The 72,089-nt window shown below is 42.1% G+C and overlaps 1 protein-coding gene across 1 annotated transcript; it reads left to right on the top strand.

The window, feature by feature from the left end:
* Nucleotides 1-14,620: 14,620 nt before the first annotated feature.
* LOC147436525 (DNA polymerase epsilon catalytic subunit A-like) lies at nucleotides 14,621-30,703 on the top strand. Its single transcript, XM_086489399.1, has 50 exons — nucleotides 14,621-15,129; nucleotides 15,374-15,439; nucleotides 15,523-15,582; nucleotides 15,674-15,769; nucleotides 15,916-16,076; nucleotides 16,195-16,298; nucleotides 16,392-16,609; nucleotides 16,820-16,906; nucleotides 16,996-17,130; nucleotides 17,232-17,354; nucleotides 17,427-17,510; nucleotides 17,592-17,756; nucleotides 17,901-18,077; nucleotides 18,253-18,366; nucleotides 18,457-18,561; nucleotides 18,754-18,872; nucleotides 18,962-19,103; nucleotides 19,176-19,270; nucleotides 19,353-19,458; nucleotides 19,532-19,611; nucleotides 19,700-19,876; nucleotides 20,026-20,113; nucleotides 20,266-20,346; nucleotides 20,437-20,580; nucleotides 21,133-21,228; nucleotides 21,301-21,501; nucleotides 21,856-21,910; nucleotides 21,999-22,141; nucleotides 22,231-22,724; nucleotides 23,046-23,196; nucleotides 23,440-23,637; nucleotides 23,747-23,821; nucleotides 23,904-24,094; nucleotides 24,189-24,372; nucleotides 24,461-24,525; nucleotides 24,684-24,816; nucleotides 24,888-24,989; nucleotides 25,071-25,154; nucleotides 25,236-25,310; nucleotides 25,417-25,476; nucleotides 25,667-25,917; nucleotides 26,028-26,076; nucleotides 27,052-27,212; nucleotides 27,302-27,368; nucleotides 27,459-27,620; nucleotides 27,695-27,871; nucleotides 28,019-28,240; nucleotides 29,306-29,412; nucleotides 29,521-29,713; nucleotides 29,801-30,703. The coding sequence occupies exons 1-50, from the start codon at nucleotides 14,869-14,871 to the stop codon at nucleotides 29,966-29,968; spliced, it is 6,852 nt and encodes a 2,283-aa protein (XP_086345525.1). The 5' UTR covers nucleotides 14,621-14,868; the 3' UTR covers nucleotides 29,969-30,703.
* Nucleotides 30,704-72,089: the final 41,386 nt, after the last annotated feature.

The following is a 72,089-nucleotide window of genomic DNA, read 5'->3' as shown; positions in this document are numbered from 1 at the left end:
ACACCTAGTTAGATAGCATGAACAATACTTTCAAAAGAGAGAGAAATTAAGCTATTGACAACAATTGAGGACCGGATTTGCATGGAGCCGGTCCCCCCTCCAAAAGGCTTTGTATTATGGTTTCTCCCATCAAGAGAGACATTGTACAATACAATTCTTTGTGTTCCTTCAAGACTAGCTAGTGCAATGAAGATGAAAGCTTCATGCACTAAGCAAAACACTTAGCAAACACAACATCAATTATCCCCGGTCTCAGACCCAAGACCTCACACACCTTCGAAGATGGTGAGAGCTAGCAGGGTATGAGAGTAGATTGAGAGGAAGAAGGAGTATCTTACGAGAAAGATGTACATCTCCTCACATAATCACTCATATTAGCATAGCTTAGCTTAGTAATTAGCTTGGTAGAGGAGATGAGCATGCATTGAAGCTTGGCTCTTGGTTGGATTTGCATCCACATGCCAAGAGTATGTCGATGTAGGCTTCTATCTCACAAGCTTGGAGTAGGTGATGAGCTCTCCATTAAAGCTTGGGAAGAGATAGTCTTCTTTTCTTCTCACATAGACTGTGTGAGAGTGTGTGTGTGTCATAATGCCTTGCAAAATTCAGCCCCCTCTCTCTCTTGGGCGAGCCCTCTTGCTATTTGCTCTTGCTATCTCCCCATTGGACCTCCCCAGGTCAAGCCAATGACTATTAAGCAGCATAAGTGATAGCCTTCTGACATGTGTCCCCCTTTCCCCTTTTGTGAGAGCTTTAGGTATTTTAATAATTCAACTAAACTCTCATTGGACCCCTTTGCCTCCTGGCCAATAAGAATCAGGCAAGCCATTGGGCTCCTGAATGCTCATTGGACCCCTTGGGAGACTGTCCAATAGTCTTCTAGAGGACTTAATTCTCATTGGTTCTTTTATTAAGTGTTTTTAAATTAATTAAACTAGATTTACTCTAGCCTAATTCTCATTGGTCCACCTCTAAGGCCATCCAATAGGAATTGGGTACACCTTGTGGGCATCTGGCCTAGGGAGCTGACATGTGTCCCTCATTCCCTTAGTGTAAAGGGAGCTTGTGTGTGTGTGTGTGGCTTTCTCTCTCATCCCCTACATGCTAGGCCCGCCCCCTCCTATGTAGGGATGTGCAAATACTTTTTTGGACACACAAAAAGCATCCAATTCCCCTATGGTTGACCTTTGGACACAACCTTTGAATTTTGGAACCTTAGCATTTTGGAAGTCTTAATGGACTGAACCTTAGGGTCTTTTTAGCCCATTGTTGCACATGGCTCTTTTGCAGATGGCCGCCCCTTTGGATCCCTATTTTCCCTCCTTTGGATCCCTACTGTGGCCGGTCTGCTAGCTTAACCAATATTCTAGCTTTTTCTTCCCTGGCACTTCCCCATATTAAATGATTAATTTAACATGAGAAAATCATTTAGGAGACTTAGATATTGATTATTATGACATTCTTGAAGCAATAAAAGGTCTCATCTTTAGACTTCATGGCGTAGACCCAAACATGTCGTGTTGCATTGTCAATGAATGTAACATAATAGGATGCACCATCATGGGATTTAGAAGGCATAGGCCCACATAAATCACTGTGCACAAGCTCTAAGGGTTTTCTTTCTTTGTCAAAAGAATGTGTCAATGTTTGCTTTCCATATTGACAGTGCTCACAAAAGGAAAAATCAAAAAATGACAAAGACAATTAGTAGCCCAAATGAGAGAGTATCTCCATTCCCTTCTTTGACATATGTCCTAACTAGCTATGCCACAAAGCAACGGTTGGCAGCTCGGTTAGAGAAAGAGCACAGTTTTTATTAGATACATAAAGAGGATAAAGTGAACCAACTTTAGAACCATGGGCTATAATAAGATGACCCTTCGCAGCACGCCAAGATTGCTGATGAAAAGTGACTTTGTAATACAAGTCATAGGGACGTCCAACCAAACTTAGATTGCAGGTCAAGGCTGGAAACATGACGCACATTACGGATGATAAACTTCACCCCATTTGTCATAACCATGGCAATATCACCTACGCCAACAATGTCACAAGAGTAACTATCACCAAGTGTAACAGAGCCAATGGTTTCCTCGTATGTAGTAAACCAATGCCTATGAGGTGTGACATGCAACGAAGCACCCAAATCAAGAATCCATGTATGGGATACTTCACCAGTAACAAGGAGTTCAGCTAGCATAGAACTCTGCAAAGATAGAGTTTCATATGCATCATAAAAGACATCAGTATTTTTAATCAACATATTAATGTCTTGCACATCACTGTCATCCTGAACTATGTTCAATTCTTCAATCTTAACCGAACTCTTTGGTTTCTCCTCTTTATCAACATGATCTTTGCCTTTACCTTTGCCCTTATCTTTGTCACGCTTCCAAGCATAACAATCCTTCTTTATGTGACCAAACTTATCACAATAATGGCATTGAACATTGCGGCGACCACGAGACTTTGATCTACCCTTTGATGCATCTCTATTGCCCTCTTTCTTGGACTCACATTGCAAAGAATGTCCCTTACGTTGCTTATCATCCCTTTGCACACAATGACCTTTGCCATAATGCGAGCTAGTCATGGTCATCCGATGCATCTCCTCTGACAAAAGTGCACTAGTAACATCATCGTATTTTAGCATACCATTAGGAGCAAAGTTACTAATAGCTGTGCAAAAGATATCCCAAGAGTGTGGCTACAAACAAAGCAAAAAGATTGCTTTCATCTCATCGTCAATGGTTATGCATTGTGCACGAATCTGGGGAAAAAGAGAATCAAAATCATTGATATGGCTGGCAACACTAGCTGACTCCTTCATACGAAGGTTGAAAAGTTTTTGCATCATGAAAACCTTATTGCTAGCCGTATCCTTTTCGTAAGTGTCGCATAATTTCTGCCATAAAGCATGAGTAGTCTTGCATTCTAACACTGAAAAGTACACCAACTCACCAAGGTACAGTCTAATCGTAGACCTGCTTAGCTCATCAAGCTCCTCCCACTGAATTTGAATCATGTGCATATCTTCACTTCTAGCCGCATAGGCAATAGGCAACTTTTGCTTCTTTTGGACAAGCACATGATCCATTTGGTTCTTCCAAAGCTGATTATTAGTGCCATCAAACTTCTTTATGTCATAAATGTCTCGGTCTTTGCTAGTAGACACGGTGACAAAACAACCAAAAGATTTTGAAAAAATTTCGACAGAGTCTCCTTTGTATTTGGGACTATGTCAACCAAAATACGAGACAAAAGACCAAGTATGTCACTCACAAAGCATAAAAGAGGGCAATGCCTCTCAAAAGCACACTGTATAGAGACCAACTGAGGTGCATAAACTGTCAAACTGACCATAGACAACTAACTCCGCATCAAAAGCACCTATACCACTCTATACAACCTCACGCTATCGACCCTCAACAACGTAGGTTATGCAGCAAAACGTATAGCCAAGTCTCAGAAATGGCTATCATTTGAATCAAGTCTCGAAAATGGCCGGGACTGTCGTACTAGCCAAAAGATGGCTCCACAAAAGCGTACAATGGCAGTATCCACAAAGACTCACAAGTCTATCACGAAGCTCAAACAGGCGCCAAAAGCATGTGCATGCAAAGAAATATCCCTACGGGGAGTCAAACTGCTCTCAAAAGAGCTCAAACACTGTCAAAAGTGCCAACATATGCATGTACGCATAAAAAACTGCTCCCACTGATACCAAAATATCGCAAGCACTAAAACTTATAGCCTGTGAGTCGATGTCGATGTTGTAGCCGAAGTCGAATCGAGGCAGAGAAGCACAGAGGAAGCTAACCAAGCCGTTCTATGTACCTGTATTTGTACCTGTAGTCGAAGAAGACAATGCCGTCAAACTCCCACTCTATGTGTGTGTATGAGGCCACTTTGAAAGAGGCTACACACTCTCGAATGAGCCGTGGGCTCTCGTAGACGGAAGAGACTGCAACAATGGTACCTATAATGGCTATGGAAGCTTTGCAACACAAACTACCAAAAGAGACTTGAAAAGTGCAGCTCCTAAATCGTAGCTTGAACGAGGTTTCTGATTGCATGAATGGCTCCGAAAGGGGAGTAAAACCTCATTACACTACTGGAAACGCTCTCGTAATGCTGAATTTATCGATGCCGAAGTCGGAACCCTGTTTACACTCTTGAAAGTGCGCACGCGTGCGGAAGTGATTTTTGAGAATGAAACAGCTCTGATACCAGATGAAGGAGAGGAGCCAGGAGCACATCAGAAGAGGAAAATGAATATGCACACACACACTCACACACGCACCACCATATCCACACACACACAGGTTGGAGGGGTAGAGCCGACACACATTGTGTGGCCCGTTTCTTTCTTCTCTATCTTATGCACTTAGGCACAATACACACTATACTTTTGTGTTAGTGGCTCACACAAGTGTATAGTTGTACACTTAGAGTTAGTAGCAGTTAGTGATGGGGCGGTCGGCCACATGGCCATTAAACCTAAGGACAGGTGTTGTCAGAGTCTGTGCAGGCAGAGGTAGAGCGGTTCTGCTCCCTAGAGACACATGCAGAGATGACAGACATGGAGTTCTTTGATATGCTTATGCTAGAGCCTGATGACTTGGTGCCATGACACATAATTCCACCTATGGGTGAGAGGGATGTAGCTGATGGGAATGGGATTATGCTAGCTAGGGTGGATGAATGAGAAACATCGTGCACACAAGTGAGTGTGTGGCACTAGATTATCACTCGAGCCAATTAGGTTCCAAGATCAATTAACTTGGAATCACAACACGATTTTGAGTATTTGCTAATCCATCACAAGCTCACCATGAACAAGAGAGATGTAATGCAAAATAGAACGAGTTTGTTTATTCATGATATGAGCTTTAAGTAGCTCTATAGCCTTGCACCAATACATGTGGGATAATTCCACCTCTTCTCTCCTTGACTCGCACTCTAGTGACTCCAAGACAATGCTCACACCTTACAATCCTCCCCTTGAGGTTTGGACTAGGAAAATACAACGAAGGTTCTTAATCCACTAAGGATGACACATGGTATCCACTGATGTCAATACAAGACAAATTCTCCCCTTGAACTTTGGGCTACAGCTAGATGAAAAAGAAAACACTCCAATCCAGGAGACAAACAACATAACACTCCAATCTAGGAGCCACACTCCAATCCAGGAGCAAAAAAAACGCTCTAATCCAATAGAAAAATCTTGAAAAATGTCTACTTTGCTCTAATCCAAGAGCACCTTCGTCTTCTTCAATGCTTTGTCTTCAACTGCTTCATAGTCGTTGTCTTTCAAACAAGTGCTTCTTTCCCCCTTTTGTTGTGCAATTAGGCTTTATTGAAGAAACAAGTGCAATGCAAAAATATTGATGTAAAAGAATTGCTAATGCTATGATGCTATTGCCGGTTTTCCCTCCCCTCGAAGTGAATTTTGAAATTTACCCATGGTGCCTTGGAGCGGTCTTTGCACTTGGAGACTCTCCAAGGCCAGTGTCTGGACTCCGTACAATAGCAGAATGACATTATCCTCCTTAATGATGGATGTAATGACATACATCACAAAAATTGTGCTAATGTGTACTTTAAAATTTTCCTTCAATGTGAAGTACCTCTTCACACAAGGTGAAGTCACTCTTCACAATTTTTCAACCTTTGCTTTGCCTTGAGCCTTTGATGCACCCTTCGGGCCAATGATTTGGAGCTCTTTAGCACCAAGGTCGTGGGAATAGGGGCTTACGTTGAAGTGAGGCTTGCTTAGATCATGAAGGAACCAGCTCTTGGTGAAATGATTTTGTTGAGCTTTATCCTTCCACTTGGAGCTCTTTGAGAGCTTTGAATGTGCTTTGCCTTGGAAGCTTTAAGCCTTGGTGGCCTACTCGCGGGACAACACCCTAAAGGGTTGGAGCCTTGGGAATGTGGGGAGCTCAGGCAAGGCCGTGGGAAAGGCCTTTGCACGAGATGATTCACCGTGCAATGCTGGAAGGCACATGCAGTGGGCAGGCGCGGTCAGGCCGGGCAGACTCCGATGCAAGTAGGCAGGGTCAGTTCGGGCAAGAGAGTATGATAGCGGCATGGGAATACCCCTTGCGGACTCAAATTTGCCTTAAAATCGCTTGAGCGCCGGCTTTGAAGTCTGTCAAGCGCCTCTTGGGCTTGCCTTTGTGTGTGGCCCCTTAAAAAAGGGGTTTACCCTCATTAATAGGGATTCCCACCTTGTGGCTCTTCATAAGGCAAAAAATAATTTGATAATAAGGTGATGAGCATTTAATGCAAAAGAACCCCCCCCCCCCCCCCCCCCCCCACACACACACATGTTACCATATACATGTGGTAGTGATGTGTGTGAACACACTAGGACCACTAGGGCATTGTTTCCCTCTTTAGGAGGTTTTTTCCCCCGTGCATTGTATATAGGGTTATCTATCTTTTCATTGCACACTAAGTAATATACTCTCTATTGTGTGCCTTGAGCTTCCTTCGTCTTCTCCAACCTGTGTGTGTTTTCCTGCAACCCTAATTCCAACAATTGGTATCAGAGCAGGTTGTGTCCTCCCGGGCTTAGTCGCCAGCAACTCTAGCACATGCCTGATCATTTTCTCCGATTTCAATGAGCTTTGGTGAGCGTTCATAGGTCGACCAAAATTTTAGGAGGAATCGTAGAGCTTAGTTTGCTCAAATTTTTGATTCGAGCTCATTTCGGCCTCCGTTTCCACTACAATCAGGTATGCACAGGCAATTTTGTCATTTTGTGCAAATTTTTTGTCAGTGGTCCCATACAGTCTACTGCGGGTTGTGTTGTATAGCACGTGCTGGTCTCACTTAGTTTCTCCCCATTTCGGGCAGTTTTCACATCAGGTGCAATCATTTTCCATGGCTAACAACAACACAAATGTGTTCAAGATGTTTGCTGTTGAGGACAGATCGGATGGGAACGATTACCCTATGTGGGCTTACATGATGCAACATGTTCTTGTGTCAAAGGGTATTGTGCAGGGCAGTGATGTACGTCCTGGTTCTGAGGATGTAGGCGATGTTGAGGATGCGGCAGGTCTTGCTGCAAGGATTGCTGCTATTAGAGTTGTTTTGCCTACGGCAAAACAAGCTCGTTGGGATGTAAAGGATGCGCAGGCTCATGCATTGATTGCGTTGTCAGTGAAGCGCACCATTACTCCTCACACTCATTCAGCAAAATCTGCAAAACAGGCTTGGGATATTCTGGCTCGTGTGTATGTAAGCCCCAATGAGGCAAAAATTGCATTGCTACGTAGAGAGCTAGAGTCAAAGATTATGCATGAGGAAGATGATATGGACACTTTCCTTGCTGGTGTCAAGGATATTAATGAGCAACTTATTTCTGCAGGTGAAGTCATTTCGGACAGCTCCCTTGTTCAGACTGTTCTTGATGCCTTACCAAATTCTTACTAGACTTTTGCTAGTACTTGGAGACTTATGACCCAAAGAAATCCCGAAGTTGTCAAGTTTGATGCATTGTGCGCATTGTTGTTGCAAGAGTCACTTTCCAGAAAAAAACAGGATTAGACAGCGTGCAGTTAAATAGGCTTTTATCGCTTCTCAAAGAAAGGGTGGTAATAGCAATGTAGCCACTTCTTATGGTTCTTCTGCAAGTGAAAAATCACATGTTCCTAATGCTTCTACTAGTAGCAATTCATCTGGAAATTCTGGTGATAAGGGAAAAAAGAAGATGCGGGCCATTATTGTAAAGCTAATGATCACTTGATCAAGCAGTGTCCTAAGTTGACGGCCAAAGAGGCTAAGAAGAAAGAGGGTGGTTCCACTGCAAATGCTGATTCCACTACAAATGCAGCCATTGTTGAGTATTCTGTGAAAGGAGACTGCGATGTTGATGTTGATTGCAGAATGGGCTTTTAGTGCAGAATGCACTTACAATCCAGTTGTCCATTATGCATGTATGTCAGTTGCTGCAGATTCACATGTGTGGTATTTCGACAGTGGTGCTACAAAGCACATTACCTCACATTGTGAATTGTTCACCTCTCTTGAGTCTGTCCCTCATGGGACTTTAGTCACGTGTGCCAACAATGCCTCATATCCGGTTCAGGGAGTTGGAAAGATTGTGCTTACTACTGCAAATGGCAGTTTTTTCACACTCGTTGATGCACTTTATGTACCTGGAATCAAGAAGAATCTTTTGTCTATATCTGCACTTGCTACACTTGGACTTGTAGTCAAATTTGTGGATGACAGATGTACAGTTCGTGATCTCAGTTTTGGTGATAAAAATTGTTGCATCTAGCCTTTTGTGCCGTGGGCTGTATAAGCTCACTTTGTATGACAAGTGTGAACAAAATTTTGAGATGTAGTTGCAGATTCAAGGGCTATTTCAGATGCAAAACTTTGGCATGCACGTTTTGGTCATCTGAAATTTGCATGTTTGCTGTGTTTGCAGAAATTTGATATGGTTGCTTCTTTGCTGCCTCTTGAAGCACCTGTCAAACATGTTTGTGAAGGCTATATTTTGGGTAAGATGCAGTGTTCGAAGTTTCCAAAGGATTGTTCAGTTAGGGCCACATGCAGGTTGCAGCTTGTGCATAGTGATGAGTGGGCCCATGCAAACTCCGTCCTTGGGCAATTACCTTTACTTTGTGACTTTCACTGATGATTACTCCAAGCATGCATGGGTATTTTCGCTTAAAGCGAAGTCCGAAGTTTTTATGTGCTTCAAACAATTTTTGGCTATGGCTAAAAATGTATCGAAATGTACTATGGGACCCTTTGTCCCGATCAAGGGGGGGAGTCTATGTCTCATGAATTCAATGCATTTCTGGCTAGTCGTGGGATAAAACACCAATGTACAGTGCCTTATACACCTCAGCAAAATGGTGTTGCTGAGAGGAAAAACAAGTCACTTACAGAAATGACACAATGTATGGTCAAAAGTCAAGCTTTGCCACATTCTTTTTGGCTTGAGGCCATCATGTGTTCCACTTATGTACTTAACAGGTGTCCTACAAAAGCTTTGCAGTCTATTACTCCGTATGAAGCATGACATGATAGAAAGCCTTCTATTGAGCACATGCGTATTTTTGGTTGTTTGGCATATGGCTTTGGTGCCACAAACACAACGCAGAAAATTGGACGATAAGGTTGTCAAATGTATTTTTGCTCGTTATAGTGCTGAAAGCAAAGGTTACAGGTTGTATCATCCGCAAAAAAAAAAGCGTATTTGGTTTCCCAGGATGTAGTGTTTGTGGAAGATTCTGTTCAGCCCTTGTTGTCATGTACTAGAGACAGTAAGGTAAGCTCACATGACATTTATGCCACTTTGTTGCCTCTTTTCAGTGGTGGAAGTTTGAACGTAAATTCCAATGAGGCAAAATTTACAGCCTATGGGGGTTTCCAAAAATGTTACAGAGCAGCCTATTACTGATGCAGATGTACATGATGTACTTGATGAGGAAAGGGTTGAAAATGAGCAGGCTAGAGTTATGCCAAAATGGTTGGTACATACATTGCATGACAATAAATTGGATGCACCTTTGTCTAGTCGTACTTGTTCAGGCTCTTGCCATGCATCTTATGCATTAGATTGTTATGCTTTGGCTGTGTCTAGCTTACATGATGTTGAGGAACCTCTATCTTTTGATGAAGCACAAAATTCAGAAAATTGGATGGCTGCCATGCAATCAGAATATGATGCACTTATAGAAAATGCCACATGGACTTTATGTGATTTGCCTCGTGGCAAAAAGGCCATTGGTACGAAGTGGGTTTACAAGTTGAAACGCAAGCCGGATGGTGAGATCGATCGCCATAAGGCTCGACTTGTTGCAAAGGGTTATGCACAACAAAAAGGCATAGATTATGAAGACACTTTTGCTCCCACTTGTTGTATGACTACTGTGCGTTTTCTATTTGCATTGGCATCTTATTTTGGTTGGGATGTACACCAATCACACATTGTTATTGCTTTCTTGAATGGTGACATGTTTGAGGAAGTTTATGTAACGCAACCTCACGGTTTTGTCAAGATAGGACAAGATTACAAAGTGTGCAGATGTAAGAAGGCTTTGTATGGGTTGAAGCAATCTCCTCGTGCTTGGTACGACAAAGCTGACACTCATTTGGTCAAACGAGGCTTTCGTAACAGTCCAACAGAAAGCACATTATATGTAAAGCATGAGACTGATGTACTTCTCATTGTCGTTCTTCATGTAGATGATTTGCTAATCACTGGACCAAATGAGAGATATATTGCTGAATTTAAGACTGATTTGAATGCTACTTTCAAGATGAAAGATTTGGAGCTGTTGCATCATTACTTGGGCATACAGTTTAAGCAGTGTGATGGTGGTATTGCCTTGTGTCAGAAAAGTTACATAGAGACATTGCTATGTAAGTTTGGACTTGAGGATTGCAAACCTATTGCCACTCCTATGGAAACATGTTTAAATTGAGTCTTCCTGATGCTGGTGATCCTACAAATGTCACTCTTCACCAAACTGCTATTGGATGCCTCATTTATGTATGCAACACGAGGCCGGATATTCGGTTTGTAGTCTCAGAGGTCAACAGATTATGCATAGCCCAGGGTCTAAGCATTGGCGGTCTGTCAAGCTACCTCAGTGGCACTTTACATTTTGACTTGTTTTATCCCAAGAAGGGATCATTGCCACCAGACTTGCATGCTTTTTCGGACTCAGATTGGGCTGGTTGTTTTGACACGCAACATGCGAGTGTCCACAAGTGGTTTTTGTTTCATGCTTGGCAGTTCATGTATATCATGGTTGAGCAAGAAGCAACCTACTATGGCCACTTCTAGTTGTGAGGCTGAGTACATGGAAGTCTTCACAACTATGGTTGAGTGTGTATGGCTTAGATGCCTTATGGCTGATTTGGGTGTTGGACAGGACACTGCTAACGCTATCTACACTGACAGTCAGAGCGCATTGGCAGTTGGGAGGAACCCAATTTTTCATGCTCGCACAAAGCACATTGAGGTGAATTACCACTATGTCAGGGAGAGGCTCTCAGCAAGAGAGATCAACTTGGCTTATGTGCCAATGCAGGACAACCTTGCAGATCTTTTCACAAAGGCATTGTCTCGTAAGAAGCTCAAAGCTTTCCACAAAGCTTTGGGCTTACTCCCCTTCGTGGATTGATCATGTCCTCAGGGCAAGGCACTTCCCTTTACTCATGTGCCAGCTCTCATTCATCGCATCACTTCAGGGGGGGATTTGTTACCATATACATGTGGTAGTGATACGTGTGAACACACTAGGACTGTCGGGGCATTTTTTCCTCTTTAGGAGGTTTTTTCCCCCGTGCACTGCAGATTCACCCATCACTCTAGGGCTATCTATCTTTTCATTGCACACTAAGTACTACACTCTCTATTGTGTGCCTTGAGCTTCTTTCCTCTTCTCCAAGCTGTGTATGTTTTCTTGCAACCCTAATTCCAACAACAGTGTCTGCGTTGACACATCCATATGCGATGGGTAGTCTTGATGATGTAGTGATTGCAGATAGCACAGGGGAGGCGAGTACAACCAGGTTTGCGCATATTTCATCAGTGTTCGGGCGTCTCATGTACGACCTACTAGTGTGGAGGCCCGACCTAGCAATTGCAGTGGGAGCATTTGTAGCAGGGATTGTCAGTCGTATGGTGACTGACACTAGCATGATGCATAGCGGAGTTTTGCAAACCATACAAAGCTATCTGTAAGATTTACATGCAGGCTCTAGCGTGGATACACACTCTCGCCTAACACTAGAGTCGATACGACTACATGTAGATCAACTAAGCGAGCTAGTGGGTGTAGGTTAAGAGAGTCTCTCACCTATTTTCTTGTACATACTAGTAGTTAGCTAGTAGGACCCACTTATCGGCACATTCCCCTTTAAGTGGGAGATTGTTAGGGTAAAGGCGTCTGTGCCTCTCCCCCTCTCACACGCACACACCGCGTCGCACCCACACCGCACACACACACATCCGTGCACACACACTCTTCATCACTTTACTAGTATAAAGGTGACCCGTGCCCCTCATTTTCATTCATCATGTTGCAAGGGCGTTCTCTTCCATTATTGAGTTGTTACTATTGAGTCTTTCTTTCTTGCTATCTCTCCACTTGCATGCATGTCTTGTGCTCTTGGCATCATTCCTTTAGGGTCACAATAGTGCATGCAGAGATTGCTTGAGCCCATAGAAATTGAAGAGCGCTAGGATACCAAGCCCAAAGAGTGCATCATAGGGCCATCTAGGACATCTGACTACTATATAAGTAGACCAAACATAGATGGATAGAGTGGGCCTTCTCAAACCTTGCCGTAGTGGTGTAGAGACTCTTCACTCCTTATCCACCTATGCATGCTCTAATACATCCACACTTTGGTATGGGGTGGAGCTAGCAAGACCTTGGAATATCATGGTTGTAATCCCTAATGCATATAATTCCACATTCATTAAAGCTGGAGCTCCATACCCCTCACCCCTCTAGCTTCATATACATACACATACACCCTAAGGTCGGTCTAGTTTGCTTTATAGCGGGCCTTCATGTTGGATACCCAGAGGACACACACACGTACGCTTTTTTAATCTCATAGGCCAAAGAAGATGTCAACAAGGTTAGGTTCGAGCGGAGCCGGAGGTAGAACTGACCTTCAGGCTCCCTCTAGCCCCTCCCCATTCACATAGGACGACGACAACATGAAGAAAAAAGGAAGAGTGTCTCCTCCCGAGCTAACGAGTGATGAGCCACAACATAGTCGATTCGTTTGCTTGAGTGGGATCCTCACTTTGCACTCAAAAGCAGGCGGAAGGTCTTCTCTTTCCGGGGGAAGGGGGAAAGGGGGGGGGGGTGTGCCATAGTTTTGGTGGGTTTGGAGGAGGCGTTCAAGATTTTCCAACAACCAGTATATATGCCACAAGGTATACCCTTAGTGTTCTCTTTTTTATACCTTTTTTGAACCTAGATTGAAGTTTTCTTTATTCTCTCTCTCTCTCTCTCTCTCTCTCTACACCTTGTAACTTTCTGGTCTCATAGGTCATTATGGCCTTTTGAAGACGTTAATATAACATTTCATTTCATTTCATTTCTCTCTCTCTCTCTCTCTCTCTCTCTCTCTCTCTCTCTCTCTCTCTTTCCAGTCGCATGGTCTCAATATGGATAGATTACCTCCGCTTCAATACTCCTTGGATGCACCCTCCTTGTCTCTCACACGGACAGAGATCACCAGGCTCATACGTCAAGATCTGATTCAACTAAATACCAAGAGCACATGGATACAACCGACACAGGAGTTGGGCACGAAGATGGCCTTCTACAGAGAGCATCTTCTCCAACTCACGGAGGACGGATTTGTGACTAGGCCACCATACATGGATACACACTTATCTCATGGAATAAGATGCGCTATTGGACAGATACGCACATCCTCACATCAACTCCAGATCGAGACTGGTCGATTCCGAGGGGTGCTGGTAGGAGCTAGGATATGTCACCTTTGTAACTTAGAGCTAGAGACAGAACTGCACTACACATGCCACTGCCCGGCATACTATGAGATACGCGGACGCTTCCACTGCTTGTTTAGAGAAGGGTTCGGACCTTTTTCTAGAGTCATGAGATACAAGGATCAGAAGTGTCTCGGATTGTTCTTGCTAGAGCTGCGCAGACTTAGGGAGAGCTTGCCGAGGACATCAGGGGAAAGACAGTCTCAGAGACGAATCACAGAGTTCTTTACACCAGACAGAGGAGAGAAAATGGAGCAGTCATTACAGCCTACTCATACTAGAGGTACACTGCTTGACAGAGCCACTGAACTTGGCAGATCCAGACGTCCACGACCTCGGGGGGTCTCCCACTACCGACAAAGGTTGCAACAGAAGATACAGATCACTCTAGCTCGACATGCAAGACGCCCAACCAGAGTTCTGACCATGGAGGAAGTCGATGAGATTCGACAACGACCGATGAGAGATTTCATCTGAACCCACAAACCCCCCCCCCCCCCCCCCCCCCCCCCCCCCCCCTTTTTATTCCCTTTCCCCTTAGTGCCTTAGTGTTTTAGTGTTAGTTCTTTGTAACTTGGTAACTTTGTAACCTGGTAATTTCCGTACTCAGACATGGTATCAGATTCACCAATTGTAACTTTTTGGTCTCATAGGTCATTTTGGCCTTTTGAAGATGTTAATATAACATTTCATTTCATTTCTCTCTCTCTCTCTCTCTCTCTCTCATGCCACCATCTTTGATGTATATCATCTTACACCCCCATTTAGACACAAGATCGAGCTAGCTGTGTATTTCATGCTTGTTTACATTTATTAGCGATAGCGCTCCATTTTCACCACTTACATGACCCAACTAACACACTACACAGATGCTCCTTTCTTTCTGGATACCCCATCATTTTACATCGATCTGTTATGCGGTATGTGGGAACGCTCTCTCATTTTGTCATTTGTCATCTTGTTACTCTGACTTTGTATCAGATCCACCACATTGTAACTTTCTGGTCTCATAAGTCACTTTGGCCTTATGAAGACGTTAATATAACATTTCATTTCATTTCATTTCTCGTGATGAAGCAGGTCCCCGCCAAATAACTCAAAACTCTTCGCGCGCTTTCCACTCCGAGAGAGAGAGAGAGAGAGAGAGCGTGTGAGAGAATGAAATGAAACGTTGGTCATAGAGCTGCCATTTTTGGGTCTTGGATGGTTTGACAAGATCCCCACAGCTGCGGTCCCTCACATTGCCGGTAGACGCGCAGGTAGAGCTTCCAGGATAGCGATGGAGCGGGTTCTGTGAGCAGACCTAACAAAATTGAGGAGATCAAGGAAGTCAAGAAGCCTTCGAGATGAGCGAAAGAGGGAGAGGCAGCAGGGGAGGCAGAGGATTTTTTCGTCCAGGTAGTGATGGAACTGTGGGCAGAGGGCGTGGAAAAGGATCAAGGCAGGAGCCTACTTCTAATGCTACAATTGGCAATGATTCTGTCCGCCGAGTTGGTAGATCACGCGTTCGGCAACGTAATGCGCAGGATGCCCTTGAGTCCAGACTAGGTTTTGATGCCTTCAGTGAAGGGGAGCCTCGCCTTGGATGGCTTGTCACCCTGTCACCTGTAATTTCTGAGTCCTAATCTCAAGCTTTGCCTCCGTTTGTGCAAGTCTCCTCTAGCGTATCACGCATTTTTTTGCATCATTTCAGCAGTCACTTGTTGTCTATGAAGAGGAATTGATTATTTTTCAACTCCAATTGAATGTTGATGCATAGAACCACTTTCTGAGCACATTTTGGTTTTTATATGGCTTGAGTTTGGCATATTAAGGTGATGAAACCTATGATTTTCTTCTTTTATATTTCAGTCATCTCTGGATGATCCCGAGACCTCACAGACATACAGCTGTGTGGATCTATACTTCATGTGCCAGGTTTGTAACATGTAACATTGAAAATTAATGCTGGAGGTTTGCTAAAACTACCGTCTATGAATGTCTGTCAAATTCTCTTGCAGGATGGATCCACTTTCAAGTCTCAATTTAAGTTTGCTCCTTATTTCTACTTGGCAACCAAGGTTTTCTTGTTTAAATCTTCTCCTTTGATTGGTAGAAGCTTTTGTCTTCACAATTGGACAAGTAAACTGAGGGGTGTTTTCATCTTGGCAGCGGGGGCTTGAGTTGGAGGTTGAAGCCTATCTACGACGCAGATATGAAGGAGCTATAGCAAATATCCAGATTGTTGAGAAAGAGGATCTTGATCTGGTGTGTTTCTTCTTATTTTCTATGCTTCTTTTCTTTAATACGACACAGTCTTTTTAAAAAGGATTTTGCTTGCCTTACTCATGAAAATCAAATCTGGACCTTTTTGCTTGCTGATACAAATTCTCACCATTGGTATTGAATAACAGAAGAATCATCTGTCTGGCCTTCAAGGAACATTTCTGAAGGTCAGTTTTGATACGGTTCAGAACCTGACCCAAGTGAAGAGTGATCTTATGCCAGTTGTTGAGAGAAATCAGGCAAAATTGGAAGCTGCAGAGGCATACGAGTCATTCCTTTACAGCACCAGGTGATTCCCAGTCATGTACTTGACATTATCTCGAGCTTAAGTCAGGGTATATTGCCAAAGAGGATATAGTTGGTGCGACACAATCCTAATAATGCTCACAGAGTTTGCATGTTGGCAGCGATCATAAAAATAATCAGACTAAAGCTCAGGATTATCTGGATTTTCTGATCGATATACGAGAGTATGATGTACCTTACCATGTACGTTTTGCCATTGATAATGGTATGTGTTCTTGCCTCAACATCTGAGTGTCCGTAATTGTCTTCAAAGAGAACTTGATGGACTAATAGCTTGTTATTTTTATCCATAATGCAGACGTCAGGTGTGGTCAATGGTATACAGTGGAGGTTGAGTCATCTAATATAAAGCTAGAAAGACGTTCTGATCTTCTTCAGCGAGCTGAAGTTCGTGTTTGTGCTTTTGATATTGAAACTACAAAGCTCCCTTTGAAGTTCCCTGATGCTTCATACGATATGGTGATGATGATTTCATATATGATCGACGGTGAAGGCTATCTGATCGTCAATCGGGAGGTGAGAATGTGATATCATGACTTGATCTTGTACAGAACATCTAAATCAAGAGTCATTTCAATCAGTTAAGGAAGTCAAAAGCTCTATTCTGCCTTAGGTGGTTTATATGGACTAAATTATTGTATTAAATCTATCTGGTTTTTGCAAATGGACTAGTAAAACTTTTGATGTTACTGTTTGCCTAAATTTGATATGGAGTCAATGACGCAGTGTGTGGGCCAAGATATTGACAATTTGGAGTATACTCCAAAGCCCGAGTTTGAAGGACAGTTCAAGGTTACAAATGTGACCAACGAGGTAAACAGTATTGTCGTGTGCCAATTTTTTGGGAAAATCTCTTTTGTTTTGGGTGGTGCTTATCATCTGATGCTCTTGCAACCTCTCAGAAAGAGTTGTTGCTGGGCTGGTTTAGCCACATGCAAGAAGTCAAACCAGGGATTTATGTCACTTACAACGGTGATTTTTTTGATTGGCCATTTTTGGAAGCCAGAGCAAAGCACCATGGGATGAAAATGTCAGAGGTAGAGCTTTGTCACATTCAACCAATTAAGTATCCTTTTATAGACTTATTGAAAATTGGGTTTGGGAATTTCATCGTCTTTCTTTTATGAATTTTCTGCAGGAGATAGGTTTTCGTTGTGATCCCATTCAAGGGGAATGCCGTGGAAAGTTCGCTTGCCATCTCGACTGTTTTGCATGGGTGAAGCGGGACAGCTATTTACCTCAAGGCAGCCAAGGCTTAAAGGTCAAGATGCTCCAGAGAATTATTAAATAACTCCACCTTTGTGATGACTAACCTTGCTGTAGCATGTCGCAGGCTGTTACCAAGGCAAAGCTTGGCTATGATCCCTTAGAGGTGAATCCTGAGGATATGGTTCGGTTTGCCATGGAACAGCCTCAGGTAGTGAAACAAGGAGTCCTCTTAATGTACAACAGCATGTGTTATGAACTTATCGTAATGTTTCTGCTCTAAATTCTGCAGACCATGGCATCATACTCAGTTTCAGATGCAGTTGCCACATACTTTCTGTACATGACCTATGTACATCCTTTTATTTTTTCTTTGGCAACCATCATACCTATGCCACCAGATGAAGTATTGCGCAAGGGAAGTGGGACGTTGTGTGAAATGCTTCTCATGGTTCAGGTAGAAGGGAGAAGGAGGACGCTTTCAATCTTTTCATGATCGTTTATTTGAGCACTGAGGGCTCAGATTTTAATTTTTTTGCTTCAGGAGTACATTGTGATGCTGTATTTGACTGCATAAGTGTAGCTTTGATCTAATTTGCAGGCATTCAAGGCAAATATTATTTGCCCAAATAAGCATCAGGCTGAATCAGAAAAATTCTACAAGGGGAGGCTTCTTGAAAGTGAAACGTACATCGGGGGTCATGTTGAGTGTCTTGAAAGTGGTGTATTTCGATCTGACTTACCAACACGATTTCGTCTTGTTCCTGAAGCTTACCAGGTCTTGCATCTGTTTCTCTTCATTTTAAAGGATCTTTTTATACATTGTAAATGAAGCATAAGGATTTATGCTTGTGGTCTTGTTAGTGCTGCACAATTGCTACCAGTGACTATCGCCCATCTCATGTGTGCGCTTTTGAGTAGTCAAACTCAGGTATCTCACTTTTCTCGTGCAGCAACTTATAGACAATCTGGACAGAGACTTGCGGTATGCCATTGAAGTTGAAGGAAAAATGGATTTCAACTCAGTTATCAATTATGATGATGTGAAGCAGGATATCAAAAGACAGGTAGTATGAGCTTTTAATGACAAGCATTCAATTCCTGCCTTTGAGTGCATCTTATGCATGATTTGAAACTACACTCTTTATATTTTCCAGTTACAAGCGCTTCATGATTTGCCAAATAGAGAAGAGTGTCCCTTGATCTATCATTTGGATGTTGCAGCTATGTATCCAAACATCATCTTGACAAATCGCTTGCAGGTAATCAGACAGTGGATAAAGATGCTTTAATGTTCAATCTATATTTAGTTGCCTACAAGAAACCGGCCGATGGTGCATGAATAACCTTTTTTCGAAGAATTATGGTGTCTCTAAGTTTGTGACTGCTTGCTTTGAATCCGCAGTCGCATTTGTTAAGCTGATAATGGTTGCATTCTATATCATGGTTTCCAGCCTCCTTCAATTGTCTCAGATGATGTGTGTGCTGCGTGTGATTTCAATCGACCTGGAAAAGCTTGCCTCCGTCATTTGGAGTGGGTATGGAGAGGGGAGTCTTATATGGCAAAACGCAGGTGCTTCCATACACTTCAAATTCTCTATCTTTATCTGGTTTCAGACATATGGAAATGGATTATCACTCAACTTCAATGTTGCTTGACAGTGAGTATTATCATTTAAAGAACCAGATTGAGTCCGAGCAATTTACATCTGCAGATGGGCAAGCAGCACAGTACTTTCGTGATTTACCAAAAGAGGAGCAGCAAACAAAGCTGAAAGAGCGCTTGAAGAAATACTGTCAGAAGGTTCTTGCATAACTTACGCAACAATATGGCTCTTCTTGATGGCCCCTATTTTGATAATTATTTGATCTCCAGGTATACAAGAGGGTTCTTGACAAGCCAACTGCGGAACGCAGGGTGGCCGGCATCTGCATGCGTGAAAACCCCTTTTACGTAGATACTGTGCGCAGGTAGAAAGCTAGTGGTGCCTAGATTTTAATAATAGCTCTATTTTGTCTGCTGCAATTTAACACTTCGGGCATACTATAACAGCTTTAGAGATCGACGCTATGAATACAAAGGCTTGAATAAAGTATGGAAAGGAAAGCTTGGAGATGCAAAAGCCAGTGAAAACCTTGTGAAAATTCAAGAGGCTAAGGTCAAGAAAGAGCATTTGTGCAATTTTAGTCTCAGCATTTAATGATATAGTTTCACCAACTTTGCTCATGCAGGACATGGTTGTTCTATACGACTCATTGCAGCTTGCACACAAGTGTATTCTGAACTCATTCTATGGCTATGTCATGCGCAAGTAAATGCTTCATTCTGCACCTCAATTCTGTAGAGTTTCCTTCCAATGAGTAGTTTGACTGTAATAATTTTCCACTTGTTTGTTGTAGGGGTGCAAGGTGGTACTCAATGGAAATGGCTGGAGTTGTTACTTACACTGGGGCCAAGATAATCCAAAATGCTCGTGTATTGGTAGATCAGATTGGGAAGCCTTTGGAGCTTGATACAGATGGAATATGGTGTGCCCTGCCAGGATCTTTTCCAGAGAATTTTGTATTCAAATCTAGGTGTGACCACCTGACCAGGATCTATGTATAACTAACTTTTGCAATATTCTGAGTCTGCTTTTCTCTCATTTTGCACAATCTGTCTGTTTGATTGCAGATCTGCTCATTTGTCAACTCTTCCTTGTTGTATTCTTGGTTTAATTGTGCAGTGATCCCAAAAAGAAGCTGACCATTTCATATCCCTGTGTCATGCTTAATGTGGATGTAGCACTAAACAACACAAATGATCAATATCAGGTAAAATGGCCTTATTTGATTCAATACTGATTGATAACATGCTTGCTGATCAGCTTTCTATCAATTTGATGGTGTTAAAATCTGGGCTTCCTTAATTACCAGGGTCATGTATGTACCAGCTAGTTTGTAGCTGATGCTTTTTTTGTGTGCAGACTCTAACAGATCCTGTGCAAAGAACATACACAACGAGAAGCGAATGCTCCATTGAGTTTGAGGTTGATGGGCCTTACAAGGTGAGGCTTTTATGATAAGCATGAAACGTGTTTTTTAGCTTAAAGTGAGATGATGATGGCCTAAACCAACAAGAAGTTTGTGCCATGAAGGCTATGATCTTGCCAGCGTCCAAGGCAGAAGGAGTACAAATAAAGAAAAGATATGCTGTGTTTAATCATGATGGCACTCTGGCCGAGCTGAAAGGTTTTGAAGTCAAGCGCCGTGGAGAGTTGAAACTTATCAAGGTCTTTCAAGTAAGTGCTTCAGAATATTTTGCAACTGTGTAGGCAATAGAGATGATAACCTTGTGGAGGATTAAAGTTGTCCCTGATTCTAGACAGGAGCCAATTGCTTTAAAGTATGGAAGCGTATGTTTTTTAGAGATAGCCTCCTGTTTAACTAACCTTTATGATTTCAAGTTAAATTTCATTGTTTGGAGTTGCTAACCTGCAGGATTGTCATCTATAATAGTAAATTCAACTTGGAATTAAATGATATACATTGTAAATCTTGTGGCTCTGCTGACGAGTTCTTACCACTGAAGATGGCAAAGAATTGTAGTGAAGCTTCGACTTTGCATGGTCTTATTTTCCCCACATCAGGGATAAAAAGACCAGACTTGGTTCCCTATTTGTCAATAAACTGTTGTAAACATGTAAATGCCATTCATTGCATTGCACCATAACAGTAGACTTCTTATGGCCATGGTGCCTGGTTTTTCCTAATCAGAAAGAGGATGTTATTGAAGGTAAAATCTATCGTCTTTCAAATGTAATTTTTTCAAGCATTTGTTTATATGATTTCAGGCCGAAGTGTTTGAAAAGTTTTTGTGTGGTGAGACACTAGAACAGTGCTATGATGCCGTCGCATCAGTTGCTAACCGATGGCTAGATCTTCTCGAGGTAAAACCAATGACTTTCTAAAAGGCAAATTCTTCGCTTTGCTGTATGACAGGCAACCCTTGATGCTTGCAGAACCATGGAGTAGACATTGTCGACAGCGAGCTGTTGGACTACATATCTGAATCAAGCACAATGAGCAAGTCCTTAGCAGAATATGGGGAGCAGAAGTCATGTGCTGTCACAACCGCCAAAAGACTAGCAGATTTTTTGGGTTCTGATATGGTGAAAGACAAAGGGCTTAGCTGCCGATATATTGTCGCTAAAGACCCCCAGGTTTTTTTCCACATAACAACTATACTTTGGCATGTATCTTCCAAGGAGCATTATCAAATCACTGATTGTTTGGCAGCTTCCCCACTCCTACAATAGAGATGTGTTGTCATATATGTGCCAACAAGTCTCTACTTCTGCAATCTCTCTTAAAGAAGAAATGCTGTCTTGCCTGCTGTATGGATTATGTTGCCAGTGAAGCTATTGTGATAAGTTGTTTGAGCTTCAAAAAGTATGTTAGTCTCACTTGAATTAAATGAGTGTACTAGTTGCACGAATGGAAAAGAAGCAAGTTTTGTCTTTTGAAGTCATCTCCTCAATTTTGCATCTGGTACTTACTAGGGAAGATTTTGGCAGGGGGCACCTGTCAGTGAACGTGCCATACCTGTAGCAATTTTTGAGACTGAACCAGGCAAGCTCTATGCTAGCACAAATTCTTTGGAATGCCATTTTTCAATTAAGCAGGCCTTTGATTAGGGTTACTCGTGAATACACTGCAGAAGTAACAAAGGCATTTCTGAGAAAGTGGTGTAAAGTCCCTTCAGATGCCACAATACGATCGATAGTGGACTGGGAGTATTACCGCCAACGTCTTGGCTCTGCAATTCAAAAAATTATTTCCATACCTGCTGCGATGCAAAAGGTTCCTTGATTTTCTGCTTACTGAGACAAATACTAGCTATAGTCTTGTTGAAATTCACTACCGATCATTGTACATTCATTGTATTACAGGTCACAAATCCAGTTCCGAGGGTCTCACATCCAGATTGGTTGTGGAAAAAAATTCGTGAAAAAAATGATAAATATCGGCAGAGGAATATCTCTGATATGCTTAGTGCTAAACTTAAAACTAAAGATAGTTTATTAAGTTCAGGCAGTGAAACTGGTAAAATGGGTGGGAAGAAGGATGCTCATCTTAGAACAGACGTTGATATGGAAGATTTTGGTAGTAATAAAGAGAACATCCCTAGTGCAGGCCTTAGAACAGTTATTAAAACGTTTCAAAGTAGCAAGGCTTGTGTTAATGAGTCAACTAGGCAAGGGCTAAGATTGATTCCTGCCAATTTGAGTCACGATTCAAGACAGAAAGCAGGCATCCTTACGGATTCTCAGCATCAAAATGGAGCAGAGGATAAAGTTGAAGAGAAATGCGAGGACTACGAGCAGTGGCTTGAACAAAAGAAGCGCAAATGGCGAGAAATGAGGGAAAGAAGAAAACGACAGAGGTAATCATGTTGACATTATTGAAATGCCATGAATTCTTTTCAATCAAACCAAGCCTGATTCTGTAACAGAACAAACATGTGAAAATGTTGGATTGCTCAGCAGAACATCGTTACAAAATTTTGGATTTTCAATCTTGTAGCAAGTTGTAGAGACTGATTAGAGATGACTAGTGGAATACAGCTGCTGTCATTCTGATTGAAATTGCTGAAGAAAAGAGAATCCTAGCTTTTGGCCCAGCACTCTCACCATTCCTGCTTCGATTGCAACTTGTTGCTTTGGTCATTTTGAGCTAAACTTATCTAGTAGTTGTTCTTTTGCAGGCAAGATGGATTTGCAGAGAATGTAAGTGCCCGGCTAGAGAGGTCCAAGGCCTTTACTGTGGAGAGACCTCTAAGAGGGACAAAAAATCAGACTGGAGTAGGGGCCTATTTTCGGAATAGGGAGGCAGCCTTATTACATTCTCACTGGCAGGTATCATGCTTTTGATTGTGCAACCCTTTCTCGCCCTTTCTGTGTGCACTCCTTTGTCTCTCACTCACGAAGGCCACCAAGAGCACTCCATCCCTCACCTTTCTGTTCATTAATCAATCTCTCTATGCTCAATGGCTTGAAGGGCATTTGTCTGCCTCTTCAAGTCCTCCCACTTTGTCCTAAGAATTTCAAGCCTTCACTTTAAATTCTCCCTGTTTTTTTCAAAACGTGTTCTGCATACAGATTCTTCAAATGACCACTGGCCAGGAACCCGGAGAGTTTGTTGCTTGGGTTATGGCAGGAGGGGACATGTTCAAGATTCCAATCAAAGTTCCAAGACAATTTTTCATCAATACAAGGGCTTCTCTTGCAGAAGGACATCCAGGAAGGCGAGTTTCCCGGATTTTGCCGCATGCTCGTCCTTCTTTTAATCTTATTGAGGTAAGGGAGCAGTGGATTCAAATTTGAGCCAAATTGGTAACTTTGTGCAACCATTTTTCCATCTTTCATTTCACTTCAATTACATAATAGGGAAGATAAGTTTTGACAGGTGGTGGTTGAAGAGCGGCAATTCAAGGCTGCAGGGAGGAAGCTTGCTGCTCATCTTGCAGATCCAGAGGTTGAGGTATGCTGCATATCATGCAACTGAAATTTTACTGCAATCAACACAATTATATCTTCTTGGACTCATTTTTGTTCTGCAACAGGGGGTTTACGAAACAAAAATGCCTCTCACTTTTCATGCAGTCATGCAGCTTGGCTGTGTGTGCAGTGTTGACAAAAAAGCTTCCCAGCAGGGACTTCAAGATAGTTGGTCTTTGGAGGATCTAGTGATGAAGACTACAACAGAATGTCCGTACATATCAGAGGCACTCTCCTTCTTGTATCTTTACCACAGGTATTCTTACACCTCTTGACCTGTAGATACAAAGGGGCAAGAAATGAAATTACATCAGAAAGTTACTAGAGGCTCATAACATTGTATTTTACAGTGCATCGGATGTGAGAGGCTTGTATGCTCTGTACACACCGTCATCGAGCACTATATCAATTGTTGTTGTTAATCCCTTTAATAACAAGGAAGTGTCGATCGCACAACTTGAAAAGCAGTTTCGTGATGCTGCCCAAACAAGTTCAACTTCAAATGGACTTGAAAGCCTGGACTTGGTATTCAAGGTATTGGATAGTGGAATGATATAGCTTAATACTTTCATGGCAACTGAAATCCTTGGCATGCTACACAACTTATTGTCCTTATCTCCAGGTTGATTACGTGTCAAACAGTACAGAGGCAGGTAGACAAATTCAGAGAACTTTGGCTGCTTACAGGTATATGTCTTGATTGAGATGTGTCCAATAGTAAAGTCCATGTGCTTTTTGCTAACACTTTGAACTGACTCTGAAAGGACCTCTTGTTGATTATCAAATGGAGCATTATCCCTCAATTGAGTGAAGAACTCCTCATGAAACTGCTTTTGACTAAACAGGGAACGCTACAGAGGACCAACCCTTGCTGTCATAGAATGCCCCAGTAAAGAACAGACTATAAAATCTATCCCAATTCTTGCTGAACTTCCAAGCATTGAAGTTGCTTGCAATGCTCGGGACAGCCAATTTCCGGTATGCAAAATTAAATTGCTTTTAATGGCGATTTTCATGATAGGACCAGCTTAATTTCCTTCTGCTTGCAGGCACTAGGGTGGCAGCCTTCGGCCTCAAAGATAGCCATTCAACGTTGTTTTGCTTCGTCTTCTTGGCTTCAAGAAAGAATGAGACTTTCCAATTACGCACATGTAATTCTCTCAAAAGTGGTCTGATTGATTTTGTTTCAATCTCCATAATCACATCAAAGATCTCTTTAACTTCTTACTCAGGTGCCTCTGGGAAATTTTGATTCAGACTGGATCCTTTCCACAGCGGACAGCTTTTATGCTCGCGCCCTTCGTGATCATCAACAAGTCAGTGTTTACAGCATGATGCAAATGTCAATAGAGGCACAAATTTTTATTATTTTAACAGTTTGTTGACATACTTTCCAGGTGCTTTGGGTATCTGAAGATGGGGTGCCTGATCTTGGAGGCATTCCAGAAGAAGAACCCAGCTTTGCAGACGAGGTAAAATTGCTTTGGCCAAGAGAGCTCCATATGTTGATCAAAGCCAGTTGATTTTGTGAAAGGTCAAAACCTTCATTCACATGACTTCTTCGTTTTGGAGGTGCAGGTACAACAGCCTTCTCTGATATTTGCAGGTGCTTACAGGAGTATTGTCATAGAGCTCAAGGTCTTACTTCAAGACCCGGATACTAGTATATGTATATGTATTAGACTAGTTGCATGAATTGGCAAAAAGCACCTTATGGTCCTGAACGCCCTTTTTACAACCAATTAATATTGCAAAAATCTCCCTCTTATTTCTAGCCAGTCTCGCTCTACTGTTACAAACACTGAAGTTAATGCTTGTTGAAGTGCAGGTTCTTCATCTTGCTGTGAATGCTTTACTTAAGTGTAATCAAATCAATGAGATGGAAGGAGGAGCTCTCCTAGGCTTTGAGCTTGATGCAAAGTCAAGTGGTGAATCTGCTACCTGGGATGAAAGCAGTTCTTGTGCTACAGCCTTCCGTGTTCTTAAGCAAATGGTGCAGGGCTGGGTAGCTGATGCGGTCAACTCGGGTAATGTATTTGCGGATGCACTGCTTCAGCACCTGTATCGATGGTTGTGCAGGTATGTTCTATTTCAAAGGGATAATTATCTATCTGTAAGCATTGGATGTTTTGGAATGTGTAATCAAAGATGCATTCAATGCTCAGCCCGATATAATTTTCATGATGCAGTCCTCATTCTAAACTACATGATCCTGCTCTCCATCGTGTCCTACATAAGGTAAAACAATTTTCATCACACTCCTAATACTCAAACGATCTGTTCTAGTTCTGTTCTACCCCACTTTACATAAAACTGTGCCTATGCTTACACTGTCCGCTGGACTAAGGCTGTACATGGCTCGTCTGGCACAACAATTTGGTCTCCTAGTATATGTATTGCTGGTCCACAAATGGGTTTCTTGTGTCCTTGCATGTGCTTCATCAGAACTTGGAGGTCCTTGGACTCCCTTGAGAGGGGACATATACATCCACTTCCTGTGTTTACCTTCCAAGGGCTCTTGCTATTTATACTAAGAAGAGAAATAATGCATGCAGAAGACCGAAGGGGCCCATGAGACTCAAAACATAGTTCAAAACATGAGACTCCAAAAAGAGTAACCAAGGACAACAAGCTGCAAATTCAACAAGTATAAATGACACAAAATTGGGAACTAGGATGACTGATGTCTGGCTTCCAGCATGTAAGCCGCTCGTTCTGTCCCACACCATACTCGTCATTTGCACACTTGGGTCTCTGGGTGCCAAAGTATTGGAACGGAGAGATCTCTTCATAGTGCACACTCTAAAGTATTTTCTGGAAGGGTTTCCTCTCAAATAAAGAAGTGTAGTGAATAATGACAGTTTGGGTTTACGTAACCTGCAAGGGATTGGATGCTCATGTATCCAGCATCAAATTTGGGAGTCCATGATTTTGTTCTGACATCTGGCTGATAATCAAGGTAGGTGGCTGTCTCAAATTAGAAATTGGTTTTCCTGATAACAGGCACACTGTCCAAGCCACACATAGTGCACCGCCAGTTCTGATGTTTTTATTAGAATCTTCAGTTATTTGACACACTCAAATTCTGTAGGTTGTTTTGAGCTTAACGAAACCTCTTTTTTTGTTTCATTCAGAATTTCTTCTCCTCAAAATTCTCAGCACAGTCTACAAATTAGTGAATCTTTTGAGTGATTTTTTTGGTCTGTATGGCAGGTGATGCAAAAAGTCTTTGCGCTGCTCCTAGCTGAATTGCGCAAGCTAGGGGCAACCATTGTGTTTGCAGACTTTTCTCGAATCATCATTGCAACTGGAAAGACAAATGTCCAAGGAGCACAGGGGTACTGTGAATACCTAGTGAAGACACTTCAAACACGGTATTTTGCCAGATAATGACTAGTGACAAAATTTCTTTCCCGGATGCTGTATTAGTCTTTGCATGCTTATGCCATGTTTTGTGATACAGGGATCTTTTTGAATGGATTGAATTGGACCCTCAACGCTATTGGCACTCTCTTCTTTTCATGGATCAGGTACTACTTTGCTTCTTTTTCAGAACTTTGTCCAATTTATAATTTAATGCCATGCTCGTGTCAGTAATTTGACATATCTGTTTCTTGCAGTATAATTATGGCGGTATTCAAGTCAAGGACTTGCAGCTTCAAGATACAAACTGTGGTGAACGGATGTCACAGAGCAACTCATCACAAAATGACCTTGAAGTCTCCCAACCAGACATAATTTCTAGCTGGAACATTGCAGAGTATCTGCCCAAAGTGACTCAGGTCTGCATTTTCAAAGTCGATAAATTTTAGTTGCTGCTATAGAGTGGTTGCACAGAGAGAATTCTGTATTGCAGGACTACTTCATAGTGATCGTGTCTGAATTTTTGTATATACCCTGGAAGCATGCACAAGAGCAAGCAAAGTTTCGTGCTGCAGCTAAAGCTGTTGCTAGCACATCCTGCACACCATCTGTAACAGTTGCTGCTGCTGCAAATGCCGAGCTTGCAGAGTCAACCTTTCTTAAAGATCAGGTAACATTTTTTTTGTTCGCACATAGGGCAGAAGATGAATGAGATGCTTCTGTTACGATGTTAAATTTTTTTTTGCAGATAAATCCTGCTCAACACGTCCTCTCTAGACAAAGACTGAGTGTATGTGTTTAATCTCTTACTTTGCAGATTGCTTCCTATTTCACAGACAAGCTTCTTAGGATCGTTAGAGACGTGCTGCGTCACATGAGTGCCAAACAAAGAGATGATTCAGACATGGAGGCAGGACTGGCACGTGATTTTCCAAAGTTGGCAGGATCCCATCTTCATATGGGAGATCCAGCTTTAGAGTTTATTAAACATGTCCATGCTGTATTTTCCCTGGATCAAAGAGTTCAGTATGAGGCCCTGGTAAGCATGGTTAATTTGGTTTCTGCATGTGCTCATGGTGAAAGAAAGACAGTGCACCATGTAAAGTTGAAGGGGTGAGAAAGTTTCATAAGCTTGACCTGTAAGCTCATAGGATTATTAACACACAGAAACAGTAAGCCATGCCAAGCTTTGGCCATTAGTTGGCTTAAGCATTTGCCACTTGTTCCTTGTTGCGACATCCTTTTAATGTAATGCTTTGCTAAATGTCATTACATGGATCACATAAAAATTTGAGACGCTTGAGTACAGCGCATTGTGGTAAAGACATGGTTCTTGGCCGTCTGGCCGCTATTAAAGGAAACCATGAGATGGTTGTTCATAGTCGACTGTTTAGAAGGTAAGCCATAAGAAAAATCTTCCAAGGTGATCCTTGAGACATTCCCACATTGTTGAGTCTTGGAGATTTTTGCAGTGCACTGCTTCATCAGGAGAACGTAACAAATGCTGATGAACGGTTGTCTATGAGTGACCCAAATGATGCAAGTTTCTAACAGGAGCCAACAGCTGGGATCAAGGCTGTTTGCAATTTACATAAAATAAGCAGTTAGTGGCTGCCTTCTCATATTACTGCCTTCTTGTATTAGGTAGCATGACCTGGAATTTTCAGTAGTATTAGCTGGAAAGGTGTATGGTAGTTTTGACTATGTTTCAGTTTGCGTTGTCGTTTTGCTCTACATAATTCTCATGAATGCTGCCAGAAACCCACCAAAACACAGGCTTTTAAAAAAGCTTAGGCATATAGCTTGTCTAATTAGGAAAGGTCAAGTGATGGCAGGGTGAAGGGATGCAGCTGACCACTTTGATCATAGTTGTCGTGTCGCTTTATTGGCTCACATCAAGAGAACACACTTGAGAAATCATGAAGCACTACAATAAGTTATATTTCATTCTCATGTGCTTTCAAAAACGTGCTTGTATTGTCCAGACAAGTTGAGAAAACTTCATGACATGCTTACAAAGCTTCAAATTAAGGAAGACGTCATAATTCGGTGGGACCCAGATGACACTGTCCCCTGACATGCTGCTGTACTTGCTAATTTACAGGTTATGAAAAGAAATCTTCTCAAGCTGGTTCGAGTAAAGGAATTCTCTCCAGAGGCCCAATTTCATGATCCGTGCCTCTCATTCACTCTTCCAAATGTTATCTGCAGGTAGGTTTTTGGTCTTATCATTTGTGTACCAACACATCAATTGTCATACTTTGTCCAAAAAAATGGGTTTTAAAGAGGGGTTTTCACTAATAATTTTGTCCGTGTCAGTTATTGTAATGATTGTAGGGATCTTGATATATGTCGAGATGCAGCTCTGCTGGAACGTGATTGGAGGTGCTCGGTCCCACAATGTGGCCAGCCGTATGACAAGGAATGGATTGAGAATGCACTAATTCAAGTAGTCCGGCAACGAGAGCGTCTCTATCATTTGCAGGACCTGATTTGCTCAAAGTGCCGCCAGGTAACTGCAAATAACAAAAGATCAAAATGATTTTCTGCCTATTGGCAGCCTGCCGCTATAAATTGAACTTTCCATCTTCTTTGTCAGGTCAAAGCTTCGCATTTGTCAGAACAATGTGCATGTGCAGGAGCTTTTAAATGCAGTGAGACGTTTGCTAGCTTCCAAGAACGAATGCGAGTGTTCTTGAACATAGCTATTTATCACGAATTTGAGCTCTTGCAAGAGTTTGTGGCCTGGATCCTAGAAGCACATTGAGGCAAGAACATGCCACCTTCAATACCAACTTGTCTGCTGCTTTCAAGGATGGTGGTGGTACAAAGTGTAGTACTGCTTAGCAGGATTTTTGGCCTTGATTTGGATAGAGGGCAGTCCAAGGGAGAGTGCAGCATGGAGAGATGAGAGTGTGTTGGCCTTGTGGGACGGAGAACATCTGCAAGAGAAGTTATAGCTCATTGAAGGCAGTCAAAGCTAGCGCTGAATGGATGAGAACATGATTGTTTACAACTGTTGATGGATGTACTGATTCATGGCTCCTCGAACCGCATGCTGCTCCATCATTCACCGTGGTTTCCAACAAGCAAGAGTTAGACCTCTTGAGGAGGTTAGCTTCTTGCCATGTGAATGCTTTCTTCGAGACCAGAAGATGTGCACAGGCTTCAGGGGTAAAAGACCCATTCGTACCACCAAGGCAAATCATCCCATTATCAAGCTTCTTATCAAAGACTGAGGCTTTACTCTCTTTAGCTTAAAGAGAGGATGTCTCTTCCATTAGGTCAGTGCCTTGGTCTTTGATTCGCTTGCCATGATTTTGCGAAGAAAGCACTTCGATTATATTGCTCCAGTCATTTACTGTGAGGATATGAACACTAAGATCAAGCTAGAGCCAAACTGTGGGTACAGCCCACGACATAAGAGCAAAGAAAGCGCACCATGTTTTTTCTCAGAGAACTTGTAACGTTTCAGTATGTGAAAATATCAAGCAAATGAGTATACAGCTTGCGATCTAGTAGCATTACACCTTCCCACTTATGGACGTTCCTACGATTATTAGCAATTTCTAGAGCTAAAATAAGATCTTTAGCTAATGCCTTTATCTCAACTCAAGCCACAATGCCATTTTTGTCCGAAGAATTTTCTTGATTTTCGAGTCCCTCCTTGATTTGGTTTTTTCAAGTAATGTTGGTTGAAGCCTCTGGCCAATGGAACTTGAAGGCGGATTCACTTTTCAACGCATTTCTCTCGAGAGCTATCCTCTCCAACTTTCCCATGTGGGTGCGCTCAAGTTTCAGCGTTATCCCGATTCCTCACTGCACTCGCTCACCTTGGGTGCGACTCGGGCGGGAGGGTTGAGTCTTGACTCCCGTTTTACAAACCAAATAGGGGTTCGCATGTGCTAGCATGGCGTCGGTGGTGCGCATGTGGCAGTTTCCTCACCTGCGTTAGTAGCCTCAATTATTACACTAGACGGGGGTTTATTTTAGCGATGATGTCTGCACCTCCCCAATCTCGGAAAATTAAAAAGCCTTTCAAAACATCGAGCTTAGTGTATAACTGAAGGGTAAGTTCAAGAAATGAAAAAAACAATGAAAGTGAAAAGTTAAAAAGACTTTGTGTCCATGTAAAGAATATAAAGAGATTGCTCATATAAAGAGATAGTCACGATCTTTGTGTTTTTCTTTTAATGTTTTTTTCTCTTTAAAATTTAGTCTTTTTGCACTATACACTATATACGTAGTGACTCTTTTTTTGAAGCTATTAAGAATACCTTCTTTTTATATTTTACATTTTACACTATATAGTGGAGTAAAGTTAATTTTTGAAGAAATTATCAAAATACCCCTCCAATTTGAAGGGATAGTATTTTGGTGATTTTTTTGGCCTTCTCAAAACGTTAAGGCCATAGAAATGCCTTGTCTTTTTGGTTTGTTAAAAATATAATTTTTGTGGGGAGAGAAACTTGATTGGGTTGGTTGAGTGGGTTTAGGTAGCTTCGACGAATCCTTGGTGTTAGATGAGTAGCTTGTCAAGGTGTGGTTACCAAGACAATATCTTTGGTTCGCCAAAGTTGTTTCCTCATTATTTCTCCACCATGAGGAATGGTATGCTCTTTGTTTAAGGCCTCATGCTCCCCCCCCCTCCCCTCAACACTTCAGGGCACAAATGGAAAGAGATGGGATCTGCGGTGGGAGTCCAAAGGGTGAATCTTGAGGCGAATGGATGGTGGAAAAAAATGGGCGTCGATCGTAAGCATAGGGACTCGGATCCTCGTCATTGTCGTGAGAACCCAATGCACTAATCGTTACGCTCGTGACGAGCACGTTGACATGTGGGCAAACCTTAAAATGATAAATAAACTTGGAAAGGCTCCTTGCCTGTCCAAGTTTACTATGTTTTGTCCTATTTACCCTCGAAATCAAGGGTTGCGGGCGCCTTGATCTCCGCGTCCTAGTTTGCTTGCCATTGATCCCATTGTTATGTAAGATTGACGCGTATGGACGGTAACACTTATGGGTGCCTTCTTGTTGTGGATGAAAGCCCTTGTAAACCAAGTTCCTCAATGCTTGTATTTGCTTAGTCTTCTTGTTGCTTTGTGTTCTTGCTACTTAGTCTTCCATCGCTCATTTTGGTTGTTGTTCCCTAAGGCTTTTGTGCGAGGTTCTTTCTCTCTAGGTTAGTTAGCCTTAGTTCATGGAGAAGATGATTTCAGCTTACTCCCCTTGCAACCTTATAGATGGATTTTGAAATGATTGGTTTTAACTCTTTCTTGGATTGATTGTCTTTGATTGAATTTCTTGCTTTTGTGCTAGCTGAAAGCTATCCTTTCCACAATGTGCCCTTGGCATGCAAGTGATGCTCTAGCAATTGCGAGTTGTCATGTAGTTAAATATTCAAATGTGGGCATTGAGATTGCATTTGTGGGTTGTATTAGTCTAATGGTTTCTCCTACGAAGAGCCTGAGCCCCAAGGTAAATCTCAATAAGCCTCTTCATGTAAGTCCCTTAAGAAGCCACTTTGCTGTGTGAGAGGTATGTTCTAGAATCCTAAATTACATCAGTGTTGTAGATTGTTGTGTTGCATCAATTCTTCTTTTGTGGTCCACAAGGGAAAAGGTTTTGAAAGGGCAAAGAAGATGTTGGTTCTTACTCTACCAACAATCGTGGACTTCATGCCAACTATGGCTTTCATGTTGTGAAGATAGAGAATGCAACTAAGCTTGATGGTGGTAATAACATTGAGCTTGTCATTGTTGATGGCGCACTTTAATCAATAGTGAGTATAAGCCCTTGCTCTTCTTTATTCTTTGATTATCTTTGAAATTCTTTTCTTTTAGAGCGTTTGTGCTCTAAACTATTGGTTAGTTTAGAGCGTTTGTGCTCATGGTATGACTGTTGTTTGTAGCTCTTTGTTCCATCAAGGAGGTTGGATTACCATCATATGGTCCATAAGGTTAAGGAGCATGGTTCTTTGTCATGTTTTGCTCACAACATAAATGTGTTTAAGCAATTATCCAATACTCTTTCATTCTTATGTACTCTCTCGGATAAGTTGTCGATGCTATTTGAAGACCATCTTTTCTAGCAAGTTGCTAGCTTGGGATTTGGAAGGAATGTATGATCGAGAATCTTCACTTGCCTAAGCTTATGTGTTTGTGTGCATCAATTTCTTCATGTTAATAATAGTTTGATATTTTTTTGGTTTGCTTGAGGTGGTGCATGTGAACAGCCTTGGCTTGGAGTATATTTATGACATTTGGAAGGGGAATAGAGTGAGCCGCCAAGCTCCACTCCCTTTTTGCTTCTCATGTGACGGAAATTCTATTAATGTCATGATTCCTTATTTACAAGCAAGGATTACCATCCAAAATGAAACGGGTGTCAATGTTACCTTACATGGGATAGTGCACCAATTTGGTGAATTTGGGCTTGCACAATGGTATGACAATGTCATGGTTGATTTATGAGGAATGCAAAAAATGTTGCTCCACTTTGTGCACACCATGGCTACAATCCTTGAGATCAAGTGCAAATTAGAGTACGATCATGGATGTACAAACTTTTGAGAACGCCATTGTATGCTGAGCACAATGTGACAATCAATGAGTTATGGGATTCAACATTGTGTTGCCACCCGATCTTGCTCTTTTCCCCGCTTGTAGTGACCAGGAAGATCTTTTACATGAATCACACTTGTCCATAGTGCCTACACTTGTCAACAAGTTATTGACCATAGCAACAATGCAAGAAGCATTGCACCTTGTGAAGGTTTTGCTCCACTTGGCATATTTGATGATGAGTGTTCTGAGGACTTGTCATTTCTTGCCTTGTTTTTTGGGCAAAAGTGGAAGTATCAAACATTAGTTAAATAAAAATATAAAAAAGGAGCACAATGAGAGTTGAAAAATGTTGATAGATGCTTTGCAACGATATAGGGAGCTTCTTCTCTAAATCAACCAAATAATACTTGGGAAGGTATTGGGCTCTATTTGGGTATTACTTTTTTTTTTGTCAAAGAGTTTCAACATAGAGGCAGTCACCATGACCATGTATTGCTTTGGATCAAGAATACACCAATATTTGGAATCACACTAGATGAAGAGACATTGCATTTTGTGGATACATACATCGCAATAAACAAGGACATCTTGCATGAGAATTTGCAAGCAGTGTAGATTCATTCCCATCGCGAAACATGCACAAAACACAAGAAATCATGTCGCTTTGGCTATCCCCATTCAATTGCCAGAGAAACCACAACTTGTATCTAATCACAATTACTGACTCGAGGAAAAAAATGTTGATAAAAGAATTATGCAATGATGATGAATAAATTCTCTTGGGACACAATTTTGATATTTGAAATTGGAGCTGATCTCTTTATATAGCTGATTCCAGTGTTAGAATTTACAGCTGCTGGTGATTCATTAGTTCAATCAGTAGAATTGGAGGAGAAGATAGAAACTGAACTGGAATAGTTACATGAACTGAAATACATCTGCTGAGGACAGAGACAGACTAAATGGCTGGAATTAGCGTTCAGATTCAGATTCAGAGTTCAGAAAGAATGGATACAAAGTATATCTGACTGAAGTACACTTGACTACTGTATTAGGGATTACAGAGTAAGATTACAAGTGAGGATAATGTAGCTCACGAACAGCTTCAGGACTACAACCACACAACTAACAGTAAGAAGTCAAAAGATAAATAGCCCAAAAGTACAACCAACCTGATTACAATGTAATGGGTCCTATTTATAGCCCCTTGAAGTTACTGTGGTAACCGCCATGGTAATTACTGACTGGTCCGCTACTCGGTTTTCATGAGCCGGTTCCCACCTAGTGAGACTGCCTCGGCCATCTACATCCTTCCCTCTTTTCTTGAATTTTGGTAAGACTCTAAATTTTTTGGAAAAATCCACCGTCTGATCCTTCTGGAAATATAGCTTTATTCCATATTTCATGCTTGTTGATGAGTGCTTGACACCCCTATAATTGTAATTCCAAGGGTGTCCAGCCAAAGAGATACCAACACCTGACTGAGAAAATCTACTGTCTGATTCTGAAAATTCTTGGAAAAATCCACTGTCTGATTCTGAGAACGGTTGGAAAATTCCTCCATCGAATTCTGAGATGGAACTACCCAGTATCCTTCCACTGAACCCGCTTCCTTTTGTCCTTAGGTCTTGATGGTGTGTCAAAAATCCTAGTGCCAGCATTGTCCTTGTGAATGAGTCTGTAAATGGCCTCTTGCTCAAGATGATCCCGCCTTTCTGTGGTCATTTCGTCTTCATAAGACGTGAGGGGATGATAAGTTTTGGTGTCAAGATCATAGAGCGTGCGTCTGCCTTTTGTTAGACGAGTCCTGGACAATTTGTGACTATGCGAAGCTGTATGGATCCATCCTTCTGGAAGAGGCTGATTTGTTTTGATCCTAGCTTCAAAGAGAATCTCAGCCATCTCTCTACACTATGGTTCTAGGCCTGGTTTAGCCGTAATGTCCTTTTCAGGAACTTTAGAGGACTCAACAGTGAGTTGCAACAATTGGTTTGTGATCTTAGTGAGACCTCTAATTTGGATTTTCCATTGTCCCATACACAGCTTGATCCTCTGCACCTCATCTCTTAATTCCTGGAAATCATTTAATTGAAGAGCATCATTGAATAGTTTTTGCCAGGTTTTCCATTCCACAGTTGATCGCTCATACCAATCCTGAAGATCATTAGTAATCTTATAGTATGTGAGCCGATCCACTGGTTATGTATGTTGAGGATATAGTGCTGAAAAAAACCTTGGCAGCTCCGCTTCTCTTGCTGGTAAAGCATACAGGAGCACTGGGGAATCATGTACAAACTTTAGAAAATTAAGGACAGCCTGGTTCTCTTGCTGCATCATCTTTCTGGTAACTTTAACCAGCTAAAATAATCTTCGGAGAGCAGTTGCCTGTTCTCCTACTGTCATTTGAGTTCGAGGTCCCTTGCTGGTGGTAGTTTGATCTTCAAGAATAGCTTGCACCCTTTGATCCAGAACTCCCCTAGCAATGTGCATTTGTACCAAGACCTCTTTTAATTGACTTCTGACATCTTTCATACATTTATATGTCGGCTTATTCTCCAACAGGAGCTCTAATTCCACGGCTAGGGAATGACAATCTGCAGCAGAATGCCGCTACCAATGTGGATTAGCTACTCTCTCGTCAGCAGTTAGTATCCATTCAGGCAATCTCTGTAGCAGTTGTATTGTACTAGGATGCTCAGGAAATTGGCACACCTCCTGCAGCTGATTTCCAATGTTGAACCATTTCCCTAGCGCTGTCATATAGTCGCTGAAATCACTTTAGATCAGTGATAAGATCATGATCCTCCAGATACATCTTGGAGCCTGCTGATGTCATAATCTCTTGTTCAACGTGATGAGCTGTAATGAATGTTGCTCATCACCTGTTAGAATCTCAGTCACAGTGTTAACCCTCACGCACATTCCTATCACCTAAGACGGACGCCGTATTATTTATTTGGTAGAGTCAGGTACCGGGATTGTCGGTCCAATAGGAAAAGGATAAGAGTGATCGCCGATGAGAGGCGCACTCTAACTGGAACATTCAAGTGATTAGTTGGCTCAGCATGGGCGCCCAAGTGTGAATGGGGCGAGCTCATATAAAAGTCAACTAAACCTAAAATTCACTCATTCTCTCATTTCTGCAATTGAAGAGTGCTCTTGCTCCTTCTCCATCTTATTCTTCTTCACCTCTTTGTGTGTGTGTGTGTATGCGTGTGTGAGAAATGAAATGAAATGAAATGTTATATTAACGTCTTCAAAAGGCCATAATGACCTATGAGACCCGAAATTTACAAAGTGGTGGATCTGATACAAAGTCAGAGTAACAAAATAATCTAACAACATTACCAAACAAAGATATCTACTATGGGGGCCTAAGCTGGTCGATGTGAGCCAAGCATAAAACTAAGCGAGAAAATTTGGGTGGCTTGTTGGGATGGCTGAATCACAAGAGATCTAACATCGGTCGTTGGCGAATCTCATCAATTTCCTCCATGGTTAGTAGTCTGACCGAGCGTCGTGCATGCTTGGCCAGCGTGCTCCGAATTTTCTGTCGTAGAACCCGTCGATGCTGCGTAGTTCTTCGTAGTCATGGGCGCTTGGATTTCCCTAATTCAATCGCTCGGTCAATCAGTGTGCCTCTGGTGTGAGACGAGCGGGAGCTCTGTTGTGGGAGTGGCTCTTGCGGCCGTCCCGTGTCTGCTTTGAAGAAGTCTGTGATCCATCTTTGAGACTGGCTAGCCTTGCCATTCATCAGGCTATCTCTGTGTCTGCGGAGCTCGAGTAAGAACAAACCCAGACATCTCTGATCTTCGTATCCCATGACTCTTGAGAGTGGTCCAAAACCCTCTCTGAACAGGCAGTGGAAGCGACCTCGTATCTTGTAGTAGACGGGGCAGCGGCATGTATAGTGTAGCTCTGTCTCAGGTTCCGTGTTACACAAGGGGCATGTCCTGTCCTCTACTGGTACTCCGCTGTACCTCCCAGTCTCAATCCGCAACTGGTGAGAAGATGTGCGTAACTGGCCAATAGCATAGCGTATCCCATGAGACAAGTGGGTATCCATGTATCTGGGTCTCGCCACAAAACCATCTTCCGTAAGCTGGAGAAGGTGGTCTCTGTAGAAAGCCATCTTCGTGCCCAATTCTTGTGCTGGTTGTATCCATGTCCTCCTGGTGTCTAGCTGGGTTAGGTCTTGGCGGATGAGCTTGGTGATCTCTGACTGTGTAAGAGTGAGAGATGGTGCATCCAATGAGTAATGGAATGGTGGCAGTCTGTCTATGCTGAACCCGCAAAGAGAGAGAGAGAGAGAGAGAGAGAGAGAGAGAGAGAGAGAGAGAGAGAGAGAGAGAGAGAGAGAGAGAGAGAGAGAGAGAGAGAGAGTGCGATCGAGCATTGCGACGACGGCACGGCGACGGCGAAGTGGTTGAGCGCGACGCAACGGCGGCTCCTTCTTCTTTGCGGCGAGGAATCCTCCACGACAGCAAGCGTAAAGTGGTGAGTGACACACCATCGCCATCTTTGAGCTTACTAGTTTAGGCTAGTTGTGTGCTTGGAGCCATTTGTGGCTCGCACACAGTGTATTGGCAAATTCCTTGCATTGACACGTGCGACAGACGTGCACATTTTTGGCGCCGTTGCCGGGGAAATGCCATACACTAAGCTTGAGTGGCACTCTCTGCTTCTTTGTGGTGCAATTTCAATTGTAGGAAAGGTAGGGAAGGAAGGTGTGTGTGTTGAGAAGAAGGATTTTGTTTTGCTAGTGTGTATTTCTTTGTTAATGAAGGTTTGAAAGGTACTGTGTTCTCTCTTTGATAAGGTGTTAGTATTAAGGTTGTTAGTTCTGTGTAATGTAAAGTACAATAAGTAGGACGTAGATCTGTTAGAGCTAATGAAGTGTGTTAGTGTGTAACAATAGGTGTATTAGTTGTAAGTAGGTAGGTAGAGTGTGCGTGTGCTCGCGCGCAGGCCGCAGCGACCTTATCCCAAAAAAAAAGAAAAAAAGATAGGACCGAGATCGGGAATATCTCCTAGACCCAAGCCCAAGCTCATGCTCAGGCTCAGGCCTCAATCGCCCTTTAAAATTACGTATTTTAGCTTCACACGTAGCTAAAAATCGACTTTTTGGAGGACCAACGGAGCTTCGGGTGACCGAACGTTGTGTTGTAAAGCACATCGCGACCCTCTGAGTGATACACTCGTTTCGAGCTATCATACTTTAATAAAAAAACCAAACTTAAAAAAACATAAAAAATGAGTGAAAACGAACGCGTAAAAAAGTAAGCGGTTAACTTTCGAGGTTGTTCGCTGATGCCCTATGCCTTTAGAGAGTGTGCACGTGAATACTCTATTCACTGCACCCCCTGACTCTTCAGAGCTATTTCCCTCCGAGATTATATTACCTGATGGTAGAATCCTTGCCGAAGTGCAAGAGGTTGAGCGGTATATCCTTGCAGCGAGGGAAAAGGAAACCGAGAGCATACGCAAGACGGAGCAACGAAGAGAGTTAAAATCGGAAGCTCCTATGTCAATATCCTTGCTAGGAGAGCAATTGAGTGCTCCTGACTTAGCAACCGCTAAGGGCCAACCCCTAGAAAGCAACATTGCATCTAGCTCAAAAGACACCCCTAGCACCTCAATCCTAGATGGAGCGTTCTTAAATGAGAACTAGGAGTACGAACTACAAACGGAAACTCTAACCGACCTATTCACAGGTCACACCTATCATGTGGGTTGGTTAGATGTCCTACAATCCACAACGGGTGCTACTAGTGTGCAGGATCAACAACAAAGAGTTTGTGAGGTCATCCATAGGGTCATTGAGTTAGAGAGACGGAACAAGGGGATCCACATGCCTTCAACGAGTCTCGTGAGATTCTTGGATACAGGGAAGGCTAAACAACTGACCTTATCGCAAATGGAGACTCCCTCGGTAAGTCCAATGGATCCTCCATATGTTGTTTCTCTAGGGGTCTTAGTGCAATCTGAGCCCACAAGTGATAGCTTTACCTTTCCAAGTCTAACTTATCTTTCCCTTGATGACACCACGACTACCATGACTACCCTAATGATGGGCATGCCGAGAAACACGCCATGACCTCATTTGTTAGTAAAGCACCACTACATGGTAGCTCAATGCCTGCAACAGTACCTACAAGTGTGCATCAATCGTATGCACCTATGATTCATCGCACTCATGTAGTTCCTACCCCTCCCATTGTTTCAACAACCTATGCTCCATAACCACAACACCCAAGTTCTTATTTCCATGGGACTATACCGGCTAGCGTTAGCATGTCACATCCGACGTCTGCTATGCCTAGGGCCACCCATACGAACTTTGGACCATCACATGGCACAACACCATACCAAGCCTGGAACCCAAGGGCTTCCTATGCGCCAAGCCCAATGCCAATACTTACTCCACATGTAGTCTCTGGAGCGCCTTCACCCACGGTGCCTACTTACTTAGGTGACTTGGCAACATTTGATCAAGCTATCGGTCGATCTATTGTTGAGAATATGCGTAACATGCCTGATAGGGAGCTTGGAAGTAAGGCAATACAAATAGCCAAGCTCACACGGGGATTTAGTGGAGACGAGGATGTGAGAAAGCATATCAAAGTGTTTGAACATACATGAAATTCTTTAGGAGAACACAATGACTTGCATAAGAGTAATGCTTTAAGCCTAACCTTAAGTGGAAAGGCTGGGGATTGGTATAGAACCTAAGGGTGGAAGAAAAAACGATTTACCCTACTCTTAGGAGACTGTTCTTGAAAGAATACATACGAGAGGGAGTGCTTTGGGGTGTAACCTCTCAGCTCCAGAATGCCCAACGAGAGGAAGGAGAGTCGGTGAGAGACTTTATTAGTCGCTTGAAGCATTTGAATTCTCGTTGTTCCAAATGAGCGCTTCAATAATAATCAATTGCTTGATAGATTCATTAGGGGATTACGACATGAGGATATCTACAATGGCCTAGTCATTAGAGGTATCACCACTTGGGAAGCAGTCACCACCAATGCGATCCAATTGGAGGATAATTTAATGATTCAAGGAGAAAGAGTGTTTGTTGAGCCCTAAATCTACTAGCTCGCAAGAATCAGGGCATGAGCCAATGACCCTAAAGCCTATTGCTAAGGAGCCAAAGATATATGAGATGACTTTAGCAGATCTCACCAAGGCTATTCAAGAGAGTCTTAGAGACAATCGTGCTCCTCAAAACAATCATATGTATCCAAGAAGGGAGCAACAATGGTGCTCAGTATGCTATGAACCGCATAGTACCAGTGAATGCCCTACTTTTAGAGTAAAATTCAATGGGAATTGCAATGCCTATGGAAGGTATGGTCATCAAGCTAAGGATTGCATAGTATTTAAGCGCGCGATGGCCAATAGACCAACCTTAGCATGGACAGACACACCTCGAGTGCCTGCATTGATGCCGACTCCACCTCTTGAACAAACAGCACAACACATGGTCCCTAGGGCCCAAAATGTTGTTCAGACAACACCCTTACCACCTCCAGTGCTAGGACCACAACCACCACATCCAAGAATCACTTCTATGAATCAAGTTTTTGTGAGTCATCTATTGCTTGTTTGGAAGGCTGTGAGGAAGATATAGATCCTAATATTGCCTATGGGATGGATGTGCTTGAAGAAAGTCCACAATACTACATGGAGGACTATTAGGGACAAGTCAAACCTATTTATCAGGTAGCTGCTCTTGCTGCAAGAGGCCAAAATATCAATTACATTGCCAAGAGACCACCTCTTCAATGCTACGAGTGTGGAGGTCCACATCGTGTGGCCGAGTGTCCTATTAGGCTACAAAAGAACGCCACACTAATGCAAACCAATCAAGCGAGCACGTCTACAATGCCTATACTCATGTGTAATCGATGTGGCATAGATCATTTGATTGCTCAATGTCCAAATAATCCAAATGCATCGAAGATCATGCCACTAAACTAGATCGAGGTATCGGTAAACGTACTCACACGATCGATGCTTCAAAAAAAAAAAAATCTTCTTGAGAAAAGAGACACGGCATCAATTGCCCAATCTCAAAAAAAGAAGAAAACATGAAGAAAGAGATCGCAAAAAGCAGCGAAGTCAGACCCCAGTTCAAAGACCAACATAGGGACTGGTGACGACCCCATATATATGAATGACGCTGAAGAGGATTCTGATTCAGGTGAAACCATGGAGACCAAAACGACCACTAAGATAGAAACCAACAAGGAAGACCTTCATGAGCCATAATGGCCAGGATCCAAGAAGAAGATAGGAACTTATCCAAACCCTATAGAGGAGATTGAGCGAGTCAAGCAATTAAGGAGTTTGGTAGAAGATACCCAAAGGGATCTAGAAACAGCACCTAGGCAGATCCATATCACAGATACAGTGTTTCCTACGCAACAACAAGCTCACCAAGTCCATAGACCCTTAGACATACCTAGTGTCATCCAAGAAGAAAGTGACTTTAAGTCATGGGAAAGTGGGCGTACTCACTTCTTGATGGAAAGAATGTTTACAGAGGGACTACCTGATCCTATTGAAGAAATGGAGATCCCATCTTCCCTACATTAAGGGACTGAAGCCCAAAAGGTGCCGTTAAACATTGCCAAATTGATGGATTTCATGTCTTCAGAAGTTAGAACCACCATCATGTCCAAAACTATATAAAGACCCTGAGCTAGTCTTAGCTCTTTGAGCCTTCCTCAATGGAGAACTGAAGTTTGGGCTACCACGATTTGAACAGATGGATGGAGCTGGGGAGATGCCAATAGAGGAGGAACACTTATATCCACAACCCAACCTAGATGAGAACTTTGTTATAGAAATACCTGTTAACAAGTTGGGACAATCCTTCGAGGGTGATGAATCCAATGCGACCATACCAATCACTACTAAGGGATTAACTGTGAAGGGAATCCTTGATGGTGGCGCTGGGGTTAGCATTGTGACTAAATATTGTTGGGAAACTATGGAAAGACCTCACCTTGTGACCACCACCATAGTAGTGAAGATGGCCAATGGGTCTATTGTTAAACCTATTGGGATGCTAGAAGATCTCAAGATCAAGGTCTTTGGACATAAAATAAGGATTACCTTCATTGTTATGGATTTCTCCAAACATACTATGGCATCGGAGGTGATCTTAGGACGTCCTTTCATGAGGGAGGCAAAAATGGTGCATGACTGGTCTAAAAACCATGTCTACCTGCAGTTCCAAGATTCTCTCATTCGAGTGGATCTTGTAATCGGTTGAGCACATGCCCTAGGAAACAGGTTTATAATTGATCATAGATCTCACACCACAGTTCACTCGGCTCCATTGCATTATTGTTACACGTGTAAAGCGGACACTGATGTTGGGGAACATTCTCTTTATATGGATGTACTACCTGGGATGATCGAGTCAGACAATGTGGATTGGGTCCACCTAGCAGCAACCATAGACACTTGGGGAAAAAGGGGGACGACTTGGGTAACACCTGAGGGGGATGAAATGCCACCACTCATACCCTTAAATATGCTAGAAGCAATGCATATAGCTTCTGACAAGACTCATCCTCATATAACAACGAAAACATACAAGTGGGTCCCTAAATCTTCTTTAGCGACCATGGTTGATGCTAAAAAATAGAAGTCTTGGAAGAAACGTCCCTCTCGCTTCAAGAAATGTAAGGAAACGTGGCGTTGGATTCCTAAACGACTATTGGGAGCCCAAAACTACTATCAAGGAAATAATCAAATTTGGGTACCAAAACGTAGATTGTGTTCTTACCTGTCACCTGACCCATGTGAGCACAATCTTGTAGCTCCAAAACGAATCAACGATCACGGAAAGAAAAAAATCACAGAATGCTACACACCCGCTCCCGACTAGTTTGGCTACCAAAGAAAGAACGATTTGTTCCACCTAGCTCAGGAAGGGGGGAGTCCCATGAAGCTTCTAGCTCCTCATGTAATGCATCCATTGAGGTAAAAGCTTCTCCACAACCTCCACCTACAATAGTGGACCTGCCTAAAGCTACAAAGGAATCCACACCTCCCAGTGTTCAAGAATCACCTGATGAACCACTTCAAGTTCGATCCTGGGAGAGTACCTTACCACCCTTGCAACTCGACGAGGCAACTAAAGTAATAGAAAACTACTGGCAAAAATCCTCACCTATTACTATCTGGAACTATTGGTTTCAAAGGGTGACAAGCACATTTCAAACAGTATGACTTACCCAAGGAAGGGGGGAAGTCTTCATTCAGGTCAGCCTATTGAATTATTTTTCTCTCAACCTTCCTCCCTGACCTCTCAATCACCAATCTTAGGGAATGTATATATAAAGCCTTATACTCACAAAAAATAAAAATAATAAAGAGCAAGAGCAATTAGCAAACGAGTATGCACAATAAAAGTCAAAACATTGACCTAGACCTACACATTCACATCTGGTACACTAAAACAGAAACCTATGTCATAAAACACCTTTGATCCTGATCACTCGAGTGATGGAGGGTAGGTAGGATTAGTACGATAGGAGTGTTTCTGTTTTAGATTTTAGTGATTTGCAAAGTTCTTTCTTCCCACTGATGTGCCTCCTAGAGGCATTCTTTGTGTTTCCTAGTGTGTACAGGAACATGTTGCTGTTGTTAGGATTTGGACCTTCATGGAATCTTTCTCTTGTTCACACTTCAAATCAAGCGCGATCATCAACACAAACTGGTGTTTCTTGTCCATTAGCATGGCCCCTTACCTTTTTTGCATCTATATTTGTCTGCTTTAATTGTGATTGGTAGCATAATATTCAACGCATTTGCTTAGTATCAAACATTAAATTCAACGTAATTTTTTGTCATAAGCACTTGTCTGGGTTTAAAAATCAAGCAGTCTGACTAAGCTAGTTTGACCAAGCTAGGCGTTAGAGATCTTCTCTTAATACCATGGGGAATGCCATCCTAATAATCAATGGTTACTTAGGTTCTTAATCCGATCTAGGCAACATTGTGTGAAATGTACTAAATCTTTCTAGTGGGCTTAGTTCCTATTGATCTTTAGCTTAAGTATTATAAAGGGAGTTTACTAGTGTGATGAGTCTAGGGAGGGTAACAATGTTATATGATCCCCCAAAGTTACAAAATTAAAATGTTGAAAACGAACAAACAAAAAATCAAAGTGCCACAATGTAAAATCTTAAGCTGGAAGAGAAACCTCAGCTTGATTTGGTACTCCACTCACATGTATCGCCTATGGTACTAGAGCCCTAGAGGTTCCCAGTGTGGGCGCTTTTCCTTGAAAAGCAAAAAACCCAAGGCATACAAAATAAGCACACACATCAAAATTGAATCACTGTGAAAAGATTTTGGGGGGTCAAAGAAAAGGAAACAAGTCAGGCGATGATTTCATGAGCAATTCCTTTTATCGTAGCTTAACTACAAGGTCTTCTAGGTGTAGCTTCTAGTCAGCCCTCGGACATGAAATACTTGGCTCTCACGATTAAACAACTTAATTGACCAGAGAAAATTGAGAAGCTTGCCCATGGTATTAATAGTCGATCTTTAGTGCCTTTCAATCGTTAAATTAGCAACCCCAGACTTGTTAAATTTTTTACCTTTACAACTGTTTATGCGTTTGATTATATTGCAATTTAATGTTTATTGCTGACAAATGGTTTAAAATTCTATCACCAATCAAATGGTCTGCCTATAAATAACTGCATATGATTTTTAATTCTATATGAGAATCCAATTACTGTGCCAATGTTGTTTGATTTTGCAGTGACTGAAGAAGGCTAAGGACATTCATGTCAAATGCTCTTCCACCTCGACGAACGAGCTTCAACTCAATAGCTTCTAAGGACAGAATCTACATCAGGAAAGGGGCATGTTAACCCTCACGCACATTATTATCACCTAAGACGGACGCCGTATTATTTATTTGGTAGAGTCAGGTACCTGGCTTGTCGGTCCAATAGGAAAAGGGTAAGAGTGATCGCCGATGAGAGGTGCATTCTAACTGGAACATTCAAGGGATTAGTTGCGGCTAAGCATGGGCGCCCAAGTGTGAATGGGGCAAGATCATATAAAACTCAACTAAACCTAAAATTCACTCATTCTCTCATTTGTGCAATTGAAGAGTGCTCTTGCTCCATCTCCATCTTCTTCTTCTTCACCTCTTTGTGTGTGTGTGTGTGTGTGTGTGTGTGTGTGTGTGTGTGAGAGAGAGAGAGAGAGAGAGAGAGAGAGAGAGTGCGATTGAGCATTGCGACGATGGCATGGCGGCGGTTGAGCACGGCGCAGCGGCGACTCCTTCTTCTTCGCGGCGAGGAATCACGACAGCAAGCGTAGAGCGGTGAGTGACACACCATCACCATCTTTGAGCTTACTAGTTTAGGCTAGTTGCATGTTTGGAACCATTTGTGTCTTGCACACAGTGTATTGGCAAGTTCCTTGCATTGACACGTGCGACAGACGTGCACACACAACTTTTCCTTTCCCTGTATCATCCATACTGTGCTGTGACTGGTGTACTGGTGGATTTCCAGTGTTGCTGGGTTGTTGATCTCCCACCTGCTGGTCACCCGACTACTGACCTTCATGCTTGTCTGATTGGTCTGTCTTGGATTGATTCCCTCTGGTAGCCCCCTGCTCCACCAGTACCAGGTCCTGAAGGTGGAGATGGAGGAGAGTCATCATCATCATGCCCTTCTTCTGATTCCTCCTCCTTCTCTTCTTCTTCAGCTTCTGCCTTATCATCATCTTCCTCAAGGTTGTTCTGCTGTTCGATATAATCAAGGATAGCTTGATTTGCCAGAGCATTGTTATATTCAGAGAGTTTGTCTTGCAAGTCACTCTGCATTGTCTCCACAAGAGAATTATCCATATTAAAAACAACATTCCCTTGTGGATTTAATATCTCAGCCAAATTGTTATATAGATGTATCTTTCCGTTAATGTGGCTTTCAGAGCAGTGTGGGTAGTCAGCAATGAGTTGAAATCAACTCGCTTCATTCTCAACAGAGTTTCAAATCTGTCCGCAGCCCTTTCAGCTTCTGCCTTTTCTTCCCTCAAGGCCCGGATCTCAGACTCCACCTTGGATAACTTATTTTGTAATTACTGAATGGTCCTAGTTGACTGAGTTTCAAGGATACTGTGACGTAGGGTCTGGGCTGCCCTCTCCTGCTCCATCTTTTCAATCTGTTGCTCAACCTCCTTCAGTACAGTTTTTATCTTGGTTAAGTCATCATCTGACACTGAAGCATCCAACATTTGTCCTATGGCATTCACAATAGTGTTCCAAGATGATTGAATTAGTACAGAACAACCATCCTTTACTGTGGCTGGGTCACATGCAGTTGGCTCATAAACCGTGTGACAGGAGCCATATATGGTAATGTAGAATAATCAGATTTATGCAGAAGTAGACGTCCTTTGAGAGGATGAGTCTGTAGCTACTGTAACCTATCTTTCTTTGTTAAACGCAAGTCTGCTTCACTATAAGGATGGAAACCTTTCCAAGTGGACTTGAAGGTGCTGGTCCTTTTCCCTTATCAATCTGATCTGCTGGCTGCTCAGCATTGGCCCTATCTGACTGGTCTTGTCCCGTACTAGTGGTTGCTTAAATTTTCCCTGTTAACTGGCTGACTCCACCAGTGGTTGGGTCTAGATGTTGTTCAGTCTGGCTAGCTAAAGTCTTTTCAGTAGACACTGTTTGGATCTCGATTTCTAATTGCTTAAGAAGAGCATCACCTTTAGTCAATGTCGTCCTTGGTCTTTTAAAACTGCCAGCGTCCTCTTGTGTGGCCTTTCTCTTTTGTCCAGTGAGAGCTAACTGGTTTTCTGGGGATTTCTCATCTGATGATAATTCCACATTGCTGGGAACTGGAATTGGCTTCTGGCTCCAAGCCATTATTACCTAGGCATGGGCGTCTGGAGCAGATGCCCAGTAAAGAAAGTACCAAACATACCAAGCTTTGAAGCATTCTGAGACTTCAACTTGGCAGTTTTCTGAAGCACATTGTGTGACAATATCTGATAGAGATTGATAGAAACTAGAGAGTCCAATCTTTTTGCTAGGAGCATAGCAAATAGCTTTTCTGACACATAAGTCGGATTATTTATTACTCACAACTTCAGCTACAAAGCGGTAGGCAGCAGGAATGTCCAGACCCGTTTACTGACACTCCTTGCACATTGGCTTTTTGTTTCTTTTGGCAGCATCATCTTCTTTCAAGGATGCACTAATTTTCTCTGTAGTTGCCACAGATGGCTTTGGCCCATTTGGCATTCGGAATGCGAAAGCAATGTTTTTTGGAGTGACTGACACTTTCCTACCATAGACCATAGCACCTCCGTCTTTGGCATTGAAGGAATCCAGAAATTGCCTTATAATAGCTGTGTCAAACTCTATCCTTGTGGCTTGCACAACCACATGCAAATCCAACAGTACAAGTAAGGCCTCTGCTTGCTCAGTAAACACATATCTCTGTATTTTGCTGTGAGGAATAAGCGGAAGAGTCGCTTTTGCAACAACAATAAGGGCTTGGGTTTCTTCTATAGTTTCCTACATAACATAACATGTAGCCATTAATATATATCTATTCTTCCTTGAAGTAATCTTTTTGAATGGACCCATAAAATCTAGACCCCATTTCATGAAAACACCCAGTGGCTGGACTGGTGTTAAAGGAGTCATATCTGCTGCTGTGGGTCTACCCATTCTTTGGCATATAGCACATGCTTTACAAAAGCTTCTGACATTAGATATTAAAGTCTGTCACCACAAACCAGCCTCTGCAGAATCTTCTTGAAAGTAATATTAATAGAAAAATGTCCACCAGATTCCCCATTATGTGCCTCTGCAATAACTTGCATTCTACCCTCCATTGGCACACATTGGCGAAGAGTCCCATCGACACCCAATCTATAGACTGAGCCGCCAATGATAGTGAACTTTAGACTTTTAATAACCATAGCCTTCTTCTGATTTTGAGTCTACTCATCTGGGAACCCACCCTTAGACATGAACTGATATACTTCATACAATTCTGGATCAATTGATTCTGCCACTTCTAGCTGAAATAGTTCTGCATCTACTGGCTCGTCTCTTAAAGACTCCTTAGAGTAGCCCTCTGTACTCCCAGACACTAAATCAGCACCACAATGGTTTTTGCTAGGTTTATGGAAATTACGAAATTCAAATTCCATAAGGAACATCATCCACCATATCATCCTGCCTTGAATAATGACTTTATTAATAAAAAATAATAAGGCTTGATGATCCACATAGAAATGAAACAGCTTGCCCAACAAATAATGTCTGAATTTAGTAGCACTGAAAACCATCCCTAAGGCTTCTGTTTCAATAGTTGTATATCCTTGTTCAGCTTGACTGAATCTGCGATGACTGGCAAAGTATACTGGATATCAGTTCTTCCTTCTGGCTGAGCTAGTATTGCTCCCATCGCCAGTCCCGAAGCATCCACATGTACATGAAAAATGACATCCCAATTCGGTTGTCAAAGAACTGGTTTACTGATGATGGCATTCTTTAATTTCTGAAAATTTGCTTCACATTCAGCAGTCCAACTGAACTTGCTGATTTTCTTCGTAAGTTCATACCATGGTAATGCTTGGGAAGCAAACTTGTGCACAAATCTTCTGTAAAAATTAATATATCCCTGGGAAGAACTCAATTCTAATGCATTTCTAGGCACCTTGGCATGTTGAACGCACTGGATCTTGTCATTGGCCATTTCTATTCCATTTCTGGACACCACATGTCCCAGTAGCTGTCCTTTCCAGACTAAGAAGACATATTTGAATGGATTCAGACAAATCCGCTTTTCCTGACAGTGCTTAAAAACCATCTCTAGAAATAGTAAATGCTTTTCCTCTGTTGAATATACAGTGAAGTCATCCATGAATATGGTGAGGAATCGATGAAGAAATTCACTGAATATTTTCATCATACATCGTTGAAAAGTGGCCGGTGCATTGCAAATGCCAAATGGCATTACCAGATACATAAATGCTCCCCACTCCGTAATAAAAGTGGTCTTACCCCGATCCTCAGGAGCAATTTGTAACTGGTTATAGCCATTATAACCATCCATAAAGCTATACATCTCATATCCTGCAATTTCATCAAGTAACATATCTGTGAAGGGTAATGGAAATGGATCCTTGATGGTTTGAGCATTCATTTTCCTATAATCTACACATACTCTGAGCTTCCCATTCTTCTTAGACACAACCACAATAGGAAACAACCAATCACTACTGGCTACTTCAGTAATGAACCAGCTTTTAGAAGGTTATCAATCTCTTCCTTGACCTTCTTAGCATAATTTGGATTCACTCGATAGCGCCACAGTCGTACTGGTCTGGCATCTGGTTTTAGTGGTATTCGATGTTGACAGACCTCTGGATCTACTCCTTTGAGATCAGTATGTTCCCATGCAAACAAATCTTTATAGTGCTGGAACATATGTTGTGCCTTCTCTTTCATCGTAGGATTCAGATGTTTATTGACCTTGATCAATCTAGGGTTTTCCTTAGACCCCAAATTCCATTCCTCTATCTCCTGATCATCTGGAAGCAACCAATTAGGACCTCCACCCTTTCTCTTGGTTGACTCCTCAGCATAATCCCAAGACGATCCTCTGAGCTCTGAATTACTATTCTGATTTTCAGTAGCTCCTCTAGAGTGTGCCTGTTCTACTGGTGTGCTGAAATGAACTGGTTCTTCTGGCCTTCCAGTTCGCCGAACTGGACGTTCTCCTGAATTCAGTTCAGTGAACTGGTCTGGGAATTGTTTCTTTTGTTTTTTAGCTTGATCTTTGTTCAGTAAAACTGCATTGACATCTATCTCTGTTAATGGAAAAATATTCATAGCCGCTAAAATTCTCTCAATTTTCTTCACCTTATACTTCTGGCAAAGCTCTTTGGGTCTCAGTTACTTTCTCCAACTTATAGTGTTATTCGTCTGAATCTGGATTCTGCCACTGGCCCCTTGTATTGTCAAAGTCTGATTAGCATAATTGTGAACAACCTGTGCCGTTTGCAGCCATGGGCGTCCCATTAGCATCACATACGCTCCTTGCACATCCAGTACTAGGAAACTAGCTTTGAACTTTTCTTTGCCCACTCTTATCTGCATACTCTCTATCATTCCAGTTGCCTGCACCACTCGATGATCCGCCATTCAAACTTTGAAAGGTACTGGATTTAGATAAGTAATTTCCATCCTTTGCTGAAGATGTGATCCCAGAATGTTTACCCCTGCTCCTGCATCTAGTATGACGCTCGATAGTGGTTCCCGCTGTTTTTGAACTTTGTAATCCACTTGAATCGTCGGCACTTCATCATCTTTGACAGTTGTCAAGTCGACTGATCTGGACTCCGCCTCAGCCTTCGTTCGCTATCTAATGAATTTTGCTGCTTCAGGCAAAGTTCTTCTAATGTCCTTTAACTCCACAGTGAGTTTCTGAATTCTGTCACAAATCTTGACATGAATTTCCTCTTTCTCATGATCAGACTTGTTGTCAGAACATGAAGAACTGGTAGTATCTTCACAATACCATTCCTTTATTTCAGTGCTTTCAGCTCCTTTATCAGTTCCCAGCTCTTCCATCAACCCTTGTATTGCAGCCAATATGGTCTCAGGTATCCTAGGCTTTGACTGATTTGGTTGTGCTGTCTTAGAAAACTGGGTAGGTATCTTATGAATGACCCGGGCGTCAGAACTCTCTGGCTGCTCTGGCAGCTTCTTGGCTAAATCCTCTGTAATTTTCATCGCTAGTTCTCTCTGCTCCTGCCATTCATCAACCACCTTTCACTCAATTAAACTAAATTCATCTTCGTTCTGCATTTCTGAAAATTACACGAGACCTCGGCCCCAGCTAGTACCCACTTGGTATCTACCACGCCCTGTACCAGTACCACTAATACCTGGTTTCTCTTCTTGAGAAGCACTGGTAGTTTCCACTCTTACTGGTTCAGCATCGGTAAATGCCACCATTAACAAATCTTTTCCCTTCTTGAAATGATGAATTTGAATACCACAGTTGTTCCATAGATGGCCATAGGCTTTGCGATAAGTACACTGTGGGTATTCGTTTGAAACATGGTCTTTAGATTTACACTTTGAATACCAAGTTTCCATTCTTCTTACCGGTTGTTTGGTCTGGCTAATTTCAACAATTACCATCACTGCAGCTGAAAACTCAAACTGGGATTGGAGCTGATCTCTTTAGATAGCTGATTCTAGTGTTAGAATTTACAGCTACTGGTGATTCATTAGTTCAATCAGTAGAACTGGAGGAGAAGATAGAAACTGAACTGGAATAGTTACATGAACTGAAATACATCTGCCGAGGAGAGAGACAAACAAAATGACTGGAATTAGTGGTCAGATTCAGATTCAAATTCAGAGTTCAGAAAGAATGGATACAAAGTATATCTGACTGAAGTACACTCGACTACTATATTAGGGATTACAGAGTAAGTATACAAGTAAGGATAATGTAGCTCAGGAACAGCTTCAGGACTACAATCACACAACTAAGAGTAAGAAGTCAAAAGATAAACAGCCCAAAAGTACAGCCAACCTGATTACAATGTAATGGGTCCTATTTATAGCCCCTTGAAGTTACTGTGGTAACTGCCATGGTAATTACTGACTGGTCCGCTCCTCGGCTTTCAGGAGCCGGTTCCCACCTAGTGAGACTGCCTCAGCCATCTACAATATTTCTTTTGGTGGTTGATTGCAATAATGATGTAGAGCCAATCCTCTTATTAGAGATAGTGACAAAGGACACTTACATTGGCAATTGCAATAAATTCTTTTGTTCTTTGTGGGACAAAAACATCAACATCCAAATGGTCATGGTGTAGCTACATATTGCACATGAAGAATGTCACAAATCAAAGAGCCTTGTTGCTAAAAAGAAGAGCCACACTAGATTGTTTTGCATCCTGAAGACACAAAATTCTTTTTTATGACTGTGAGAAGAAGTATACACACCATCCAACTAGCTTAAGTGAATTATGCTTGGTTGCGTTCACAAAACAATCACATTAGTTTGTGAGGTGTCCATCGGAAGTGCAAGAAGCCCTCAGTCATCACATATGTTGAATTTAGTCTTGCTAAGGACCCTGAAAGGCATTACCACGAGCTATGTTTGCTACTTTTTCCATATGATGAGACCACCTTTGAGATGTCTTCAATTTCTTAGAGAGAAAACATATGAGAACAACATGGTGACCATCAGGGATAACAAACAAAAGATTTTAGATCTTGACTTGTCTTGCCTCAATACTCAAAGCTCTTCATTGCCTTCCTCCATGTGAAATCAAGAGAGACAACTCTACAATAATGATATCAACCCTTACTTCCCTACTTCCATGCCCATTACAAGGCATCTTCCCCCATCTTGTAAAATGCTTGCATTGCCTAAGGAGGAATCTTGTACACTTGTTGGGAACCTAAATGCAAATCAATGTTCACTCTATACTAAAATCATGATTAGTGAATTTTTCCAACCAAGTGAGCCAATCCATTCATTTTCATAGGAGATACAGGCATTTGAAAACATTACATCGCTAGATATTGTTCAAGGTCTCGTACGACATTACTACCTCTTGCTTGAGAATGATATCAAGTTTCCAAGAACGTCGTTGATGACCTACAAAAGCAAGAAAACCTTCAACCTAGGAGGAACAACAATTCATTTAGCATTGTGTTTACCCCTTGTCCAACAAGCACAAATCTCTCCTTTGAAAGTTTGTACGAGCTCTTGTAGCACTACAAGAACCTAAAGCTTTATAAAGTTCCCTTGATAGAAGATAGGCTGTTGCATGCCATATACACAAAATTGGGAGATCTCAAGCATAACCTCATGCAACCATTTTTTAGCCTCGATGTGATCTTTTGTGGAGATTTATATCAAGCTAACCCACTTTGAGCTAGGTGGATATTTAATGAGCCATAAGACCCCCCGGAGCTCTCACACAATCATTGTGGAACACTCACATCAAATGCCACGAGCTAAAAAAAACAATATGGTAGACAAACAAACAACTCATAGATATTCTCAATTTAATATGGAATGAAAATCACACACTAGAAGATTTGGCCCGTACTAACAATAAACATGCAAGCAAGCCTCTCGATGTGATGAAAACACCCCATCTATTGTTCACAAACAACTTAAAGAACAATCATAATTGTCCTTTTTAGGGGATTCTTGCTCAATCATACATCGGGCATGCTTTAGATACCATTCAAAAAACATGCTTGAAGAACTGTAAAATCCCAAACAACCCTCAAATGACTAGAGGTTCAACAATTCTCCTTGAGCTAAAGATTGGCAAGATAATTGAGGTTTGTGCATGCCATATTGATACTTTGAATGGTTATTAAATGGTGTGGATGGAACTCTTAGACATATAGACACAACATCACTTTCATATATTGCATGGTTTGATTTTTTTTCATGCTACAATAAGTCAAAAGCAATGATGAGCCACAAATGCAAAGACTATGCCATGGCGATATTGGCCAATCATCATACCAATCTTCCAAACAACAAAAGACTTCCAAGTTGGTAAACATGTATTTAACAGAGTTTCAAGGAAGCAACCACCAATTCAAGTTGCAAATGTACGCATAATTCACAGGCCACAAGGCTTGACCATGGAGACTATAGCTTTTGGCCCAATGGCCCAAGGGTTTGTTTATACTGCTTTGTTGCATGTTAAAGACATTAGAAACCCTCACATTCTCAATCCAATCCATAGAAAACAAATCAAGTTTGACAATGTTGTATCAAGACGCTTGCATCAAAAGGGGTAATGGCCTTTTGATGCCCTTGTGATGGGCTTGTAATTCAAAATATTGCATCATTTCTTGAATGCATCACACTTCAAAAAAATGAAAGATTAAAGGGATATTTTGACACTTGGATCAGAAGGGTGGTGGCCTTCTGATCAATGAAAACATGTGGAAATACACTTCTTTACGTTTATCTACTTACTTTTGGAAAGGTTATTTATCTCCTAAATACTTTGCACTGTATGCTACTCTAAGAAGGATAGTAGGTTTAAGTTACAAAGTTTTTAAGTAGGACATGGATAACAACTTATAGGTTCGTTGATACCTGTAATACGTATTCAAGGCTAATGAATATGTTGTCTTGTTTATATGGATGCAGATAATAATTCTTCTTTACTTAGGAATTTTTTGGCTATGCTGATGTCCGTCACCAAAGAACCGGGCTTCATTTTCTTGATGGACCTCCACAACTCAGTAGTTTTTTGTATAAGATCATTGGAGTGATGCCTCATTCTTATTATATTGTACAAAAATGAATCTAAGAGTGAGTTGTTTTTGTACAAATCTCTGTCTAGTTATCTAAAGCTTGTTGTCTTTTGAATGCTATGCTCTTTTGTGTATATATATTAAGTTTAAACCTACTATATCCCAAATGATGAAAAGGTACATGGATCATGATCCATGTTTGACAACATTTTGGCACGAAATTTGGTCAGCTGGTTCTCTACGCCTTGTAGAGGTCAATTCCCAACCTTTTTTAGATTTGGATCATTGAAATTTGGGGAAACCCCAAATTTTGGTCAAGTTTCCAAGTTTTTGTAGGTTTTGTCCATTTTCTTGAATTTGAGTGTGTTTTTGGTGTCACTTTTACTTCAAAGTTGTTGATCCTGTTGCTAGGAAGAACTTGCAGTCCAGTGGTATTAGTTTTCAGTCAAATTGTTACAGAGGTACATGGATCACGATCCATGTTCCTCCACCAAACAGGATGAAACTTTCCAATTTGCTTCTTGTGAGTTTTCTTGCACCAAATTTTTGGGTTTGATCAACTTTCAAGCTCTGACCATCAAATTTTTCAATTTTCAAAGTTATGGTCTCTTTTGCCAAAATATGGTTTTTGACAATATTGCCCTTAGGTTTTAGCCCAAATTTAATGGTACTAGTTGCTACTTACCATACTCGTAGGTATTAAAATAAATCTATGAACAAAAATAGACAAGACAATGAAATTTGAAGGTGAAATGGATGGTGGAACAATACTTTCAAAGCATCAAGAAAAATGTAGAATGAAATGCCTTTCGTATTTCACTCACAACTCCCTTTGCCTATCAAGTGTAGATCTAGCAAGTCCTTGACTCCTAGCCTCTACCAAGCACTAAACCGTCTATCTAGCTGCTTGACTGCTAAGGTGTAAACAAAATGGGTAACAAAATCTATGGAAAACAAGGCTATGAATACGACTAGGTCACTCACCACCTAAGGATCATTCCTTGACAACGTTGCCAATGTTAGCGGGTCACCGCGATCGAACGTCTATAACATAGCTCTTTGGCACTTACATAATGTCAATACTCAGGAAAGCAACTTAGATGGGGCACGGAGACTCTTTGAGTGTCAACCTCAAGAAGCGAACCTATGGAACTAAGCTATCATTAGCACTAGAAAATCTATTACTCTCTACCATTTTGTTGACCGTGTTACCATACATATGTAGTAGTGATGTGTGTGAACACACCTAGGACCGTCGAGGCATTTTTTCCCTCACTATGAGGGTTTACCCCCTTGCATTGTATATACACCCATCACTCTAGGGCTAACTTATCTTTCCATTGTGTACTAAGCAATACTACTCTTTGTTGTGTTCCTTGAGCTTCTTTATTTTATCCAAACTATGTGTGTTTCCTTGCAACCCTATTTCCAAAAATTGGTATCAGTGTAGGTTGCATCCTAGTCGCCAGCATCGCCAGTACACGCCTGCTCACTTTCTCAGATTTAGGTGAGCTTTGATGAGCATCAACATGTCAACTAATACTTATGGAATGCTTGTAGAGCTTAGTTTGCTCATATTTTCAATTTGGGGTCATTTTGGCATCTGCTTCCACTACAAACAGTAGTACTACGCAGGCAATTTCGTTCTTTTGTGCAAAATTTTTGTCAGTGCTATTTTTTGCATAACAAGTTCCTTACAATCTTATACAGATTGTACTATATAGCACGTGTTAGTCTCGCTTCGTTTCTCCTCTTTTTGGGTAGTTTTCACATCAGGTGTAGGCACTCACCATGGCCGACAACAACACAGATGTATTCAAGATGCTTGCCGCTGAGGATAAATTGGACATGGACAATTATCCAATATGGGATTACATGATGCAACACGTTCTTGTGTCAAAGGGTGTTTGGAATGTTGTGCAGGGCATTGATGTACATCCTGATTTTGTGCATGTAGGCACTGTTGAGGATGTTGCAAGTTTTGGTGGCAGGATTACTGCTGCTAGAGCTGTTTTGTCTACAGCTGAGCAGGCTCCTTGGGATGTTAGACATGCGTAGGCTCATAAATTGATTGCATTATCTATGAATCACACTATTACTCCTCACATTCACTCAGCTAAATCAACTAAAAAGGCTTGGGATATTCTGGTTGGTCTTTATGCACGTCGCAATGAGGCTAAAATTGTATTATTACGTAAAGAGCTAGAATCGAAGATTATGCACGAGGAAGATGACATGGACACTTTGCTTACTGATATCAAGGATTTTAATGAGCAACTCATTTCTACAGGCGAATTCAATCTTGATAGTTTCCTTGTGCATACCCTTAATGCTTTGCCAGATTCTCACTAGATTTTTGCTAGTTCTTGGAGACATGAACTAAGGAAATCTTGATGTTGTCAAGTTTGATGCATTATGCACATTAATGCTACAAGATTCAATTTCAAGAAAGAAAAGGGCTAAATAGCGTGGTGTTGAACATGCTGTTATTGTTGCTTAAAGAAAAGAAGATGGTAACAACAATGTAACCACTTCTCATGGTTCTTCAACGAGTGAAAAATCACATGTTTCTAATGCTTCTACTGGAGGCACCTTGTCTAGAAATTCTATTGAAAAGGGTAAAAAGAAGATACATTGCCATTATTGCAAGGCTAATGATCACTTGATTAAGCAATGTCCAAAAATGAAGGCAAAAGAGGCAAAGAAGAAAGAGGCTAGGTCCACTACAAATGCAACTATTGTAGAATGTTCTGTGAATGGAGATTGTGATGTTGATGTAGATGCAGAGTGGGCATTTAGTGTAGAATGTACTTTATGATCCTTTTGTCCATGATGCATGTATGTCAATTGCTACATATTCACATGTGTGGTAGTTTGATAGTGGTGCTACAAATCACATTACATCACATCACGATTTTTTTACCTCTCTTGAGGCTATCCCTCATGGGAACACAGTCATTGTGCCAACAATGCCTCTTATCCGGTCCAAAGGACTTGGAAAGATTATGTTGACTGTTGTGACAGTTCTTTTCCACTTGTTGATGCACTTTATGTACTTGGGATCAAGAAGAATCTTTTGTCTAAATTTGCAATTGATAGAGGTTGTCTTGTTGTGAAATTTGTGGATGACAAATTTCACAAATTGATAGACGTTGTCTTGTTGTGAAATTTGTGGATGACAAATGTACAATTCATGATTGCAGTTTTAATGATGAAATTGTTGCATTTGGCATTTTGTGATGTGGGCTATATAAGATCACTCTGTATGCCAAGTGTGGGCAAGAATTTGCAAATGCAGTTGTGGATTCAAAGACTATTTCAGATGCAAAACTTTGGCATGCACATTTTGGGCATCTGAATTTTGCTAGTTTGCAAAAAATTGATATAGTTACTTCTTGGCGTCCTCTTGAAGCACCTGTGAAGCATGTTTGTGAAGGCTATATTTTGGGCAAGATGCAACATTCAAAGTATCCAAAGGATGGTTCAATTAGGGCTACATGCAGATTGCAACTACCTTGGGCAATTACCTTTACTTTCTAACTTTCATTGATAATAACTCTAGGCATGCATGTGTATCCGCTTAATGCTAAGTTTGAAGTGTTTATGTGCTTCAAGAATTTTTTGGCTATGGCTAAAAATGTCTCTAAGTGTACTATGGGCACTCTCCATTCAGATCGAGGGGGGAAGTAAATGTCTCATGAGTTTAATGTATTTCTAGCTACTCATGGATAAAACACCAATGTACAGTGCAATACGCACCTTAGCAAAATGATGTTGCTAAAAGAAAAAACAGGTCGCTTATGAAAATGGCACGATGTATGGTCTAGAGGCTTTGCCACATTCATTTTGGCTTGAGGCCATCATGTCTGTTACTTATATAGGTAACATGTGTCCTACAAAAGCTTTGCACCATGACTCCTTATGAAGCATGGCATGCAAGGAATTCATCTATTGATCACATGCATGTTTTGGGTTGTTTAGCTTATGATTTGGTGCTACAAACGCTTCACAAAAAATTGGATGATAAGGCTGTTAAATGCATTTTTGTTAGTTATAGACATACCAAATACACTCAAAATGCGATGAAAGTTTAGTCCCAAGCCGACAAGGTACCAAAATCCCGATCCATCATGGTCCAAGTCCTCAAAATTGAAACAAAACTATCCAGAAAGGTCGCCCTATGGTTTAGGATCACTCTTATCTCTCTCTCTCTCTCTCTCTCTCTCTCTCTCTCTCTCTCTCTCTCTCTCTCTCTCGTGTGCTTCTCCCACTCCAACTCCAGGTGAGAGAAATGCAAAACTCCATTACCTTTGTGTAAAACAACATTGCTCTCTCTAAAAAAATTCATGATCAACAATTTGAATTCAAAGGAGATTAAGCTACATTCCTTCTCTTTCTTCCCTCCACAACATAATCCTTTTCTCATATCTTTGAGTGCTCTTCGTTTCTTCCCTGCATAGCCAACATCCTCTGCTTGTAGTAGTCACCATTACACATTCTCTCTCTAATTTGCTTGATAAGCTAACAAAAATGTCATTCAAGCCCCTTCCACTACAAGACATTACTAACAAGGCAAGACGATATTGATTTAATGCTGATTTGAAGTAGTACTCTAATATGCGATTTGGCACATCCAATCCCAATGTTGCATATCAGCTACGGAACATTGGGTGTAAAGCAATCAACATATGGATTGATGGCCATATTTACCCAAGCGATCCTCTAATCAACGTATCACCACCCTTTCAGAATGTCACTAAGCTACTGTGTTTTGTAGGAGATGGAAGAGACGGCCTGTTTGGCAATTGCCGGAGATTATATTCAGATTTCATTAATGAAAGGGAAGCAAGAAAATATCTCTTTTCTCCATATTTTTTGTTGCAAGAGAAGTAGTGAAGGACACTCAGCAAGTGAGAGAGGAATCCAATGAGAAGACAAATGAGTTGAACAATGAGATGGAAAAGCTTAATAAAAAATAAGAGCAAGAGCATCGGATAGACAATTACGTTCAACTACAACATAGTGCACGTATATGCACCGACAAATCGATTATCTCATGTCATAATAATCAATATCTAATTCTTCTAAACGATTTTCTCATATTAAACTGATCATTTAATGTGGGGAAGGCCAGGGGAGAAAAAGCTAGAATATTGGTTAAGCTAGCAGACCGGCCACAGTAGGGATCCAAAGGAGGGAAAATAGGGATCCAAAGGGGGGGCCATCTGCAAAAGAGCCATGTGCAACAATGGGCTAAAAAGACCCTAAGGTTCAGCCCATTAAGACTTCCAAAATGCTAAGGTTTCAAAATTCAAAGGTTGTGTCCAAAGGTCAACCCTAGGGAAAATTGGATGCTTTGTGTGTGCCCTAAAAGTCTTTGCACATCCCTACATGGGAGGGGGCGAGCCCTAAAGGTAGGGGATGAGAGAGAAAGCCACACACACACACACACACACACACACACACACACACACACACACACACACACACACACACACACACACACACACACACACACACACACACACACAGAGGCTCCCTTTACACAAAAGGAATGAGGGACACATGTCAGCTCCCTAGGCCAGATGCCCACAAGGTGTGCCCAATTTCTATTGGATGACCCTTGAAGTGGACCAATGAGAATTAAGCTAGAGTAAATCTAGTTTAATTAATTAAAAAACATTTAATAAAAGAAACCAATGAGAATTAAGCCTCCTAGAAGACTATTGGGCAGTCTCCCAAGGGGTCCAATGAGCATTCAGGAGCCCCATGGCTTGCCTGATTCCTATTGGCCAGGAGGCAAAGGGGTCCAATGAGAGTTTAGTTTAATTATTTAATTACCTAAAGCTCTCACAAAAGGGGAAAGGGGGACACATGTCAGAAGGCTATCACTTATGCTGCTTAATTGTAATTGGCTTGACTTGGGGAGGGCCAATGACGCTTCAGCAAGAGCAATTAGCAAGAGGGCTCGCCCAAGAGAGAGAGGGGGCTGATTTTTGGCAAGGCATTATCACACACACACTCACACAAGCTCATGTGTGAAGAAAGAGAAGACTATCTCTTCCCAAGCTTTAATGGAGAACTCATCACCTACTCCAAGCTTGTGAGATAGAAGCCTACATCAACACTCTCTTGGCATGTGGATGCAAATCCAACCAAGAGCCAAGCTTCAATGCATGCTCATCTCCTCTACCAAGCTAAGCTATGCTACATATGAGTGATTTGTGAGGAGATGTACATCTTTCTCGTAAGATACTCCTTCTTCCTCTCAATCTACTCTCATACCCTGCTAGCTCTCACCATCTTCGAAGGTGTGTGAGGTCTTGGGTCTGAAAACGGGGATAATTCAAGTTGTGTTTGATTAAGTGTTTTGCTTAGTGCATGAAGCTTCCATCTTCATTGCACTAGCTAGTCTTGAAGGAACACAAAGAATTGTATTGTACAATGTCTCTCTTGATGGGAGAAACCATAATACAAAGCCTTTTGGAGGGGGGACCGGCTCCATGCAAATCCGGTCCTCAACTGTTGTCAATAGCTTAATTTCTCTCTCTTTTGAAAGTATTGTCGATGCTATCTAACTAGGTGTTATGCTTTTTGTTGCTCTCTCCACCCAAGCACTCTTGTAATTCTCATTAGGAATCTACTCTAATGAAATGCCCACTATGTTCATGCTAATTTCCGCTACACATAAGTTATTAGGCCATTAAATGTTACATCTCACACATGTTTCCCTTGGCTACCACGTTCGTAAGGACAAGAGACAAGTGATGTCTATGCTATCTTTAGGTGGTGGAGCTTGAAAGAAACATTTTCGTCAAACTAGGTGATGGTAAGAATGCAAGCTTTCAATTTGCTAGATTTTTTGCAAGATGTTGTAACTTTATTTCAATCTGCACAAATTTATGATGGGAATCGATTGTAATGCTCAAGCGACGGAACATACTCTACTACAGCATATCATCAAGCCAAAGGGCTTGGTGGAGATATTGGATGCCATCCATCCAATGCTGGCATTGCCAAAGTTTATGGCAAAATTATTTCAGTGAATTAAAGAACATTGTGCCGCCTCAGGAGATAATGGAGGTGTGTGACAATGCAAGAATAAGTTTGAAGGCCTACAAAGCCTTGTACAAAATTGTAACCCTAGGACACAAGGCAAAAGGATTGTTAGATTGCTGCCAACACCTTACAATGTCAACATTGCAAAAAAATGTGCCAATAATGATGTTTCAAGCTTGTTAGGTGGATTTCAATATGTGGAGGATGTCATGCCATTAGAAGACAACAAGTCCTTCCGTTACAACGAGCTCAACAATGTGTATGTTAACTTGTTGAAGCTCTAGGAGTCAATGATTAGATTCTATGGGCTAACACAAGAAGAATGTGATGATAAAGTTATATTTTATGAATCTTGATGAGTGCCAGATTGTCAAAGGTCCATGGATCAAAAGGGTAAGCGTTATACTGATGAACAGGGTCTTGGTAGGCATTGATGTTGAGCTAAATGCTAACGAGAAGGGAAATACGTGTTTAGGTGTTCAATCAAAGAAGAATATTTGGTGGTTAGTAGCTTTTCATCTCTCGCATGAGACACATGAGTCCTGGAAATGGTATTGCAATCACATGCCAATCGTTGATATCATTTGGAAACAACAAGAAGGACATAGATTGTAGGTTTCACGTTTGGGTATGTTCTAAGTTGAGTGGCATTTGGCAAGAGACTTGAAAACTCTCAAGTGTATGTTAGGGTGCAAACAAGGTGCAATGATCCTCTTTCCATGCATTTATTGTTGCCACAATAAAGTCTCCATGGGAATTAAAGGCAAGGGTGCAAAGGCCAACAAGGCAAAGGGTGGTAAGGGAAAGGGTGGTAAAGTTGCAGTCAACTCTACGAAAGGTGTGTCCACTACACAAATAGTGAGTAAAGCACTACAAGAATGGTTTCAAGGTATACTTAGTGCAATCAAAGTGTGCCTCTTAATCGAGACAGAGATGATCCAAATTGGGATCCTATTCTATTGATTCCATTGATAAATGTGCATGTGTGCACCCTTCATGTGTGCACCCTTCACGGGCATGAAGGGTGCATGTGTGCACCCTTCATGCTCGTCTATGAATTCTTGAAAAGTTGCTAATGCTTCATATTAATTATGCCTGGAATATGGAGCCTGCAGAAAGAATGGAAGAGTGCATAAGAGAACTCAAAGCTATTCTATCCCTATTCTATCGAGTGTTGGTCTCCGTGGTGGTGTAGTGGAGCTCTCAAATGACAAGAAGGCATTTGGAAGTACATAGAATCGTCCTAATAAAATATATATGGGTGGTAGTAAAGCTAAGCATTTTCTTTCTGACTATTCTGAAAACCAACGTCCCACTAAGTTTCAATTGTGGAAAAAGGTGTGTGACATTATCACCTAGAGAGGTGATGAAACAGCCCTTGGAATTAAACGCGCTCATGTGTGGCAGTCTGTTGATGATATTTTTTATCTCCTTGAAAAGGAAATGTTCTGATAATATCAATATCTAATTCTCCTAAATGATTTTCTCATGTTAAACTGATCATTTAATATGGGGAAGTGCCAGGGGAGAAAAAGCTAGAATATTGGTTAAGCTAGCAGGTCGGCCCCACAGTAGGGATCCAAAGGATGGAAAATAGAGATCCAAAGGGGGGGCCATCTGTAAAAGATCCATGTGCAACAATGGGCTTAAAAGACCCTAAGGTTCAGCCCATTAAGACTTCCAAAATGCTAAGGTTCCAAAATTCAAAGGTTGTGTCCAAAGGTCAAACATTGGGGGAATTGGCTGCTTTGTGTGTGTCCCAAAAGTCTTTAGCAATCCCTACAAAGGAGGGAGCGAGCCTTGCAAGTAGGGGATGAGAGAGAAACTCACACACACACACACACACACACACACACACACACACACACACACACACACACACACACACACACACACACACACAACACACACACACACACACACACACAAGCTCCCTTTACACAAAGGGAATGAGGGACACATGTCAGCTCCCTAGCCCAGATGCCCACAAGGTGTACCCAATTTCTATTGGATGGCCTTGGAGGTGGACCAATGAGAATTAGGCTAGCGTAAATCTAGTTTAATTAATTTAAAAACACTTAATAAAAGAACCAATAAGAATTAAGCTCTTTAGAAGACTATTGGATAGTCTCCCAAGGGGACCAATGAGAATTCAACAGCCCAATGGCTTGCCTGATTCCTATTGGCCAGGAGGCAAAGGGGTCCAATGAGAGTTTAGTTGAACTAAATAATTACCTAAAGCTCTCACAAAAGGGGAAAGGGGAACACATGTTAGAAGGCTATCACTTATGCTGTTTAATTACAATTGGCTAAGCCCGGGGAGGTCCAATAGGATGCTAACAAGAGCAAATAGCAAGAGGGGTGGGGTCGACCAAGAGAGAGAGGGGGCTGATTTTTCAAAGCCATTATCACTTACACACTCACACTAGCTCATGTGTGAAGAAAAGAAGACTCTCTCTCCTTCTCAAGCTTTAATGGAAAGCTTATCACCTACTCCAAGCTTGTGAGAAGGGAGGCCTACACCAACAACTCTTGGCTTTGTGATGCAAATCCAACCAAGAGCCAAGCTTCAATGCATGCTCATCTCCTCTACCATGCTAATTACTAAGCTAATCTATGCTAATATGAGTGATTATGTGAGGAGATGTACATCTTTCTCGTAAGAATACTCCTTCTTCCTCTCAACCTACTCTCATACCCCGCTAGCTCTCACCATCTTTGAAGGTGTGTGAGGTCTTGGGTCTGAGATCATGAGGGAATTGATGTTGTGTTTGATAAGTGTTTTGCATAGTGCATGAAGTTTCCATCTTCATTGCACTAGCTAATATTGAAGGAACACAAGAAATTGTATTGTAAAATGTCTCTCTTGATGGGAGAAACCATAATACAAAGCCTTTTGGAGGGGGGACCGGCTCCATGCAAATCCGGTCCTCAACTATTGTCAATAACTTAATTTCTCTCTCTTTTGAAGAAGGGTGCCTACATAAGAATTAGTTCATCTTATGTAACCTCTCTTTATGAGACTTGTAATCTTTTCATATAATATCAATGAATCAAATTTCTACCATCTGTGTAATTGTTACATTGATTATGTACATTGTGTTCTTTCAATATTTGTATTTTCAAATTGTTCAATTTAAACTCCCTTCCATGATCACACACTCTCAATAGCTGGGGTGACACCGCCGATCAAGTTTTGTCAAAACCTTTCAACAGGGGGATGCCTACGATGCATGGCGGCGCGCGAGGTGTCAGACGACGCAAAAAACATCGATGGTCTCAAGTGACACGCAACAAATTTATTTGCGTCATCAAGCCCCATTGGGCACCGTCGTGCATCGTGGGCATCCCACCACCCTTCTACAGTCCCCTCGTTGCTCGGTCCCCCTGGCTACCGAGAGTTTTTGTGGTGGCCATTTCGTGCACGCCTTGCGATAATAAAATTGTTTGGACAATATGAACAAAAAAACATAAAAAGTATAGAATGTTAGAAAAATACAGAAGAAAAGATAAAAATTATTCCTTATTGCTTTGGGAATTACATAATGGTTGGTTAGTTTTTTTGTGAATTACATCTATGGGTATGGGGGAAACGGCTGACCTAACACCAAGGGTTTTTACAATTTCAACTAGGTTTGCCACCCCTTGACCTAGGGTTAGGGCACAGTGGGAGAGGACTAACCCAAGGTGCTTGCTTGTAATTGCATACAAGGCCATCTTACAATCCACCAATATACATTTGTTAGCATTAAGGTTGAGGAAATCTTTGGCGAGGATGGAACTTAATGCTTTGCACTTGAGGAGCTCCGTAGTACCATGCTTGGAGAACTCTGTGTGAGCAACTTGAAGAATAGATGGTCCCAAGTGGCTTAGGTAGTGCCACAAGGAGCTATCTCTACCCATGAGCACGTTGCGAGAACCTCCAGTTTGCATTGCAAACTTATCAACATGGTATGCACTCTGCAAAACATTTTAAAGGACTTTAACACTTATTGTAAGGAAACATAGATCACTGTTTAGGTTAAGAAATGTTTACCTCAGATTCTTCATCCATTTCTGTAAGATTTTTCATTGTAAGATTGATGTTGGAGTGATCATCTCCACCCATAGGAATCAACGGTTTGTGGATGAAAAGCGCTTTTCAGGACGCTTAAGGAGGCACATGATTTCATATCCACTAGGGTACTTGTCACCGTTTGCACAACTTCTATTTGTTTTCATTGGGGAGGCAAGAAAGGTTTGCCGGGAGGCTTTGGTCTTCAAAGTCAATTTGAAATTTGTCCATCTCTCCTTTCCACTTGGATCCTTCATGCTCGCATACAACAAGCACTGAGAGCGACTCATCCTCTTTGAGTCCTAGTGTTTTAGCAATGTTGTAAAGGAACAAAAATTGATGACCCTCCACCAGCACTGCATACAAAATGAGAATATGGAGGTTGAGGACTTCCTCCAACACCTCATCTCCCTCTATCATCCGATATTCCTCCTCAATGAAGCTGGGCTCTTGCAAGAGGATGAGTGCCATAGATTCTTTAGTTTGCTCATCAACCTCTTTGATAACTTCATTTGACTCCTCCACAATGGTCACAAGGGGTTTCTTGCTGCCCTTTTCCTTTAATTCTCTCTTCTCCATGCCCTCAAGCAAAACTAAGACCAAAAACCATGTCCCAAGAAATGGATTGGGTGCCCATGCACCCCATGCCCAAGTCTATGAGGTCAACCTCATCCTCTATCTTGTAGTCCCGTTCAGTGAGGCTTTAACAAACCTCAACAAGAGAAAGAAAAAGTTTTTGTCATCCGTGTAGAGTTGCTTGAGGAAATCCACTGGCAACCATGTTGTGTTGGATCCCTCAAGCACTATGGCATATTCCTCCATGTGCTACGCCATGTAATCAAGAAAGCTTTGGAATGCCTCTGCATGCAAGTTGGCAGCAGTGGCTTGCATGTCGATCGTCCCCTCGAACATAGTTCATGTGCTCGATCTGCAAGGCCAACCTTTTTCACTTGTGTGAGAAGTGCATCAGAAGATGATGTTGCCATGGGTTCTTTCGTGTAGAAGATGGGCAAGAGAGCTTAGAGTTTTGTGAGTGTGAGAAATGAAGTTTAAAAACCTAAAAAGTGACTTATATACCCAAGATCACTTTTTCAAAAGCACTTAAAATTAACATCAAATTAACTTAAAACTATATTTTTTGACAAAATCATGCGACAAAGCAACAAAAGGCACCAAGGTTGAAGTCATTTGCATTCCAAATCAATGAAATTGCACATTTCAATCAAAATCCTGAACAAATTGAAAATGAACAAATATGCTCAGAGACGAGATTCAAAACACCATATTCATTAATGGGAGCAAAATTTGCATCAGTTATAAGATTTGACAAAATACATTGGGAAAATGTAGTGTCTTCACACAGAAAGCTCTTCTCTTTTCTGGACCAAAAAACCTTGTCGTTGATTACAAAGAGGTATTGCTTGGGCAATGTGTAGCAGGCTACAATGTCACTTTCAAAGGACACAATTAGTACAGTTGGTCGTTGGTCTGGTTGACACTATACGGACTTGCTTGGCAGTGACATGTGGCAGGGATATGGTGGTCTAGTGGACATCGTGGCCAGGTCACCACCACCATCAGTGGAGATAGACTTAGATGCTGACACTTATGAGCCGTTGGTGCCTTTTCTTGGTTGTACATATGAGCAGTAGTGGTTGGGTCATCACCTACTTCTGGATGTCGTCGTCTAGAGTAGAGAGTCTATACACACAACACGTCTGCACCATCTCTGCACATCTGAGCCTCGACACCCCATTGTACCCATGAGTTCTGGGTTGGAGCTGAGTGTGCTGCCACGACAGATTTTGTATCGGCTCTTTGAAATAGTTGAGTCATATGTTCTGGCCTGTTGTTGCATCTCTGTGTGATTAGTTGATATCTATTGTTCCTTTGTCTTCAGTCTATTTTGAGTGAGATTGTCATGCACATTGCACTGAGGAGCACCCACTGTAAAGAGTACGACACACTATCCGCGCTACAGGTGCTCTCATTTATGGCACGCCCGGTGGGACCTCAAATGAAGTCTCACTCTCTGTTGAGGTGCAAATCCAGAAGCTAGCTGGGTTTTACCTAGCCTCAGCTGGGTCTAGCGTCACTTACTTCGCCTTGCCCAGTGCAGCCTGTTGGTCTGGTCGTCTCTAGCCCTGATCCAACCAAGCTCTCATCCTGGTCTAGTCCTTCCTCATCCCTGGTCTAGTCCTTCCTCATCTTGGTCTTCTCTCGCCTTGGTCCAGCAAAGCTCTCGTCCTGGTCTAGTCCTTCCTCATCCCTAGTCCAGCCAGGCGGTCTAGTCACTTGCTTGGTCTAGTAGAGTCTAGACATGTGTTTAGCCAGTTTTACAGGTCTTCTTGCCCAAAGCTTGGTTGGGGTTGTGGTCACTTTATGATACATACAAGGGGTTCATTGAGGGTCAAAGTGCACTACTGAGTGCTTTGAAGCACTACAACAGAAGACGTCACCCTTTGGTACCTAGTAGAAGTCCACCAACCTCATCACCCATACCTCCACATACGGCTCCATCCGATTCTACATCTTCCAAGTCACCTTCCCCATTAAAGCTCTCTTCCATTTTGTTATATCAAGCTATTGAGAAATGGGCTCCTGAGCAAGCAGCCATGGAGGCGTTGACCAGTGTTTTGGCCAAGGTAAACATCAAGTTTTCTACTTTCAAGGGATTTTCCTCAGAAGATGCAGACGACCATGCAAGGAGGCTTGTATCTCTTTGTAGAGGTCGTGGTGTTAATAGAAAAGATGCTTATTTGGTACTCTTTCCATCTACCTTGGATGGCTTAGCAGACAAGTGGTACAATCAATTTGCAAAGAACCATTTTGCAACTTGGGCAGCTTTAAGACAATTATGTGCAACATTCAGACCAGGTGACTACTAGGAAAAGGTTTTGGATGAGTTGGCCAACATGGTGCTCCAGCCCGAGGAGACTTTTGCAAAACTCATCACTAAAATGAAGTCTCTGGTTGCCAAGCTTCCTCAGCACCAGGGGAGTTTATGGTTAAGAAGTGGGTGGAGAAGGCTCTTCCCAAAACTTCCTAGCAAAAACTCTGAGAGAGTCTCCGACCTGACACCACTTTGGAGGAGTTTGTCACAGCGACTGCTACTAGGATAGAGGGATCTAGGAAGCTATTCACCAACTCCCCTCAAGTAGAGACCCCCTCAGTGTTTTTGGAAAGTTCTTCTAATCCGTTAACTTCTTTACGCAGGGAATTAAAGCCCTAAAGTTACAGCAAGCTCTTCAAGAGGAGAAATCAATCTCTCTCAGATAGGAGAAGCCCCCACATCACAAAGCTTTAGATCAAATAAAGAGAGAGCTAGAAAAGCTTAGGTCTCAGCAAGAGACTAAGGCTATGGTATGGTGCAGCTCGTGTCGCTCTCCAGGACACCCTCCACAGGACTGTCCCCTTTGTGCTTATTGCCATTTCTGCGAAAAGTCTGGGCATGAAGACAAGGACTGCTACTATATCAAGGGATTGCAGCAAATACAACAAAGTCTAGGTCCATCTCTCCAACAAGGCTAGCTCCAACATCCAATATGGTTTCCCCCTATGGCCATCAAAATTACCTGCCACCATTGCTCAATACCCCTATTGTCCAAGGTATGTCAAGTATGTTTCCATCTCAAATTTTTTATACCATGCTTCTTCAGCCCCTCAGAGCTTTTACACCTGAGCCTTCAACTCCATGTAGCAACAAGAGTAGAGACCACCTCATCCCCCGTTTCATCCGTCTAATAGGCCCATCTTATGCTACAGATGTGGAGAATATGGGCATTACCAAAGTAAGTGTCCTTTACTTGAAGGGTCTCCTCCTTGCCGACATTGTCAGGAGTCTAAGGACCACTACAGTAAGGATTGTCCCAAGCAAAGGGCATCCTCATCTTCAGGCCCAACTCAAAACCAACAAGAATTCACATTCCCAAAGATCAATCTGATCGTAGTGAACACCACCCCTCAGCCATCACCTGCTACTCATATAGTTCGGCCACAACAAGTGGAGCCCATTGGCATACTCACTCCGACACAAAGAGCAGCTCTTGGTCTGAGCTTGCCACTGACAGGTCCATTTCGTCCATCTCCACTTCCACAACCTGACCAAACTGACGAGCCCTTCATTGGTGCTAAGAGTAGGCCAGTCTCTATGCTTTCAGACATCGATGGAGCCTTCTTAGAAGCAGTGGTTGACTTGGAACAGGTCAGAGTTCTAGAGGAAGCCTAGATTAAAGGAGCTAAGCCCACAGTGGAAGAAATCTTGAAGAACACCTTTCAAGAAGTGTCCCTTTATGAGATGCTCCGGCTAGATGCAACCCTTAGAAGTGACACCCTCTCAGTCATTCAACCTCTGTACCCGGGTGGAGGGCCTAGTGGCGAGCACCTCCCTGTACAGCCTTCAGATTCTTACACGATTTCTTATCCAGCTGCTCCCCTCACTGACTATAAAAGTCCTCGTCTCACTATGTCTATTCTTGGACATCAATTCTCAGGCGTCATAGTGGATGGTGGATCTGGGATCAATCTGATGCCAGAGTTTACTATGTTGGCTTTACGTTTGCACCCTACTTGCCCTACTCCATTCATCGTTACATTGGCGGACCAAAGGATAGTTTATCCAGTGGGCATAGTAGATAAGGTGCCTCTGAAGGTACAAGACTTCACATTTAGCTTGGATTTTGTGGTGGTCAGTCTTCCCCAGGTGGAGCTTAGCAAGTTATGATCAGTTGAAGATTTCTCGAAGCTAGGTTTGAGCCAACTTGCACGCATCAGGGAATGCGCCATCTGGCAGTTTTTCGACCTCGCCAAGGTCCTCAGTGATAGTGTGCATCATGTGGAGCTAGCACAAATCGACGGCACGTCAATCGAATAATTAGTCAACAAGATACAACAGGATGAAATTGGGGGCATTTGGCGGTGAAGAGTTTGCAGATGATTTTCTCTGTTTTTTATGGCCTTGGATAGCGAGCTCAGAAGGATTAGAAGGCAACGAGGTTTGCACGACCGGGACCAACACGATGGGAATCCGATGGGCTTGGCAACTCAAGCTTCCGAACCTAGAGCATTTAGAGGGATCATGGGGAAGGTGGACCCAAAAAAACAGTGTATGAAGTTTTTTTTGGAAAATTTTCAATGCCTTGAGGCCCAATGGCCTAGGCACTACCACATAACAAAGACTAACCCCATAGGCAGAGTTTATGAGCCATGGCGTGGCCTATATGAGCCAAGGGATGCCCTCTTATGGGGTATCAAAGAGAGAGAGGGGGAGCTCCCTGTCCATGGCAATGGTGGGCGCTGTGAGCGTTGCAGCCCCGATGGCGGGTCACGACGATTTTTGTGGACCATGGAAGCGACGGAGCCAGTAGCGGCACAATGAGTGCGCCCCTTGTGTTTTCTGGCAGCTCACGACAGCTTGTGATGTGGCAGGGCCATAAGGGCTTGTGCCCGTGCCCATGAGGCAAACCTTTTCTGAGGACGAGGTGCACCCCCCAATAGCAATGTCTCTATTGCTTGCTTAGGGGAGGGGTCCCACCAATGAAGTGAGGCAGGCCGAAGCATGGTGGGGGGTCCCGCAATGAGAGAGAGAGAGAGAGAGAGAGAGAGAGAGAGAGAGAGAGAGAGAGAGAGAGAGAGAGAGAGAGAGAGAGAGAGAGAGAGAGAGAGAGAGAGAGAGAGAGCCCTAGGAGGGTTGCCAAGTGTACAAGGCAAGGGCGAGCAAGCCTAAGGAGGTGCCAGGTACAAAATCGAGCAAGCATTTCCAAAGCCGGCCAAGCAGAGGTGAAGGCAAGGTGGGAGCTGGACCAAAAGGACAAAGAGGGTCAAAAGTAGGTCAAAGATGGCAGTGCAAGGTTTGGGTAGTCCAAGGAGGTAAAAAATA

The sequence above is a fragment of the Adiantum capillus-veneris genome, chromosome 18, assembly GCF_014529385.1.
Source record: "Adiantum capillus-veneris isolate H3 chromosome 18, ASM1452938v2, whole genome shotgun sequence".
NCBI lineage: Eukaryota > Viridiplantae > Streptophyta > Polypodiopsida > Polypodiales > Pteridaceae > Adiantum > Adiantum capillus-veneris.
Note: the sequence above shows the minus strand (reverse complement) of the source record. Positions and strands in the feature narration are given on the sequence as shown.

Excerpts from the sequence above, each read along its gene's own strand:
- LOC147436525 (XM_086489399.1), top strand. The coding sequence starts at position 14,869 with ATGAGCGAAAGAGGGAGAGGCAGCAGGGGAGGCAGAGGATTTTTTCGT. Across the intron at positions 27,213-27,301 it reads GTGAAGACACTTCAAACACG|GGATCTTTTTGAATGGATTG; the intron begins GTATTTTGCCAG and ends TTTGTGATACAG. Across the intron at positions 27,369-27,458 it reads CTCTTCTTTTCATGGATCAG|TATAATTATGGCGGTATTCA; the intron begins GTACTACTTTGC and ends TGTTTCTTGCAG.